At 48.0% G+C, this 72,089-nt stretch overlaps 2 protein-coding genes across 2 annotated transcripts; both read left to right on the forward strand.

The window, feature by feature from the left end:
* Nucleotides 1-1,845: 1,845 nt before the first annotated feature.
* Nucleotides 1,846-2,263, forward strand: LOC147986281 (putative E3 ubiquitin-protein ligase SINA-like 9). Its single transcript, XM_087541945.1, has 2 exons — nt 1,846-1,929; nt 2,012-2,263. The coding sequence occupies exons 1-2, from the start codon at nt 1,846-1,848 to the stop codon at nt 2,261-2,263; spliced, it is 336 nt and encodes a 111-aa protein (XP_087398071.1).
* Nucleotides 2,264-26,969: 24,706 nt separating this feature from the next.
* Nucleotides 26,970-58,388, forward strand: LOC147986282 (uncharacterized). Its single transcript, XM_087541946.1, has 3 exons — nt 26,970-27,283; nt 58,000-58,164; nt 58,364-58,388. The coding sequence occupies exons 1-3, from the start codon at nt 26,970-26,972 to the stop codon at nt 58,386-58,388; spliced, it is 504 nt and encodes a 167-aa protein (XP_087398072.1).
* The last annotated feature ends 13,701 nt before the right edge of the window (nt 58,389-72,089 follow it).

The raw sequence follows: 72,089 nt of genomic DNA on the forward strand, positions 1-72,089 counted from the left end.
GGTCTTGTCGCCACCGGCTTGTGCCTGGCTGACTTGCCGCGGTTGCGACGTGCTCGGTTGCCGTTGGGCGTCGCCGTTGGCGAAGCCGATGAGACTCCGAATGGTGGCCCTCCAGTCGTCGATCTTGTCCGGCGCTGGAGGGTAGTCCAGGAGCAGTTGAGCTCGCGCCAAAGCTTCTGCGGCAGTGGCGGGTGGCGGTGGCGAACGGTGCGAGGAGCGAGATATGCTCGGACTTCTAACTATGTTAGAAGGAGCAGTATCCCGTCCAGGCGACTGTGCCTCGCTCATGCCAGCATGTTGGCGTACATGCTGGTCTTGAGCACTCCGGGACCCACCAGCTCGATCTTGGTCCAGCAAACGCATGGTACCGTGAGTACCATGACGCTGCCGGTCCCGCGCTTCCTGAGATGGGCGCGGTGCATGCACGGACGCCGAGGTCTTGGAGTGCGCCCGGTCATTGTGGGAGCCGGCCACGCTGCCGATGGGCAGCGCAGCCTTGTCCTTGGACCTGGCAGCACCGCGAGCTCCCTCATCGACGCCCGTTCTTCTGCTGGCGTCCGCCCCACCAACCGTTTGCTCCGGCGGTGGTGGGTTCGGCGCGGACAGAGTAGCTGCCTCCGAAACCTTCTTCTTCGGCGGCATGTTGATGAAGATGATGAAGATCTAGCCTGCGTGAACGCCGGACCTGGTTCGCACAATCTCGACGCCCCCTACCTGGCGCGCCAAAGATGTCGGGGGACTGATCCACGAACACCTATGGGACCGGCGGGCCAAGTCCCTTTCGATTCGGTGAGGGCGGAGGTCGTGCAAAGAGCACATCGAGGCGAGGCACGCGAGCAGTTTACCCAGGTTCGGGCCGCACGGATGCGTAAAACCCTACTCCTGCTTTGTGGTTTGTATTGATTTCTTGCTTGGGAGCGCGGAGTGCACAGTACACACCAGCGGCTAACTAAACCGAGCGTGAGTGTTCCCTGAGCTAGCTAACTTGAATCAGCTGACCCCCTCTACGTTGCGCATGGACCTCCTTTTATATGCTCAAGGGGTCACCGACAGGTGGCAACGTAGACAGGGGAAAAATGGAAAGGTGCTGCGGTAGGTACAGCTACCTGCTACAGTGTATCATACCTAACCCTGACGGCAGGGGACAAGGGCATTAAATGCCCGTCTGTGTCGCCTAAACAGTGCAAAAGGCATCGTCAGGGATGCCACCGCTTGCCACGATGGCAATCTTGTCAGCGCCGCTTGCCACCGCGCACCCCTGGCCGCACAGCCTCCCGCCACGTACGCCTGGAAGGGTCCCAGAGCGACATGTTGGTGGATGTGCTGGAGCGCGGGCGCGGAGTGGTGGCTTGCCGTGGCAAGCGCCTTGCCGCGGTTGTTGTCTTGTCGCGTCCGGGAGCTTGTCGCTCACCGGGCCTTGCCGGGGCGCGAGGTGCGCCGCGGCAAGTTTCTTGAGATGCCTTGAGTGGCCTTCCCGGCAAGCTCCTCTTGCCGGGGTCTTGTCTCCTTAAGCGCCTTGCCTTGGTTGGCCTTCCCGGCAAGCTCCTTTTGCCGGGGTCTTGTCTCCTTGGCTTAGACACTTTGTTCTTGAATGGCTCCAAAGGAACCACGGAGGACCTTGGCGGTCACCCGACAAGCCTTGCCGCGGAACGCTGCGACTGCCCGTGCACAAGTTCGGGATACTAGGGTACCCCTACTCTAGTACACCGACAGCATGTGTTGATTTAATGCACCTTGAAGTAGTATAAAATATGTGACGGTAAAGCTTTGTAATACCCCGGCCCAAGTCGAGAGATGGTTGTGCACGAGGAGGGCGAGATCATGCAGACCGAACAGGACCCGACGATGGAGCTCTCTAAGGTCTCGATGGACCTCATCGTGCTCCACTGCCCCTTGTGCCTTCGCCCCTTGACGCCTCCAGTGTATGAGGTTCGAATATATCTCGTCCGTTCGGCTGATTGAGCAAGGTGCAGGTTTCTTGATTGATGTGTTGTTCGATTGATTTCTGTAGTGCAAGGGAGGGCACCTGGCCTGCATGGACTGCCGCATCGAGCGCCCCGGGAACCAGCGACAGTGCCAGAAGTGCAAGCACGGCTGTGGCTATGACGTGCAGAACACGGCGGTGGACTCCGTCCTTTCGTCGGTGAGGGTGGAGTGCCCGCACGAAGGCTGTGGGCTCTACGTCACTTACCACAAGCTCGCCGATCACCAGAGCGTGTCTCCGCTCACGCCCTGCAAATGCCCCGTGCCCGTTTGCGGCTAAGAAGGCCCGCCACATTCAGATTGACAAGATCACGTCCTAAATGTTTCTAAAGTGCCTTCTGTTTATCTTACTAATATGCTAATATCGGGATTACCTTGGTCTACTTTAGCTTAAGAAATGGTGGGTTTTGGTGGCGATGCAGCAATTACTTCGACATCAGATCAGTAATTTCCAACAGTCGAACGGATATTTTGTGTCTCTTGGATATAAAGTTCCTTTGGGTAAGAAGTACTACTTGTCATCAAAATGGATAAAAGGAGATGTATGTAGATGTATTTTAGTTCTAGATACGTCCCTTTTTATCCATTTTGATGACAAGCACTCCCTCCGTTCCACAATACATGCCTTCCATTTGTCAAAATATAGATGTATCTAGACATGTTTTAGTATATAGGTACATCCATGATAGAGCCAATCGGATGGTTGAGAACACTACAATTCGTAGCTACAGATGCGTGTGTGACTCCCAGATGTAGAGGCTGGGGGTCATCATCCTCCTTTTCGAGAAAAAACAGACGTGTGTGTGAGTGCGTGCGTGCACCTCTTCTCTTCCTGTATAACGTACTACTAAACTCAGAGTACAAGTTTTTGTGGGTGGCACGATGGTGCGTGCGAGAAGTCCCGAGAGATAGGTTTAATGCGTCTGAAAAAAAGACTAGCTTAGAGCTCGGCACGCGGCTATTCCTGTCGAACGCCCCATTAACCGTAAGATATGTATACTACGGTGCCAGTTATTGCCCATACACAGCAGTACTCCCTCCTTTCCGGTTTATAGGGCTTAATTCAAAAATCTCACCAACCAAGATGGTGAGTGGTGGAATATTTTCTGTAGTTTGCAAAAGCACCTAATTAATGCTCTTGTTTTTCTCAAAAAATTATGTTTATCAATGCATTAATTGCATTCATGCATTGGTCAATTTTCTCTTAATACTTGCATGCAATGATTTAATGCACCTTGGAATCTGAACATGTGTTGGGGAACAACCAAATTGAGCCTTATAAAATGGAAAAACTAAAATTTTGAGATAAGCCCTATAAAACCGGAAAGGAATGAGTAGAAAAAGAAGTACTCCATCCGGGAATAGTGCCGCACTTCAAAACTAGAACTGACAATAAATTTTGAGCTTGCGTCTCGTCACATTCCAAATTACTCCACGCTATATTGAATTGCAAACCTGTTCACACCGATCACAACCTAAACGGTTTCCCACTTAGGAGCGTATTAGTACTCGGTTACAAATACTAGTATGCCAAGATGACTACACATTCCTCCTCAACTCCTCATCCACAAAAACAAACAAGTCATTAAGCACCCTTCCCTTGCGTCTGCCATGGCCAGCATGAGTTCTGGGTCGAGAGATTGCCACTAGGGAGAGACGAGCATGGAAGCGGAAGCACGAGAGATGTCCCGCCTCGCTGTAAGAGCAGCTGACATGTCCCGCCGCGCGGAAGTAGCAGCACAGAGGTCCCGCCGCGTCGTCGATGCAGCAGACTGGTCCGGCCGCGCCGCGGAAGTAGCAGAGATGTCCCGCCGCGCCACGAATGCAATAGAGATGTCCCGCCGCACCACGGTTGCCTGGGAAAATTTCTCGCGGGAAGGCGACAACTGTTACAGGCGCATGCATACGATCGTCCATAGCCAGATGGATCAGATCTCCGGCTGGGCGAGGTTGCAGGACGACATGAAAGCCTCGTTTGAACAGGCTACCAGCGTCATCCGGCAACTAAGGGAGGGCAATGAGAGGCTCCGGGACGAGCGCGACCTGCTAAGGGAGAAGATCGTCCGAAGTGCAGACCAGCAGGAGGAGACCAGTGCCTTGTTGAAGAGGACCGGCGTCATCGTCAAGAAACTTATGGACGAGAATAACATGCTTTGAAACGAGCGCCAAAGGCTGGTGGAGGAATCCGTGGATGTTCTCAAGCAGCGTCTTGAGGACACGAAAGAGCTCATTGCCGCTCGCCGTGGAGACTAGTTCCCGCGGCCTGCAGCAACGCATCAAGAAAGTAGAGATCAGCGAGCGAGATCCTTGTCTTCCTTCTTCTTTTGCCCTTGTGTATTTCGGGCGTAGCCGCATGTGGCTTTTTAAATTATCTTTCTAATTATGTAAGACAATTAATCGTCCTTATCTTTCTGTGGAAGATCAATGTTGCGAGGCTGGAATGAAGAAAACTCTTGCTATGGCGACCCTGGCGTTGCTGTTCTTCTAGTTGCTGCTGGGCTTCCTTCAGTTTCCTGGTTTTTTTATGTAATAATCAGTTTAGGATGTGGATTGTGTCGTCAGTTGTGAAATGTTGGGTTCTAGCACGGATGTTTGGCCTTTGTTGGCCTCTTGGGATGTTGCGATTTCAATCCGGTAGCCTTTAGTCCTTCGTGTTAGGCTGGAGTTATGCTGAACTTCTTGTGAATTGTGGTGGTTTTCAGTAATGAAAATCAGAAGGGGCAAGCCCTTCTTTGATCAAAAAAAATTAATCGTCCTTATATATTCATCAGTCTTGCTATAAGTCGCAGTAGATGCTATATAGGTCCATCGGATCTTACATCAAGATCTGTGCTTTCAGATTTTCTTTTTTCTCTCTTAAATCTCAGTCGAGTGAGACATAGCCACGCCATTAAACAGAGGCTCGAGCGCCATTAATGGACACCTTGGGAGAGAGGTGGACGGCAGATGGAGGTCAAAGGGCTCTCCTCCCAATAAGCACGCGCAGGGGTCTGATCGCACACCTCTCATACTCAAATAGCTACCCTGCACGGCGCCTCCTAGCTAATAAAAAATGGGGACGCGTGGCGGCACGTAAATGGTACTAGTAAGTAGAACGCCCATGGTTTCAATAATACTTGTGTTTCCGATTGTAACGTGACAACACTTGTTCCAAAATGAAATTGTTGATTGTTAATGTGTGCGCCTTCGCAAATCGGATTGAAAATTTACCACAGCATGTTGGTGCCATGTCATGGCACCAAGCCAAGTTTCATTATTTTCATCCGTGTTTTGGATTTACAGGAATTAAAAAACTAAGTTTCTCAATGTTTCCAACCCAGCCACGACGCCCAGAATTTTGAATTTCATTCCCATTTCTTGCATGGAACCTAGAAATTTACCCGAGGGCACACATGTGATTTTTCAACCAACTTTGGTGCACTGGAACATATGCTTGTATTTCAAATTTGAATTATGCACACAAAGGTGACACGTTCCCTCCCAGAACCACGAGCCTTCTTGAGAGAAGCTCCGATTAGCAAGAAGCTTATACCAAAATTTGTTCCTATTCAGCCAATTTTTTTACCACGGCATGGTACTACCATGACATGACACCATGCCAACTTTCATGATTTTAAAACCAAGTTTCTCAATGTTCTCGACCGATCCATGATGCCCAGATGTTTGAATTTTATTCTCATTTTTTGCATGGGACCTACTCCCTCCTTCCATCTATATAGGGCCTATTGTGTTTTTCAAGACAACCTTTGACTATTGATAAGATTAATAGCACATGAGATGTATACTATGAAAATTATATTATTGGAAGCTCCTTTGACATACAAATTTGAAGGTATGCTTTGTGTAAGTTGCATGTCATATATTATTTCTCTAACGTTTGGTCAAAGTTAGCCTCGAAAAATGCATTAGGACCTATATAGATGGAAGGAGGGAGTAGAAATTCACCCGAGGACACAAATGTGATTTTTCAACCAACTTTGGTGCACGGGAGCATGTGCTTGTAGTTCAAATTTGAATTATGCACATTAAATGACCAAAAACTCAATTAATGTGTAAATAAGGCCAAACGAAGCCGGAATAATTCCAATATTTAACAGGGCACTCATGTAGTTCTATGTTGCCTTTGTAAATAAACTCAAGGGGGACAACGTATATCGTTTCGCACTCAAAGGTGGCACGTTCCCTCTCAGAACCACGAGCCTTCTTGAGAGAAGCTTCGGTTTGCAAGAAGCTTATACCAAAATCTGTTCCTATTCAGCCAATTTTTTACCACAACATGGTAGTACCATGAAATGACATCCATGCCAAGTTTCATGATTTTTTCAAACATGTTTTGGATTTACAAGAATTTTAAAACCAAGTTTCTCAATGTTCTCGGCCGAGCCATGATGCCCAGATGTTTTAATTTTATTCTCATTTCTTGCATGGGACCTAGAAATTCACCCGAGGACACAAATGTGATTTTTCAACCAACTTTGGTGCACGAGAGCATGTGATTGTAGTTCAAATTTGACTTCTACACATTAAATGACCAGAAACTCAATTAATGTATACAAAACGACAAACGAGCCGGGAATAATTCCAAAATTTAACAGAGCACTAATGTAGTTCTATGTTGCTTTTGTTAAGAAACTCAAGGGGCGGCAGCGTATATCGTTTCACACTCAAAGGTGGCACGTTCCGTCTTAGAACCACGAGCTTCCAAGTCGGCCCGATTTTTTTTACCTCAACATGTTAGTGCCATGACATGACACCGTGCCAAGTTTCATGATTTCCAGGCGAGTTTTGGATTTACATGAATTTAAAATCAAAGTTTCTCGATGTTCTCGGCCGAGTCATGACGCCTAGATGTTTGAATTTCATTCTCATTTCTTCCATGGTACCTAGAAATTCAACCAAGGACACACATGTGATTTTTCAACCCACTTTGGTGCACCGGAGCATGTGCATGCAATTCATATTTAGATTATGCACATTAAAAGTCCAGAAACTCAATTAATGTATAAAAAGGCCAAATGAACCCAAAATAATTCCAAAATTTAACAGGGCACTCATATAGTTCTATGTTGCCTCTGTAAATAAAATCAGGGGGAGGCAGCGTATATCGTTTTGCACACAAAGGTGACACGTTCCCTATCGGAACCACGAGGCTTGTTGAGAGAATCTCCGGTTTTGCAAGAGGCTTATACCAAAACTTGTCCCAATTCAGCCAAAAATTAAACGTATGAAAACAGGGTTTAGATTATCCCAAACATCTCGCTACCTAGATCAATAATGTACTATGATTTGAATTCAACATAAAATGGATACAAATATTTGAATTGGAGAGCATATGGTACATGTAGTTCATAGTGAAATATGATTACTACTATATGTATGTTTTTTTTTATCAAGATAATATTTAAATTATTGTATAACTTGACAATAATCGTATTCAAATAAGGAAAATTGATTCAAATTTAGTCCATATGGTAGACGACAATATATATGTTCACATGGTGGAGTAAAATGTTCATATATGATGGAAGATCAAAATGTATGACTACATCAATTATAAACCGCAAGGTCACCTAACGATATATTCGAATTCAACATAACATGGATTCAAAAATTGAAATTCGAGATCATGGCATATGTAATCATATAAAAAGGGACATTACTCTTTCTTTGGTGGGAATTGATTTGTTTTTTGTTGTTGTTGAGGGAAGTGGGAATTGATTTGGTACTGTGCAGGGTAATCTTGTTCTCCCGATTTTTTTACATTTTTCTTGTAGTTTTTTCAATGGCATCTATAGCAATATAGTAAAAGGGGACATGACTCCCTTGTGTCTTGTATGAATTGTTTTTTTACATGTTAAGTTTGTTCTGCCAAACAAGGAATCCGCACCTTGTTATCCCGAAATTTTCAAGCTCGAGTATCTTTTGTCTCACCTGCTTTGAAACTCCCGCTTCTTCAACCAGCACCGCGCCATATTATCCCGAAATTTGGACGCGCACGAGAACTCCCTCCTCATCCGAAATCGCTCCCGCAGCCCAGACACGTGAAATCCCCCTTCTACCCCTCAGCCGGAAATGAAGCTCCACGTCGCGGTGTCAAAACCAGTGGGGGTACGCTGGTAACTTACCCTACATTTCGGACAAGCGCGTCCCTAAGCTTGGCTCCCCCTCCCCCTTCGCCCCCCCCCCCATTTGTACACCGAGGCCGCCAAAACCCGTGAAACCCCACGCTCCTCCGTCGGCCTCCCGACCGCCGCCCAGCCGGAGACTCTTCCCCGACTACATCGTCCACCGCAATAGCTTGCCGTCCCTCATCCACCGCACCGGATGAGGATCCGTTGTCGATCTCGTCGTCCCGCCGGATCAGCCGCCCCGTCCTCCACCTCCAAGGAGCTGCCCCGACGTTCGCCTTGTCTATCGCGCCACCTCAATCCCCACAGTGCCGTCTTGACCTGCCCCACCGGAACCGCAGCACCCTCACCAATTCCTCCGATGAAGCCGAGGCCAACTCGACGCCACCAAGGAGGTTCTGCACTCACCACTGCATTTTATCTTTTATTCGATCTCACGGGGCTGCCGGCGCTCGATACCGAGCAGACATGGCGTGTCTCCATCGACGGCACCGTCGCCTGCCACATCATCCACGGCATCTCTCCCACATGTCGTTTGCTTCCTCGGCGGCGACTTCCACAACGGCACTAGCTGCAGCTGCTCCGGCTCTCGCTCACGCTGCGGCTCTATTCTTGTTGTCGGTCACGCTGCTGCTCTGCTCCTGCTTTCGTTCGTGCTGCTGCTCTGCTCTTGCTCTCACTTGCACTGCTGCTGCTGTTGCACGACCTCCGGCAGCTACAGGAGTTGCTGCTTTAGCACTCGCTCGCGGTGCTACTGCACGACTTGCTCTCTGCTAGTGCGTTCCGTACTCGAGCGTCTGTTGATTTCGATCACTGCTTCTCTGGTACTAGTGCTCGAACGCCCTAAACATCTATTGCAATACTCTGTTACTAGTTCAATCAGTTTCGACAGTAAAATTCAGTTTCGACTGTGAAGTTCATTTTCTTCAGTTAAATTCAGAGTGAACAGTACTTACAGCATCTGTCAGAGCGGCTGTGGCACGGCTGATGCGTTTTACATCTAGCACTTTTTGGTGATGTATTTTACATCATCTATTGCAGATGATATTAGGGTCCCACTTCAGATTAACGTTGTCTGTCTTATCATGCTTCAGCCTCGTCGCCGTACACCTTAGCGAAGCTGCTCCAACGACGGAACTGTCCATCACAGCAGAGCAGTACCCTCGGCGCCGTTTCCAGAGGCCTCGGATCTTCTTCCCCGCCCCCGACAGTCACACCAGCATCATCACCATCCTCCACGTCCAACCCAATGATGCTGAGGTCCACAAGGCTATGCCAAAGAGGTTGTACACTCGTCGCATCACTTAGTTTCTCCATTCCTATGTTCTTCCAATTCATGTGAGACAAACACCCAGGTTGACTGCACATTACAAGTGATTTCAGTTTAAGTTGTATAAACAGTTATGTTCTCATGTGATGCACATTACAAGTGCTGCCAATGCTGTGTAGTTTCTCACACTTATATTCTGTCTATGATGATGTGTCTTAAAAATATATGAGTTGAATTGTGTCTCTATCTTGATTAGGGAACATAAACTAGAATGGTATGGACAATACAGTGACCATAGTACAAAGATATATGTTTGTTTCATGCTATTATCATGTCCACCTTACTACTGAACCGGTTTACCAAAATGAGTTCCGTATACTACAAGCTAAACCTATGATGTGTCTGCTTGTTTCTCTTGTAGTATGGAAACAGAATATTGGAGAAGAGCGCCCCACTATGCGATGGTAGAGAAAGTAATGCATATAAGGTTCAAGATAGTGAGACAACCCTGTTGTTCTCCAAGAAAGGTGATAAAAAATGATCTTGTAGACAGTGAGAAAACTCCACAGTCCTGCATTGATGTAGTGTTCGAGTTACTGGCCAGTACCGCTGGCACAAGCTCTTCGAACTCGCTGCCTAAATCACTTCGGCTTCTTCAGTCTCAGCTACAAGCTGAAAGGAATCAGTCAGCTATGCTGCGGCAAGAAGCCGAAGGACTGAGGAAGTCCTTGCAAAATTCAAATGCATACTTTCTTGTGCAACAGCAAGCGCTGGAGGATTTAAGCGCCAAACAAGAGAAAGTTAATAAGCTTGCTAAGAATCTTGCCAGCATTATGGGTACCCAGGATATTGTTTCTTGAACTCTTCTGAAGTGGTTTCAGTTCTGGACTTGTTTTGCTGCAGCGTTTATATGCTGCTTTGTTCCGTATATTTGCACTGGTGGCGAACTTTGATGCCCAGTGGATGTAATATGTGTAATAGCCGTGATAGCCTAGCATAAGTTGCTTGCTTATTTATTTCCTTGTTGTCTTGTTTATTTGTTTGCTTGTAGTCAGTGCAGTTCTTTTTCCGCGGTTTGCAGTGGCTGCAATAACCTATTTTCAAAAACTAGGCCACGATAACCATGGGCTAATATTTACTATAGTGACACCGGGCCTCCTACGGGCCGTAGAAACAGTGGGCCTTCTACGGGCCGTAGAAACAGTAGGCCTTCTACGGGTTGGAGAAACAATGGGCCTTCTACGGGCCGTAGAAACAATGGGCCTTCTATGGGCCGTATCATCAATGGGCCTTATATGGGTCGTATGATCGATTGGCCAAACATGGGCCAATAACAGGCCGCATTATGGCCATAAACGGGCTAGAGTTGGAATCATCCGTTCATGGGCCGACCATAACGGGCCATCGTTAATAGGCCGTATTTGATGACGCTATGAAAACGGCCCAACGTATTAACGGACCACAAACGGGCCGACTGTAACCACAGGCTGAATTTGGCCCCAAGCAGAAAATGACAGTAACGGGCCGTACGTAAACGAATGCTGGAAATGAGCCCAAGAATAAATGGGCTCTGAGAAGGCCGAAAGATAACATGGGCTAGAAACGGCCCAACGGAATAACGGGCCCTTAATGGGTATAAAGTGATACACTGTTCATTACGGGCCAGTTTCACCATGGGCCGTTAATGGGTGTAAAGTGATACACCGTTCACTACGGGCCGGTTTCACCACGGGCCGTTAATAGGCCAAGAGTTACATAGGGCCTCATATGGGCTTAAAGACGTCATGGGCCATACATGGGCCAGAAGTGAAAACGGGCTGGAATCATATTGGATGGCCCAGATGACGCTACTGGGCCTAATTCGGATAGGGCGTAACGGGCCTTGGGTTAGCGGGCTGTAAATGGGCTATATGCGAACAAGCCGTTAACAGGCTTTCACGGGAATGGGCCTCTGTTGGGCCGTGCCACGTGTCGACGTATCATAGGAGCCTTCTGTCCAATGAGTGGATGCCATCTGTCCCAACGATGAGCCGACATGTGTTTCCTCCAACCAATGATGATTTTACACCTGGAAAATCCCCATTGGTCGGGGCTGTTAACGGGTTATCGGATCCAAAACCCGACCTGATAGCTTAACGGCGTTCCGTTACGGTGGATGCCACGTGTTGGTCACCCTTGACGAAAGCACTTATGTGACGCGCGATTTATTGTCATGGAAGTGCACACTTCCGCGATGATAATTTTGGTAATGTCATGGAACTCTTCTATGACAACACAAGTATGACTATCTTGATTCTGTCATAAAATCGTCATGGATGTACATGCATGACAAAAAACGCGGCCTACTGGGACAAACACGTATCATCACAGAAGTGTATTTTTTTGTAGTGTGCCCACTATTCAACTATTTTGGGTTGCTCTGATACCTGGACTATTGCTGCTGATTACTTTGGCCGGGTTGCTGATTGTAACCATCCTAGTTACACGGATGGCCCTGACCGTGAAAACCGCCTCCGCCTGAACCGGCGCCCGACCATGAAAGCCGCCTCCGCCTGAACCGGCGTCCGGTCCATGGCTACCATCAAACATGTTGGAATTTTTAAATGCCTTCATGATCGTATAGTCCTTCCACAGATGGGTAGCTGGCTTCTCCCGGGTGCCGTGTCTTGGACAAGGTTCATTCAGTAGTTGCTCGAGGGTGGGGCCTGACTCACCTGACCGAGGAGGTGGACTACCCTTGCGGCGTTGGTTCTTGCCCTGTGTATTGGTGTTAGCCACAAACTCGTCAGCCTTACGTTTATTACCTCCTTGATTCGCCAGGTTATGCTGGTGACCCTTGCCGTTGCCATTCTTCTTTCCCTTCCCTGTTTTTTCTTCATCAGACACCGGATCCTTGGTACTGTCAGAATCAGCATATTTGACCAGGGCCGCCATCAACTGGCCCATGTCATTACAGTCACACTTGAGCCACCCCAGCTTCTATTTCAGAGGTTCAAAACGGCAATTTTTCTCCAACATTAAGACCGTCGAGCCGGCACCCAATGGGTCGTGGACTCACCTTCCTCTTGCTTACAATTAGTCAGGTCCATGATTGACATAGGTTGTTTACATGTGTCCTTGAAGTTCTGAATGAACCAGGCCTTTAACTCCGCCCATGAGCCAATGAAATTGGGTGGCAACCCTTCCAACCAAGTGCGAGCCGTTCCATCCAACATCATAGTGAAATACTTAGCCATTGTTGCATCGCCGACCTCCAATAGCTCCATCACCATCTCATAACTTTCAATCCATGCCCCAGGATGTAAGTCAGCCGTGTAATTAGGCACCTTACGAGGCCCCATAAAGTCTTTTGGCAAGCGCTCATTACGTATAGACGGCACCAGGAAAGGGACACCTCCTGTTCTTGTGGCTACTCCTGCCTCAACAGAGGTTGCCGAATAAACCGGAAAAGCTTGATGAGCCGCCTGCTCAGCTGCCAGTTGAGCCGCCCGCTCAGCCTCTTGATGGATTCTCTCCTGATCCGCCAAGTTAAGGGCTCCACCCTGCGCTGGCTAATGCCTACACGGTTGGTTACGACATTGAGCATTGCTCGACATAGCGGCTGAGTCCATATGCCTGCTATAGCTCGGGCTCCGGCTTGGGCGAGGGGTTGAATGGCTTCTGTGTCGACTGTAAGAGTACGCATCCTACTGCGCCAGAGCCGTCTGAAGAAGTTCTCTCACCCTTCGTGTTTCAATTGCTATCGCAGAGTCGCCTTCCATCGGGAGAGCCGCCAAACGGGCCGACGCAGCAATGAGATTCTCCAAAGGGTTAGAAAAGTGACCCGGTGGTATTGGTGTGTAATGAGGCGGAGCGGTATTCATACGAGGTGGTTCCATGGCCCGTGGTTGAACCGGTGCCCTAGCCCCGGGCGTCGTAATTCGGTTTGCCTCCGATGGGTTACTTGGACCAGCCCCGGGTGTGTGGAAAAGGTTCCTAGGATCATACGTCAGAGGTAGACGTGACTGAGTTTTGTGGTGCCTTCTCCTCATGACCTCGTTTGACGTGTTCAGATCCACCGAGAGCCAGAAAGTCTCCGCTTGAAGCTGATGAGCATGAGCATCCAAAGCCGCCCGCTCCACGACCATCCTGACCTATTCTGCTGCTAAATTTTCCTTGGCCTGTGCCATCTCTTCACGTAGCCCTGCTACCTCCGTGTCATGCTGAGCCTTATCCGCCGGCTCCACCATAGCAGTCAACAGAGCCGTCAACTTATCCATGAGGTCCATTAGCATCTGAGCCGGGGCGTGTGGGGTCTCCTGACCCGGCCGCTACCGACCCGATGGTTATTGCTGCTGCAGCCGTGGAGTTCTGCCCGGGTTGAGTGCCAGCCATGAAGACTCCAGTTCGATTCGGCGGCTCAAAGGGGTCCATAATACTGTTGCCATCTGAATAGCCCCCAAGCATGCCATCTTGCAGCTGATAGAAAGAATCTGTCTTGCCTGTTGATGATGTAACGTCAGAACAGATGGCCGTCTCACCGCCATCCACTGATCCTTCAGAGGACTCACCTCCATGGATGCAACCCACGAAGGCATGCCTCACGGCAGGTTGAGCTCGGGTGGATCTCGCGCACTACGCCATCTCGATGAGGTTGGTGTAGACGTCCGGTTCAGGGTCTGACTCATCGATCCGGCTGATGATGACATGGATTCCTCCGAAGGGGACTCGGTACCCGTACTCAATTGAGCCGGCCTCGGGGCCCCAGCCTTCATCATCGATGTAGAGCTTGCCGCGACGACTCTTGGTCATCCGGACCACAGCGTATCCCTTGAGCCCTTTGAAGTTGCCCTTCAAGAACTCAAATCCACCATGCGCTGGCCCCACGGTGGGCGCCAACTGTTGTTGAATTGTCACGGAAGATGTCCTAGCAAAAGGACTTAGTCGTAGGTCCATCGCAACTAGGAAGCTTAAAGGGGTTAATCGGGACAAAGGACACGAGAGGTTTATACTAGTTTGGCCCCTTACGATGAAGGTAAAAGCCTACGTCTAGTTGTGTTGGAATTGTTGGGGTTTAGATGGCGAGGGAGCGAATCCCCTTTGCCTAGCTTCGAATTGTTGTTTCTTGCCCTAAGCTACCGCCGGGTCGTCCCCTTATATACACGGGTTGATGCCTGGCGGCCTACAGAGTCCCGGCTGGTTCATAAAACATGTCCGGCTCGGTGACTTCTTTATATGCCTTTCTTTACAAGTCTTTCTTTACATACGGAGGTTTATAATATTGGGCCTTAAGCCGCCTTTGGGCTTATGCCTTCTACAAGTCTTTAATAAACCATCACCTTGAATATTACTGGGCTTCTTTTGTAACCCGCCATTGGGGTTGACCCGGCCCCTCCTGGGCGGGTCATACCTGGTAGCTATATTCCCAACATTGATGAACTTGCTAAGGCTAGAGAGAATGAAATTATTGAAACTAATAATATTGATGAAAAGTGATGATGAAGATTCTCCCGCTAGATATGAATTGCCTGTTGTGCCTGAGGGTTATGTTGTGGATGAAGAAACTGCTAGAGACTTCTTAGCTTGCAATGATAGATCTGATCTTCAGAAATTATTAGCTAAGCTTAAAGAAAAGTCTTTGAATGCTAGAATGAAATATGACCCTTATTTTGCTACTTCACCTATCTTTATTACTGATAAGGATTATGATTTCTCCGTCGATCCTGAGTTAATTACTTTGGTTGAATCTAATCCTTTTTATGGCTATGAATCGGAAACTGTTGTGGCACATCTTACTAAATTAAATGATATAGCAACCATGTATACTCATGATGAGAAAACTCACTATTACTTTATCCTTAAGTTGTTTCCGTTCTCATTAAAGGGTGATGCTAAAACATGGTTTAATTATCTTGATCCCGGTTGTGTGCGTAGTCCCCAGGATATGATTTATTACTTCTCTGCTAATATTTCCCTGCTCATAAGAAACAAGCTGCCTTAAGGGAGATATTTAACTTTGTGCAAATTGAAGAAGAGAGTCGCCCACAAGCTTGGGGGAGGATTCTCCGATTACTTAATGCTTTGCCTAATCATCCTCTCAAGAAAAATGAAATACTTGATATCTTTTATAATGGACTAACCGATGCTTCCAGAGACCACCTGGACAGTTGTGTTGGTTGTGTTTTCAGGGAAAGAAATGTTGATCAAGCTGAGTTGCTATTGAATAATATGTTGAGTAATGAAAATGATTGGACACTTCCTGAACCAACTCCTAAGCCAACTCCGAAGAAAATGGGTATTCTATTTCTCAGTCCTGAAGATATGCAAGAGGCAAATAAATCTATGAAAGAAAAAGGTATTAAAGCTGAAGATGTTAAGAATTTACCACCTATTGAAGAAATACATGGTCTTGATAACCCGACACAGGTAGTAAAGGTAGATTCTCTCTATACGTTTGATGAAGGTGATATTCCTCGTTATAAGTCTGCTAGCCAATGCTTAGATGAGTTTGATAATTTTATTGTTAAACAAGAAAACTTCAATGCTTATGTTGGTAGACAATTGAAACGCAATGCAGATGTGCTTGAACACTTGAGTGATTATATGTCTAGAGTTAAATGTGAACTTAAACTTATTAGTAAACATGCTTCTATGGTTACCACTCAAGTAGAACAAGTACTTAAGGCTCAGAATTATTTTCTCAATGAATTAAATAATAAGAAAAATGATAATGCTGTTAGAGTTATGACTAGAGGGGGTAAAATGACTCAGGAACCTTTGTATCCTGAGGGCCACCCTAAGTGAATTAAGCAAGATTCTCAGAGAACTACTTTCGATGCACCCAATTCTTCTAAGAAGAAGAAGAAAAATGATAGGACTTTGCATGCTTCTAGTGAACCTGTTGTTGACACACCCGAGAATCCCAATGATATTTCTATTTCTGATGCTGATACACAATCTGGTAATGAACATGAACCTAGTGACAATGTCAATGATGATGTTCATGTTGATGCTCAACCTAGCAATGATAATGATGTAGAGATTGAACCTGTTGTTGATCTTGATAACCCACAATCAAAGAATCAATGTTATGATAAGAGAGACTTTGTTGCTAGGAAGCACGGTAAAGAAGAGAACCATGGGTTCAGAAAACCATGCCTTTTCCTCCAAAACCATCCAAGAAAAAGGATGATGAGTATTTTGAGTGCTTTGCTGAAATGATTAGACCTATCTTTTTGCGTATGCTTTTGACTGATATGCTTAAAATGAACCCTTATGCTAAATACATGAACGATATTGTTACAAATAAAAGAAAGATACCGGAGGCTGGAATTTCCACCATGCTTTCTAATTACACTTTTATGGGTGGAATACCAAAGAAACTTGGAGATCCAGGAGTACCAACTATACCATGCTCCATTAAAAGAAACTATGTTAAAACTGCTTTATGTGATCTTGGAGCTGGTGTTAGTGTTATGCCACTCTCTTTATATCGTAGACTTGATTTGAATAAGTTGACACCTACTAAAATATCTTTTCAAATGGCTGATAAATCAACTACTATACCTGTCGGTATTTGTGAGGATGTGCCTGTTGTGGTTGCAAACGTTACTATTTTAACGGACTTTCTTATTCTTGATATTCCCGAGGACGATAGTATGTCTATTATTCTTGGTAGACCCTTTTTGAATACTGCAGGGGCTGTTATTGATTGCAACAAAGGCAATGTCACTTTTAATGTTAATGGTAATGAGCATACAGTACACTTTCCGAGGAAACAACCTCAAGTCCACAGTATTAATTCTATTGGAAAAATTTCAACAATTACTATTGGAGGTTTTGAATTTCCTTTTCCTACTGTCAAGAGGAAATATGATATTCTTATTGTTGGGGATGTGCATATCCCCGTTGAGGTAACCTAGTGTTATTCAAAATTTCTCCAGTTTCATGTTATTCGAAATGAGTTTGTTAACAAGACCTGATCAACCTTGTTAGTGGATTCCTTTTGATGAGCATGAGATGGATGAAGTTAGAAAGCACAACTTTATGTACCCGCCTTTTACTTTATGTTATTTATATTAAATAAAGCAAAAATAGTATTTTCTGTCTGTTTTCTGAATTATCCTTGCAACAAAAAATACCCAGAAAATAAAAGTTCTCCAAATGCCCTGAAAATGAAATATGATTTTTTTTCTAGAATATTTAAGAATTTTTGGCACAGAGAACACACCAGGGGGACCCACCATGTGCTCACGAGGGTGGAGGGCGTGCCACCCCCCTGGGCGTGCCCCCTGCCTCATGGACCCCACGTGGGTCCCCTCCAGTTATTCTTGCACCCACACACTTCGTCTTGCTCCAGAAAAAATCATCCACCAGCTCAAACCCGAGTTCTTGCCCATCTTGCTGCCATTTTCGATCTCCTTGCTCAAAGCTCCATTCGCAAAACTGCTTAAGGGGATTGTTCTTTGGTATGTGACTCCTCCAATGGTCCAATTAGTTTTTGTTATAGTGCTTTATTTATTGCAATTTTTTGTTGCTTAGGTGACCCTATTCTTGAGTTTGTACGTCAAATTTATGTGGTCAAAAGTAGTTTTAATGCATGATATAGCCTATAGACACTTTAGGAGTAGTTGCTATCAATCTTGTTGAGTTTGGTTCACTTTTATTTCAAGTTACTAAAAAAAATTCATAAATTTTCAGAAAAATATGAAGAGATTTTTGAGGGGCTCATCGAGCCGAAGCTCGAAGGATAAGCAAAGTGAAGAAAACAAGAAGCCCCAAGTATAATCACCCTCATACTGCGGAGGTTCGGCCGTGTGAATGGCCTTGTGATGAGTTCTTGAGAGAAGCCGGGATTTATGAAGATTTTTATTATTTGGCTGAGAATGCAGGCCTCACCGACTTCCTCCACGACCAGCGTGAACAGTATCTCTTACTCACCAATATTTTTGTGCAAAATTTTCATTTACATGCTAGGAGATCGCTACCTTCGGTGGAATTTTATTTATATGATGAGCATAAGGAGATTTCACTTTATGATTTTTGCCGGGTCTGTTTGATACCCTTTGCGGGCAGCATAGAGGAACCGCATCGTAACGATGTGGAAGGGTTTATTGATATGATTGTTGTAGGGGAAACTAGAAAGGTTTCCGATGCAAGAATCACTAGCATACATTTTCATGTTCTGTGTTACTTCGCAATATTTGCTAGTAGGTGTTTAATTGGTCGTGGGAACCGCAGAAACCTTAGTGCCCCTAATATTGTTATTTTGTGCCATGCCATGTTTCGTGATACTACTTTCAGTTTAGGCGCAATTGTTGCTAAACGGTTAAATTTGAACCGTACAAAGGGCCCCGTCCTCGAAGGTATCTTTGCCTCGTGCCTTGCTGCACACTTTAACATACCTGTCAGGCATTTTGAGAAAGAGGAAAAGTTGTGGCATCCTATTGTTCTAGATTATAAGAGTATGGTAGCACATGAGTTTATTGTTAAGGATAAGAATAGGATACGTAAGTACAAATTAATATTTGGTAAAAATTATTGTGAGATTATTACCTTGCATGCGCCCTCTTTGTTTAACATATTTTCAGGCACGCACCTCATTTTGCCTGAGGCCATTCATGCATACCGGGGCCAGATGTCAGCTGCAGAGCCTGAGCCGGAGCCACCACTTGATCCTCACCGTCAGTCTGTTTATCAGTGGAATCCGGAGGAGATCGCCAACCAGTGGCAACCTGAGGACCCTTCTCAGTACGACCCCAGCTACAGTTTTGATCCATGGGCATACACAAACTTAGGCCAAAAGCCTAAGCTTGGGGGAGTACGTATTTCTCACCGACATTACATTTATGTTCACACACTCATGCCAATTGTCGGTGCTCATACTTTTTCATTGTATCATCCATGCTAGTTTATTTTCTTTTTAAGCTTTCTTCTTGTGTGTTTGAAAAACCTTAATAAAAAACCAAAAAATTAGTTGTAGCTTTTAGCTAGTTTACTTTCCATGTAGGTAGTAGTAGTAATTAAAAAGAAAACCCAAAGAGATTTCTCGTTCTTCTTTTGCTTGTTGGGAGCTTTCCCGTGTAAATAGTTTTGTTTCTTTTCTTTGGGGGTCGAGAGGAGAAGACCATGATGAAAATGTTGAGTGGCTCTCATATGCATCATTGTTGATCTAACGAAGAGCCCATATTACTTTGTCTTCTCTCCAGAGTTGAATGCCTGCAGATTCTAGTTTAGTCCAAAGCATGTGCTATTCGGTCATGCAAGTGAAAGGCAATAACGACGATATATGATGAATTGATGAGGAAAGGTGGTATGAACTCGACCTCTCTTGTTTTTGTAAATATGATAAGTCCATTGTTCCTGATTCAGCCTATTATGAATGAAACATGTTTGCAATGACAATTAGATATTATAGTTGCTTATGATATGCTTAATTTGCTAGGAGTTTATAATGGTTTACCTTGTGTGCCAACATGCTATTAAAATGGCTGTGATGTGGTATGATATGGTGGTATGCTCCTTTGGACGATTCGAGTGGCTTGACTTGGCACATGTTCACGCATGTAGTTGAAACAAAATCAACATAGCCTCCACGATATTTATGTTCATGATGAATTATATCCTACTCATGCTTGCATTCGGTGTTGATTAATTTTAATGCATGTTCATGACTGTTGTCGCTCTCTAGTTGGTCGCTTCCCAGTCTCTTTGTAGCCTTCACTTGTACTAAGCGGGAATACTACTTGTACATCTAACTCCATAAACCCAAAATTTATTCCATATGAGTCCACCATACCTTCCTATATGCGGTATCTACCTTCCGTTCCAAGTAAATTTGTATGTGCCAAACTCTAAACCTTCAAATAAACATTCTATTTTGTATGCTCGAATAGCTCATGTATCAACTAGGGCTGTCTGTATCTTCCATGCTAGGCGGGTTATTCTCAAGAGGAGTAGACTCCGCTCCTCACTCACGATAAAATGGCTGGTCACCGGGATGCCCAGTCCCATGCTCAAATCAAATCAAAATAATTGCAAACAAAACTCCCCCAGGATTGTTGTTAGTTGGAGGCACCCGTTGTTTCGGGCAAGCCATGGATTGATGCTTGTTGGTGGTGGGGGAGTATAAACTTTACCATGGAAGATATCGAGATCTCTCGGTTGTTATGTTGACAATGAAAGTATACCGCTCAAAATATAATTCATCTCTATTTCAAAAATCGAGCTCTGGCACCTCTACAAATGCCTGCTTCCCTCTGCGAAGGGCCTATCTATTTACTTTTATGTTGAGTCATCATCCTCATATTACAAAGCTCCAGTTGGAGAGCGCCGCTGTCATTTGCATGTATTATTGTTATTTTACGTTGAGTATGACTTGACTGAATCTCTCTTACCATGAATTACAATGTCAAGTCAGTCCTTGATCTTTAAAGGTGCTCTGCATTTATGTTTTGCGGTCTCAGAAAGGGCTAGAGAGATACCATCTTGTTATATCATATTATGATTGTTTTGAGAAAGTGTTGTCATCCGAGATTTATTATTATTGCTCACCAGTTGATTATGTCATTGATATGAGTAAACATGAGACCTAAATGTTAATGTGAATATGGTTAGTTCATAATCTTTGCTGAAAACTTGAATGTTGGCTTTACATATTTACAACAACAAGAGCAAACAGAGTTTGTAAAAGTTTTTCTTTATCACTTTCAGTTTATCAACTGAATTGCTTGAGGACAAGCAAAGGTTTAAGCTAGGGGGAGTTGATACTTCTCCATCGTATCTACTTTTCCAAACACTTTTGCCCTTGTTTTGGACTCTAACTTGCATGATTTGAACGGAACTAACCTGGACTGATGTTGTTTTCAGCAGAATTGCCATGGTGTTATTTTTGTGTAGAAATAAAAGTTCTCGGAATGACCTGAAAATCAACGGAGATTATTTTTGGAATACATAAAAAATATTGCCGAAAGAATCAAGGCCAGGGGGCCCACACCCTGTCCACTAGGGTGGGGGCTCGCCTACCCCCCTAGGCGCGCCCCCTGCCTCGTGGGCCCCCTGTTGCTCCTCCGACCTCAACTCCAACTCTATATATTAGTGTTTGGGGAGAAAAAATCAGGGAGAAGGAATCATCGCATTTTACAATATGGAGCCGCCGCCAAGCCCTAAACTCTCTCGGCAGGGCTGATTTGGAGTCCGTTTGGGTCTCCGGAAAGGGGAATCCATCGCCATCGTCATCATCAACCTTCCTCCATCACCAATTTCATGATGCTCACCTCCGTGCATGAGTAATTCCATCATAGGCTTGTTGGACGGTGATGGGTTGGATGAGATTTATCATGTAATCGAGTTAGTTTTGTTAGGGTTTGATCCCTAGTATCCACTATGTTCTGAGATTGATGTTGCTATGACTTTGCTATGCTTAATGCTTGTCACTAGGGCCCGAGTGCCATGATTTCAGATCTGAACCTATTATGTTTTCATGAATATACGTGAGTTCTTGATCCTATCTTGCAAGTCTATAGTCACCTATTATGTGTTATGATTCGTTAACCCCGAAGTGACAATAATCGGGATACTTACCGGTGATGACCGTCATTTGAGAAGTTCATGTATTCACTATGTGTTAATGCCTTGGTCTGGTGCTCTATTAAAAGGAGGCCTTAATATCCCTTAGTTTCCAATAGGACCCCGCTGCCATGGGAGGGTAGCACAAAAGATGTCATGCAAGTTCTTTTCCATAAGCATGTATGACTATATTCGGAATACATGCCTACATTACATTGATGAACTAGATCTATTTCTGTGTCACCCTATGTTATAAATGTTGCATGATTGATCGCATCCGACATAATTATCCATCACTGATCCATTGCCTACGAGCTTTTCATATATTGGTCTTCGCTTATTTACCTTTCCGTTATGGACAACTTGAGTATCTGGTACTTGAATTATTGATTTGATCTCATCACTCTAAATTAATTTGTTGGGTTGATAATGATTACTTTAATTGGGATTGAGTTGGAGGAACCTTCTCAATGTTTAAACCACCATGATAGTTAAATAAATCATATTCCTTTGTTGTAGGAAAAAAATGGCTTTTCGCAAAAACATTATAACCATAGAGCCTCCACCAGCCATATATGCATGTAGTGATAGCATTTATCTGTTCATTGCCCTACTGTGTTATATTGCCAGCATATTCCATGTGCTGGCCCATTTCGGGCTGCAACGTATCATGTTGCAGACTTTTCAGACGAATAGTAAGGTGCGCTAGGTCGTTTGTCATGCACTCAGCTATGCCGTTGGAGTTGATGGACTCACTTTATCTTCCAAGCCTTCCGCTGTTATCTTACTTAGATGGCCTTAAGCCATATTTATTGTAATAAGTTCTCTCTTTGAGACTATCAGTGTAATAAGTGTGTGGTTGCTACTCTGTTATAAAACCATTCGAGTATTGTGTGTGTCAGCATTACTGATCCAGGGATGACACTGAAGCACAAAGACTTGACCGTCTGAGGTCGGGTCGCTACAGTTTATCAACTGAATTGCTTGAGGACAAGCAAAGGTTTAAGCTTGGGGGAGTTGATACATCTCCGTTGTACCTACTTTTCCAAACACTGCTGCCCTTGTTTTGGACTCTAACTTGCATGATTTGAATGGAACTAACCCGGACTGACGCTGTTTTCAGCAGAATTGCCATGTGTTATTTTTGTGCAGAAATAAAAGTTCTCGGAATGACCTGAAAATCAACGAAGATTATTTTTGGAATATATAAAAAAATACTGGAAGAAGAATCCACGTCAGGGGGCACACACCCTATCAACGAGGGTGGGGGCGCGCCCCCTGCCTCGTGGGCCCCCCTGATGCTCCACTGACGTCCATCTTGACACCATATATTCACTTTCGGGGAGAAAAAAAATTAGAGAGAAGGATTCATCGTGTTTTACCATACGGAGCCGCCGCCAAGCCCTAATCTCTCTCGGGAGGGCTGATCTGGAGTCCGTTCGGGGCTCCGGAGAGGGGAATCCGTCGCCATCGTCATCATCAACCTTCCTCCATCACCAATTTCATGATGCTCACCGCCGTGCGTGAGTAATTCCATCGTAGGCTTGTTGGACGGTGATGGGTTGGATGAGATTTATCATGTAATCGAGTTAGTTTTGTTAGGGTTTGATCCCTAGTATCCACTATGTTCTGAGATTGATGTTGCTATGACTTTGCTATGCTTAATGCTTGTCACTAGGGCCCGAGTGCCATGATTTCAGATCTGAACCTATTATGTTTTCATGAATATATGAGAGTTCTTGATCCTATCTTGCAAGTCTATAGTCACCTATTATGTGTTATGATCCGTTAACCCTGAAGTGATAATAATCGGGATACTTACCGGTGATGACCGTAGTTTGAGGAGTTCATGTATTCACTATGTGTTAATGCTTTGGTCCGGTACTCTATTAAAAGGAGGCCTTAATATCCCTTAGTTTCCAATAGGACCCCGCTGCCACGGGAGGGTAGGACAAAAGATGCCATGCAAGTTCTTTTCCATAAGCACGTATGACTATATTCGGAATACATGCCTACATTACATTGATGAACTGGAGCTAGTTTTGTGTCACCCTATGTTATAACTGTTGCATGATTGATCACATCCGACATAATTATCCATCACCGATCCAATGCCTACGAGCTTTTCATATATTGATCTTCACTTATTTACTTTTCTGTTGCTACTGTTACAATCACTATAAAACCAAAAATATTACTTTTGCTACTGTTGTCACTACTATCAGTTGTAGGAATCCTCATCTGATGTACGAATCCCATGGAGGAAGTGGGGAAACAAATCCAATTATTTGATTTTGATAGGAGCAGTGCCGGAATTGAGGGTTTCTCTATCTCTTCACTCATGAAGTTAATACAAAGTGAGGATTGAATTCAGTTATTCATATAAGAAATAAGAGGAATAAATAATCTCGGGGAAGACAGGCTTTCTCGCTCTCGGCACATCTTCGCTAGGGATTCTTCTCTACCTTCTTGCGTTGAGATGCCATCAACTCTTTCCTGGGGAATCAGGTCAATACAATACTCTTGGAAAAGCAAAGGAATGCCTGTTTCACTTCCTTGACATAGCCAACTGAGATGCTCTGTCTCGATGTTGACCTAACATGGATTGATTCTAAATTATGAATCAAAAATCCTGATCTCGCAAAGGATCCGCAATAGCTATGTGTACTCGAGGACTCTTAGGGAAAGAAATACTTTGCTACTAAACACTTTGCTGCAGATATTAAGTTTACAGGTGTGGTTGAATTGACAACTCAGCTGCTAATACTTGAGAATATTCTTTGGCTCCCCTTGTGTCGAATCAATAAATTTGGGTTGAATACTCTACCCTCGAAAACTGTTGCGATCCCCTATACTTGTGGGTTATCAGTGTCACCCTTCGGCACCGCCTTGGCAGCCTCCGGCACAGCCCCCTATTCCGGAAGGGTCCTTTGGGACGACACCTCGGTGTTTTCCGCTGTAGGGGGAGGAAGCTGGTGGAGGCGAATCGCTCTCCATCATGTTCGGACCCAGGGAATTCCCGGTAGAGGAAGATCGCTGGGGGAGGACATGAACCAGACTGCAGCGTGCGGTTTAAGTGTGTTATAACTATAAGCCAGAAGAGATGGACATATATACATATTTTTGAGTACTTACGATCTAGCCAGGGGCTTCGGCCTGGGGCGCCACTCATCGGTGTCTGACTCGGAGTCATCCATAAGGGAGGTCCTCCCTTTCTTGGACGCTTCCGCCTTTAGATCGGCGGAAGTTGTCCTCTTCTTCTTCTCCCCCTTAGGGGGGATGCTCTCTTCCTCCTCCTCTTCCTCTTCGTCAGGGGAGGAGAGAGTTTCGATGTCTTCAGACACTACGTCCGAGGCACCTTTATAGCGGAGGCCACTCTTGGCCTCCTTGCCCTTCTCCTTGGCCTTCTTTTCTGGCGCGTGGTATGGCGCCGGGACCAGCATCCTCGTCAACAGAGGAATACTTGAGTCTTTGGGCAGCGAAGCCGGACAGTTAATCCGTTCCGCTTTCTTCATCCAGCCCTGCGAAAGAAAATGGGAAGTTTAGCGTGCTCCTCGGACTCGCAAAAGGTTATCAAAGAACTTACGAGGGTCGCAGCATTGGTGATGTTGTAACCGAGGTCCTCGGTTGTCTCCGGCCATGACTTCTAGTTCTTGAAGAGCAGTTGGTGGTGTTCTGGGAATGGGGGTCCCCAGACTTTCCTGCCTGCGGCCCGCGGCGTGGCTCCTCCAGCGGCCCCGTATGGCCCATCTTCACAAACAAACATTCAAGACCCTCGCGAGGGGCCAAGCCTCGCGAGGCGGACAACGCAAGACCTCCTCAGGGGCGGCCTCACCAGGCTGGCTCGCGAGGAGGGAGAGATCAAGGCAAGGCGAACCTCGCGAGGTTCCAATGACGCAAGCCATGACGATCAAGGCCAGGCGGGCGCCAGCGCGCACAGAGTCCTCGTTTCCTCTTTGGTGTTAAGGAGGCAAGCGCGGGAGAGGAGTTCCGAGGCATCAGGAAAATGTTTCCATATCGGTGCAACAAGACCAAGACCAGCAGGATGGCAGGACGGAGGTCACCGTGGAGCCCAAGACGGCGTCACCACCAGAGCCTTTGGTAGGCAAAGAATACTTTTGTCAAGATAACTTGTACTAGTTGTCTCCCTTTTAATTTGGCCATTGTGGGATCCCTTCCCGCTCAATATTTGGGGAGAGGACCAGGGCCTCTATAAATAGGACTAGCCACCACCATAGCTAGGGGGCGGATCATCCAGATCATCCTCAACCACACAAGCTCACCAAGCACAAGAACACCTCTCCTCACGAGGCTGTTATTCCCTTGTAACTGTTCATCCAAAGTCCAAGAGGCAATCCACCACACCACACTGGAGTAGGGTATTACACCACAACGGTGGCCAAAACCAGTATAAATCTTGTGTCTCATGTTCTTTGGGTCCGTCAAGCTAGGTCGTGAGATCGTTGATGTGCGAGCTAGAGAGGGGGGACATCTTCATGCGCACCCCAGTGTTCGAACCTCAAGGCTTTTGTCGGAACCCAAAATCCGACATTTGGCGCACCAGGTAGGGGTGCGCCGAAGCCTTCTTCTTTGTCGACCCACGCTTCGTCACTCCACCAAGCTTACGGCCGACGCTCGCCGGGCTCGCGCAGAGCACCGGGCCGCTCTCGCCGCCCGTGTCGCTCAGACGGCCCCAGTAGGTGGGCCTCCCCGTCGTTCTCCGTCACCCACCGCCAACGCCGTCACTGGTCCCGCGGCAAACAAGCAGCAAGCCTCTTCGTTGCATCCCTCCGTGCGCCATGACGGCCACATCGCCACCCCGTCGCTGACTCCGGCCGGCTCGTCATCTCACGCTCGCCGCGTACCCACGGATGCGCAGGCCACGCTGGTCATGGCGCGCGAGCTCCTACGCTATTGTCCAGTCGACGACCTCTACGAGGACTGGCTGGACCGCATCGCCGAGCTCGTCAGTGTCGCAGGAGGCTCTCCTGCACCGTCCCTCTCGCTGCCTCGCCCGCTCCCAGCTGCGGGCGATATGGCTCATGGAGCGCCTCCGCCTCCTCCGCAACAAGATGGCACCATTGCGCCGAGGCGTGCGGCTCAGGGAGCACCTCAGCCTCCCCCGCGTCAGGACGGCGCCCTCGCTCCAAAGTGTGCGGCCCCGAGGCGTGACCCACTGCGCCACGTGCCCGCACATGAAGAAAGAAGCTGCCAAGAGATTCCCCGCCCACAAGGAAACGCTCCACTACTCCCAGCTCCACTACGCCAGGATTGCTTGCTACGACAGGGCCACGCGCCGCCAGCCGTGGCGGCGCAGGGGCACCATGACCAAGGTCTGCCTCCACGATGAGCCGCGGTGGCCACGGCGGGCTGTCGCGCCTTCACTCCTGATTTGCATAGCGTCGTGTGACCGGGCAAGTTCAAGCCAGATCTGCCTCCTTGCTACGACGGCATCCCCGACCCTGCGGAGTTTCTGCAGCTCTACGAGCTGAGCATCGAAGCGTCCAACGGCGACGAAAAGGTCATGGCGAACTGGTTTCCCATGGCTCTCAAGGACGGCGCCCGCTCATGGCTCCTGAACCTGCCCCCAGGTTCGATTTCCTCCTGGGGCGAGATGCGCGACCGCTTCTTCGCCAACTTCCAGGGCACTCGTGACCACCCCCCAGTCGCGGGTGACTTGTGCCGCATCAAGCAACAACCAGGAGAAACCCTGCAGAAATACATCCAACGCTTCAACAGCGTGCGAATCAAGATCCCCAAGGTAACGGATGAGGCCATCATCTCAGCATTCTCCGACGGCGTCCGCAATGTCAAGATGAAGGAGGAGCTCGCCATCCATGAAGAGTTGTGCATGACCTTGGAGTTGTTCAACATCGTGACCAAGTGTGCAAGAGCTGAGGAAGGGCAACTCTCCCTCCTCGAGCTCCCTGCTGCGGATCCAGAGGAGAAGAAGGCCAGGCCAAGGACGTGAAGCGCAAGGGAGTGGTTGTGCTCGTGGCGAAACCAGACACCAAGCGCGGCCGAGATCTTCCCGAGTCGTCCAAGGGCAGTCGCACGTTCTGCGCCTTCCACAACGTGCGCACGCACAACACTAATGACTGTCAGGAGCTCAGGGCCATTCGAGATGGACGCTTCGGTCGACGCCCCGAGCACAACGACCGGGGCTACGGCCGAGGAGGTGGGCGTGGTGGAGGACATTGGGGCGACCGTGGGCCCCGCCAGCAGTGGCGCGACCAACCTCGCGAGGACCGTTGGCAGGACCAACCTCGTGAGGGCACCTAGAGGGACCCCTCGTGAGCACCGTCCTCAGGGTAACCCTGGTCTCCCTCCACTGCCGCTGCCAAGAAGGAACAACGACCATCAATAGGACGAGGGGGTTGGGGGCATCCAAGAGCCGTGAGCTATCGCCTGCATCTTGGGCGGAGCTCAAGCCCCAGCCTCTCAACGAGTCTTCAAGCAGTTTGCTCATGAGGTGAACGCAGTCCTCCCCAGGCTCGAGGCCACACGCCCGCTCAGATGGTCCAAGTACGCCATCACCCACTACTAGAGAAAAGCTTATACACAGACGCTTACTAGCAGCGCGGGTTTATACCCCTCGCTACTGCTACTTACTAGTAGCGCGGGTTTTTAAAACTCGCTACTACCAAATTGATAGTAGTAACGCTGGTTTTTAACCCTCGCTACTACTAAGCGGTCTCTACCGTGACTCCCTGGGACATGCCATAGTAGTAGCGAGGGCTATAAACCCGCGCTACTACTAAGTGAATAGCTATAGCGCAGGTAAGATACCCACGCTACTACAGAGGGTATCCCTCCCTTGCCGCACCACTCCCACCCCGATCCTAAAGAAAAAAAATTCCACTCCCACCCCACCAAACTCTCTCTCCAACCTCACCCGCCGCTCCTTCCTCCTCTCTCGATCCCCTCCAACCCAGCCGCCGCCGCCGACCTCCCCCAATCCCGGCTGCCACTCCACTGCCGGTGACCCCTCCCTGACCGCAGATCCACTCGCGGAGCAGCTCACCCCGCGGTCAGATCTGACCGCCCTCCCTCCCTCCCTACCTCCTCGTCGGAAAGCCTAGCCGCCCGTCCATGGCGACCCATTGCAGCACTCCAAGACCTCCTCCACGGTGGTATGGTATGGCATGAATCCCTCCTCCTCCTCTTCTTCTTCTCCATCAATCTCTCTCTCTCACCCACGTCTCAGTCTATGTCTCTGCATCTTTAGGTAGGATGTCGTGGTTTTGTCACGGCAGATGTCCTAGAGAAAGGACTTAGTCGTGGAGCCATCGCGAAGGGTTAGCTTGAAGGGGTTAAAGCGGACACAGGGACGCAAGAGAGTTTATACTAGTTCGGCCCCTTCGATGAAGGTAAAAGCCTACGTCTAGTTGTGATGGAATTGATGGGGTTTCGATGACTAGGGAGCAAACAAGCTTCGCCTATGTCTCGAGTAGTTGTCTGTCTTTGAACTGCCACCGGGTCGTCCCCTTATATACACGGGTGACGCCCGTCGGTACACAGAGTCCCAACACCAGTCGATATTCGTATCCGGGTTGGTCTCTCCTTATTCCTAACTTACAATACAAGTTTATATTCAAATATCGGTTTACAGCTACAAGTCTTGAACCGGCTACAGGCCTTAGGCCCTCATCTGCCTTCTTGGGCTTTAGCACTCTTGAACTACTGATGAAGTTAACCCGGCCCAGATAGGTCGGTTTACGCCCAGCAGTAATATCCCCAACATTTGGCCCCAGATTGATTTGAACGGGTTCATGTCAATCCTTTAACAAAAGCTTCATCTTCAACATCTTCTCATAAATTGGTAAACCGCCATGATGTCATCTTCTCTGATTACTGTAAACCGGAGTGACGTCACCTGTCATAACGAAGCTGTCCATTATGCTTCTTTGTTTAATAGATCTGCGGAAATCAAGGCGACAGCTCCGTTTCGTGGCCCCTTGATTGTCGCGCCTGACACATGTCCTTTTGCCTTATAAATAGGACCGAAGGGTCATTTCCTTTCTCTTTCCCTTCGGCCCCTTCTGCTTCGTCTTCCTTGCATCGCCCAGCTTCAGAGCTCCGCCGCCACCGTCGACCTCTGCCTCAAACTTGGCCACTGCATCAACTTGGACGCACCAGAGCATCGCGGCAACCTTCCGCGTCTTCCTCAGCTTCGGTAAATCTTCTATCTTTTCCCCCGCAAATCTGCTCTAGGGTTTCACAATTCTTCAGTGTTCATCGTCTGCCTCTTGCTCATACGATAGATCTTTAGATGAATCCGCGAATCTTTATTCTGTGCAATGGTAGTTGTTTAACCTTCGCCTTCACTTACGCATCTCAAAACCATAGATCTATATGTACGTTTTGCTCATTGATTCGGTACTGCTCCTTTTGAACCTTTGAATATTTATCTCTTTTCTGAACTTGCTTCAGATCCAACGCTGTAGAGAAATCTTGTGAAATCTGTTTCTGCATACTTATCCATCCGCAATCTCAGCTATTTCAATGCTTAGATCAGGCGGTTTAACCTTGTAGAAAAATTTGCCAAACCGGTATATACCATTAGTCCCCTTGTTGAACCGCCAGATGTTGTTGCTTCATAAAACTCCGGTTCAGATAGATCTGTCTCTGGGTTAACATTGCAACCAATGTACCTTGATCAATGTATTTTTGAACCGGGATTTTCTACCTTGTAGATTTCATCATGGCCAAGCAAGTATATGAGTGCAATTGGGTTCCTTCTCGCATCATAGAGGCTCAGCTGGACGATTTAGTCCTGATCGGCGCTTTAGGCAGCAAAGATACCATCCATTGGAGGGCTCCTGGCAAAGAATGCCCTCCCACACCTCAAGAAGGAGAGGTCGTTGTTTTCGTAGATCACTTAGCCCGGGGTTTTAAGCCGCCCGGTTCTAAATTTTGCCGGGATGTTTTAGCCGATTTCCAACTCCATCCACAAGACACTGGCCCCAACTCTGTTACAAATATGTGTCACTTCCAAGTACTCTGTGAGGCGTTCTTTCAAGAGGAGCCCACAGTGGAATTGTTCAGAGACCTTTTCCATCTAAACCGCCATACTGAGTTTACCGACGGCTCAAATACGGAGTTGGGTGGCGTGGCGATCCAGAAAAGGAAAGAGGTCACATACCCTCACGCCAAACTGCACAGCCACCCCAAAGAGTGGAATCAGACATGGTTCTTTTGCAAAGACACCTCCCCTGCTGGTGAGAATCCCTTGCCTGGCTTTCGTCCGGAGCGGCTCAGCAATACACACCCTTTTCCGCAAAGATTGACTGCCTAGGAGAGAAGCAAATATGCTCCTCAATTGTCGAAGCTCAGAGCCTTTATGGCCAACGGTTTAACAGGGGTTGATCTCGCTCGCTGTTGGATATCATGGAGCATACTGCCCCTTAGTCAGCGCTCCGGTTTGATGTGCGAGTATACTGGCAATGTTGATGACCCACTGCGACATTCCAAAATCCAGCTCACCGATGAAGAAATCACAGAGGCTATGAATAAGATGCTGAATGAACCGGAACACATCTGTGCTAAAAACGGCCTGCTTCCCTTCTGTGCCACGAACAAACCGCCAGCTGTAAGACTTTGATTTTTCTTTTTGCTGAATCTGTTATTGATATATCTGGTCATTGTTTAATATCAGTGTCTGTGTAATCAAGGCAATGATCCGTTTTGGAGCAAGAAACTGCCGCAGGAGAAACCAGAAAAACCAGACAAACCAGAAAGAGCAACCCGGCAAAAGACTAAAGCTGTGAAGAAGACTGTCCACAGGAAAAGAACCACTGCATCCTCTAATCCGGCCCCTGATGATGATGTGGATAATCCAGACCTTGAGGTAGAGCTTGACTCACTTGGCTTATTTTTCATGCGTCTTATTGATGATGATATTTGTCAGGATGATGCCGAAGCCAGCCACGCTGATGCTGCAGAGGTAATTATTCTCTCTTCCGATTCAGAACCTTTGCCTTCACTAAAAATCCATCAGGCAAAGCGGAAAGTTAAATTTTCTCATCCTCTTGCTTATTTGGATCCCAAATTTCTTATGAAGACCCAACAGCACGAAGCTCGTCGCACAACCCGGCACAGCGGCCAGGTAGTTACCTCCGCCGGTTTACCGAACAGTCCGGTTCGGAAACGCCGTTCAGAGGTCTCTAATTTGCTTGTCAGTGCTTGTCCTAAAGCGGGCTGCTTTCGTCAACCTCTTAATCCATCTAACTCCGATTACCAGGTTACTTCCCACTCATCTTCTGGCGAGTCAACGGCTACTCAGCTGCCACCACTCAAAACGGTGCTTGGGTAAGCTATACTTATCATAATATTTGCAGCACATCGCCTTGGAACATATGCTGTATTTGATTTTGTTATTCCTTCCAGGGCCAAACCTAGACAAAGCGGCCGAAGAAGATGTCATCCTTGAACCGGGCAAGACACCAGATCTTGAAGCGGCTATTCCTGAGGATATACCCAATGATCCACCGCAGCAAGACGATGATCTATTGCTGAAGAGAGACCTATTGATGCCTCAAGTCCTGTCAATCAGCCCACAAGCTCCATCCGGATTGAGAAATCCACCGGTCCAGCAAAGCCTACTGACAAGCCAACAGCCCCAGTACAAACCGGCAATACCAAGGACGATGAGGTTGTCATTACTGGCACTGGCACTGGCCATACCGAGCCAAGCAATCCTGTCGCTTTGTCCAAACATTCTGCCAAGGAAGAATTTGCTGCCTTTGGCAAAGGCAAGTGGAATGCTGATCTGGCGACTTACGCTGCTCTGAATGCCCGAGATATCCATTCCGGCTACCTGAACCGGCTGTATACCAGTCGTGACTATGAAGCCGGTCTGGTTAATATGATGAAAGATAAATATGAGGTAACTTCCATATGCTCTTTCCTGCTTGTATGCTTCAATTCTTGCTGACTCTCCTAGCCCCCAAGGGCCGGTTTGTAATCTTCTTTCAAACCGGGACTTACTAATATAAATCTTAATGCTTTGAAATTCGCTGATGTAGCCCCCAAGGGCCGGTTCAACTTAGCGTAGTTAAACCGGTAGTTTAAGTAATTGAGATTGCCGCATCAGAATATATACGAGCAAATAGCCATTAGCCCCAAGTGCCAAGTTGAATACTTGTATTGATCTTGGGACTTTGTAAGTAATTGAAAGATGAAGATCGAATATGCATTAGCCCCCAAGTGCCAAGTGCATTACTTGTTATGTGGTTGGTACTTGAATCCTTGTACCGTTTTTGCTTAAGCATATAACTGTCTGCATGCAGGCTGAGCTGAAGACGAAAGAAAGCCAAGTCGCCGATCTCCAAGAAAACCTGAAAACCCAACAAGCTGAAACCTCCAAAGCAAAAGAGGAATTAGCTAGTGCTTTAAGCGCCATGGAACAGCTTAAGGAGAGCTTCAAGAAGAAGTGGGTGGATTGGGCCACTGAAAAGTCTGCTTTAATCAAACGAGCAGAGGATGCTGAGCTGCACTAAAACCGGTGGTGGATGAACTGACCAGCATAAAGCGGCACGTGCATGCCATGACCACCGCTATCTTTGGTAAGCCAGTTTGACTTCTGAATTGACTCGGCCTTCTTATAGAGCTGCCGGTTTAACCTTTTATGATATTTCAGGGACACGCATTGGTCACTTGGGGTCAGATGTGCGGAAGAAGTTGAAAGCCGCCTATACGTTGGTCGAATAACTGTACACTGGCGCACAGGGGATCATCTGTACCGCATCCCACAACAAACTGGCACCCACTTTGATTCAAGACACTTTGATGAAACTGTCGGTGCTTCCTGCCCGGGTTGAAGAGCTGAAGAAATCTGTTGCTCGAACCAGTGTGATCAATGCCTTGATCCGGGCAAAAGCCTGGGTGCCGAATTTTGATCCTATTGAAGCGGCTCAGGGCTATCCCAGCTTGAAGGAAGACGGGTCAGAGTTTGGTGAAGCGGATATGCCAGCAATAAACCGGGAGGTGCGTCCGCTAGCTTGTCAATTGGCTGAAGAAGCAGACTTGTCTCATTATCAAGCCCAATATGACAATCAGAACAAGCGAATAGCTGCACCAATTCATGAATCGGAAAATCTTATCCCTCCAATCCGTAAGCATACTTACGCTCCCTATATTGACCCGTCATTGCTGATCCATGATGAAGCTGTTTTTCAAGCATTAATGGGAATCGACTGGACAACTGTTGATTTCCAGCCGCTGGGTAGAGAAACTGAAGCTGAAGCGGCGCAGGATGACCCACAACCATCAGGCCAGGCTGGTGACCAAGCTTGAACCGGAAGCTGGTTTAAAACTGCTTCTCCTTTGCAAAAAACAATGATCTTATTGTGGGCACCGTGTTGCCTTGTAATAGGCTAGCTGATACTTTTGATGTTGATATCCTTCATGCATAATTTGCTCTTCCTTTGAGTGATGAACTTGCCAAAGTACTTTCTGCAATAAAAAATCTTCAAGTGCCACCGCGGTTGTACCGTCAGGCGGAATATGATGACTGCATACATGAAATCAAAACATCCGATTTTTTTTAAGTATATGAATAAATTTTTGAGATACATAATACCTGCCATCATTGAGCGTGAAGTTGGCTCGGCCAATCTTGAAGCGGAGTTTTATAAACCCACACTGTTGGTGGAGATAGCAGCTCCCATATATATATGACGTCGGTTTACCATGTAAACCGTACCGGGTTATAATAAACACCGTGTTACTCCATAAGAGGATGTTAACAAAAAAATCAAACCGGGCAAATAGTCTCCGGATTGAAGTGAACCGTGTTCCGTCAATTTGCAGTATGAACCGGTTGAAAACTTTGTCGGTTTAAAGAACGCAATAAAAAGAAAGAAGTATCTTGCAAAGAAAAGTGTGAATAAAATGCAATGACAAAACCGTTTGCAAAAAAGGTTTATTTGAGCTGATCAGATGGCGTTACCATGGCCGAACACAACCAAGCTCCCGTTAGGTGTAACTATGGTTCTAGTCAGCCAGGTCCCCAAATGAAACCGTGGCATTTATGCCGATCAAGTGGCACGGCAATGGTTCAGGTTCGACGAAGCCCCCAAGTGATTCTGTGGCCTTAGGCCGATCAAGAGGCATGACTGGTTCAGACGTGACCAAGTCCCCAAGTGATCTGGTGGCTCTCGCCTATCAAGAGGTATGGTATTGGTTTGGATACGACCAAACCCCCAAGTGATATAACATGATGCTTTTAAAAAGCTAACTCAAGGGGTAAACCGGAGGCCGCTTTACAACAACTCCGTGTAACCACACATGATGTAAAAGAACAGATACCCCGCTTTAGCTGAGGTTCCGGTTTATTATATTTAATCATAATATATACATCGTCGTAATATGTACATAAGTAGAACCAATGGCTCAGGTATAGTAAGGCCGAAGATGAGCTATGTTCCACAGCCTGTTGGTCTCCTCCTCTGATGTACGTGAGTCCCTATGCTCTCGAATATCGATCAGATAGTATGACCCGTTGTGCAGATTCTTGCTGACCACGAAAGGCCCCTCCCAAGGTGGGGATAGCTTATGCATATCAGTCTGATCTTGGATGAGCTGAAGCACCAAATCCCCTTCCTGAAAGGTTCTGGTTCTGACTCGACGACTGTGATAACGACGAAGATCCTGTTGGTAAATCGCCGATCAGGCGGCTGCTATGTCACGCTCTTCATCCAACCGGTCCAAAGCATCTTGCCGTGCTGCCTCGTTGTCCGCTTCAATATAAGCCATCACACGAGGTGAATCATGACGGATATCACTGGGGAGAACCGCCTCCACTCCATAAACCATGAAGAACGGTGTGTATCCTGTTGATCTGTTGGGTGTTGTATTGATGCTCCATAACACAGATGGTAATTCTTCTACCCAACAACCCGGCGTTCTCTGCAAAGGAACCATGAGCCGGGGCTAGACGCCTCTCAAGATCTCTTGATTAGCCCTTTTTGCTTGACCATTGGACTGTGGGTGTGCCACTGAGGAAACATCGAGCCGGATATGCTCCCGTTCGCAGAACTCCTTCTGGCACCTTTGGACAAATTGGTACCATTATCTGTGATGATACTGTGTGGAAAGCCAAATCGGAAAATCACTTTTTTGATGAACTGAACCGCCGTGGCCGCATCACACTTACTAACAGGTTCTGCCTCCACCCACTTTGTAAACTTGTCAACCGCCACCAGGAGGTGGGTCTTCTTATATTTGGACCTTTTGAAAGGCCCAACCATATCCAGCCCCCAAGTCGCAAACGGCCAAGTAATTGGAATCATTCTTAATTCTTGAGCCGGTACATGAGCACATCTTGAAAACCTTTGGCAACCATCACATCGTCTGACCAGATCCTCCGCATCAGCATGAGCAGTTAACCAATAGAAGCCATGGCGAAACGCTTTAGCCACCAGAGACTTTGAACCGGCGTGGTGACCACAATCTCCTTCGTGGATCTCACGCAGAATTTCACGGCCTTCTTCAGGAGACACACAGCGTTGAAATGCTCCTGACACACTGCAATGATGCAACTCATCGTTGATAATAGTCATGGACTTGGATCGCCGGATTATCTGTCGGGCCAGAGTCTCATCCTCTGGTAACTCGCCCCAGTTCTTGTACGCCAGGTAAGGAAGCATCCAATGCGGAATAACATGAAGAGCTACCACCAATTGAGCCTCCGGATCAGGAATAGCCAAATCCACTTCACCAGGGATCTTGACCGACGGGTTGTGCAGCACATCCAGAAAAATATTGGGCGGGACCGGTTTGCGCTGAGAGCCCAGCCGGCTTAAAGCGTCCGTCGCTTCATTTTTCCGCCGGTCCACGTGGTCCACCTGATAGCCTTTAAAATGACCTGCAACAATATCCACCTCACGATGATATGCTGCCATGAGTGGGTCCTTGGAGTCCCAAGTGCCGGACACTTGCTGAGCCACAAGGTCCGAGTCACCGAAACACTTAACTCGACTTAGATTCATCTCCTTAGCCATCCAGAGACCATGGAGCAAAGCTTCATACTCAGCTACATTGTTAGTACAAGGGAACATTAAACGGAGAACGTAAAAAAACTTATCACCTCGTGGGGAAGTTAATACGACTCCAGCCCTCGAGCCTTCCAATTGCCTGGATCCGTCAAAATGGATGGTCCAATATGTGTGATCCGGCTTTTCTTCAGGTGCTTGCATTTCCGTCCAATCATTGATAAAATCAACAAGTGCTTGAGACTTAACCGCCGTCCGAGGCACATACTTCAAATTGTGCGGCCCAAGCTCTATAGCCCACTTGGCAATCCGGCCAGTTGCTTCCCGGTTCTGGATGATATCCCCCAAAGGAGCAGAACTGACCACCGTAATTGGATGCCCTTGGAAGTATTGTTTAAGCTTCTGGCTTGCCATAAAAACTCCATACACCAGCTTTTGCCAATGCGGATACCTTTGCTTGGACTCAATGAGTGCCTCGCTGATATAATAGACTGGACGTTGAACCGGATGCTCCTTACCTGCCTCCTTTCGCTCCACCACAATAGCCACGCTGACCGCCCGAGCATTAGCAGCAACATATAGCAGTAACGGCTCCTTGTCAATGGGAGCGGCGAGCACAGGCGGATTGGCCAATTGCCGCTTTAAGTCCTCCAATGCTTCATCAGCAGCAGAACTCCAGACAAACTGATCCGTCTTCTTCAACATCTGATACAAAGGGATTGCCTTCTCACCAAGACGACTGATAAACCGGCTTAACGTGGCAATCCGGCCTGCCAGGCGTTGAACATCATTGATACACTTCGGTTTAGCCAGGGAGGTGATGGCTGTGATCTTCTCTGGATTAGCCTCAATTCCCCTATTGGACACCAGAAAGCCCAATAACTTGCCCGCCGGTACACCAAAGACGCACTTGTCTGGATTAAGCATCATCTTGTATGTCCTCAGGTTATAAAAGGTTTCCTTCAAATCACCAATCAGAGTCTCCTTCTCCCTGGATTTAACCACGATATCATCAACGTAAGCATGTACATTACAGCCAATCTGTTTGTGTAGACAATTTTGCACACAACGTTGATAAGTTGCCTGGGCACTCTTGAGCCCAAAGGGCATAGACACATAGCAGAAGGCTCCAAAGGGGGTTATGAATGTCGTCTTCTCCTGGTCCTTAACTGCCATTTTGATCTAATGATAGCCAGAATATGCATCCAAAAAACTTAAATGCTCACAACCCGCCGTAGCATCAATAATTTGATCAATACGGGGGAGGGCAAAAGGATCTGCTGGACAAGCTTTATTAAGATCTGTGCAATCCACACACATGCGCCAGGTGTCGTTCTTCTTAAGGACCAGGACCGGATTGGCAAGCCACTCAGGGTGAAAACTTCAACAATAAAGCCAGCTGCTAAGAGCCTGGCTACCTCTTCTCCAATTGCCTTGCGTCTTTCTTCGTTAAACCGGCCACTACTAGGAAAAGGGCTATAGATAGGATTGATACTAATGGCGCACCATGGAAGCAGTGCGCCACTACTATATACTAATGGCGCACCGGTTGGTGATGCGCCATTAGTGTGGAAGACACTAATGGCGCACCAGAAACAGGGTGCGCCACTAGTATTAATTTTTTTTCCATTTTTCCATACAAACTAATGGCGCATCAGGTCGAAGTGCGCCATTACTAGTTCTAACTAGTAATGGTGCACCAGGCAGACAGTGCGCCATTACTGTAAAAAAAAATTATTCTTTTTTTTGCAAAACTACTAATGGCGCACCGTTTCACAGTGCGCCATTACTAGTTTAAACTAGTAATGGCGCACTATTACCCGGTGCGCCATTAGTATATATATTTATTTTTTTTACTTTTTTGCAAAACTACTAATGGCGCACCACCTGCAGGTGCGCCATTAGTAACCAGGGTTACTAATGGCGCATTTGCTGGTGGTGCGCCATTAGTAACCTGGGACCCCAACAAGATATTTTGGACAGCCCCACACCTACCCACTCACTTTCCCCACTTCATTCACTCCACCTCCTTCTCCAAGCTTTCGGCTGCCTCCTCCTCCTCACCTCATTTCCACCATAGATTCATCAAAATTAAGTGGTGAAATTACCTTTTTTTGATAAGTAAGGGGAAAGCTATCTTCATGATGTAGATCTACTTCTTTTCTCCCTAGCTCGCTCCAACAACGTGCACATGCACTTTTTGTGGCCTAGCTAGATCTATGTATGTTTGTGGTGTTGCATGTGTTTGTGGTGTTTCATATATGTTTGTGTTTGAAGGTACCGGTATTTGAAATGCGATAGTTGCCAATATTTTGCCGGAATGTTTTGATTCATTTCCGTTTCGGCAAGAATTTTGGCACTATGCATTCTTTTTGGTCCTATTTTTAGGGAAGGTCATGCCAAATTTTTTCTTGGTTCTAAAATATCGTTTTGCTCTACCCTGCAGGCGACCATGGTCCGCACGATGACTGAAGGCATCGTGAATAGGTTTTTGAGCTCCGCGAAGGCCGAGATGCTTCAAAAGAATGAGACGGAGATAAGATGTCCGTGTCGAAGATGCAAGCTGAAGAGCCTTATTGCGGACCCGGATTCCGGGCAGGTGCGGGACCACCTGCTTTTGCGTGGTTTCATGGATGGCTATCGGTGGCAAGGTGATGAAGATGACTATGAAGTCGTCCATGGGGGCCGGGCAAGAAATGAGGAAGGGCAACAAGACAAGTACCACCGCGGCGAGGGCGAGCGAGAAGACGAAGAATCTCTAGGACATGATCACGACGGTGATGCTGTACACAGTCATCATGTAGAAGATGTCGTACATGATGATGAGGAAGATCAAGATGAAGGGCATGATCATGAAGATGAAGATGCCGGAGCAGACGACGATGGAGGCTGGGTGCAGGACCCTCATATTCAAGAGCTGCTTCTCAAGCAGACGGATAACGCAAGAGCTGCCGCCCGAGAGAAAGCCAAGCTGGATCAACTGGAGATAGACGCGGTTACTCCATTGTACGAAGGATGCAGGCCCGAGGATACCCGCCTGAAAGTAACGCTCATGGCTCTGGAGATGAAGGTAAAACACAAAATGACCGACGCATCCTTCCATGAGAACATGTCATTCTGGCACGAACGTCTTCCCAAGGGGAACAAGTGCCCGACCAGTTTCGAGGAGGCGAAGAAAATCGTGTGTCCTCTGGATTTACCGCACGTGAAATTCCATGTGTGCATGAACAATTGTATCATTTATCGGGACGAGCACGCGGAGTCTACCATATGTCCGGTGTGCGGCGTCACTCGATACAAGAAGAGGAAGAAAGCTCCTCGAAAATCGGTGTGGTACTTTCCGATCACTCCTCGTCTGCAGCGGTATTTCGCGGACCCTAAGGTAGCAAAGCTCCTGCGTTGGCACGCGGATAGGGAGGAGAAGAAGCGGGAAGATGACGGAAATGATCCGGAGATAAATAAAAAAGACAAGATGCTGAGTCACCCTAAGGATGCGAGCCAGTGGCAAGCGTTGAACTTCGAATACCCAGAATTCGGGAAGGATCTAAGGAACATCATGCTGGGCGCGAGCACCTATGGAGTCAATCCGTTTGGCAGACAGAGAAGCACACATAGCACCTGGCCTGTGTTTGTGTGGATGTACAACCTTCCCCCCTGGTTGTGCATGAAGAGGAAGTACATTCACATGAGTATGCTAATTGAAGGGCCGAAACAACCAGGGAACGACATCAATCTGTATCTGGGGCTGCTAAAGGAGGAGCTAGACACGCTGTGGAAAATGCCAGCCAATACGTGGGACGGTGTAGAGAAAGAATATTTCCCTATGAGAGCCGCACTGCTCACGATGGTGCATGACTATCTCGGTTACGGATATCTCGTGGGGCAGGTAGTCCACGGATTTTCTGGATGCGTAAGGTGCATGGATGACACAACGTATTGCCAGCTAGATAGAGATCCCGGGTCTTCGAAAACCATGTTCATGGGACATCGAAGGTGGCTTCGCGACGATGACCCGTGGAGGAAACGCAAGGATCTGTTCGATGGTGAAACCGAACCCCGAAAACGCCCGTGTACGAGGAGCGTCGAGGAAATAGACGAGCTGTTGAAAAATTGGAAAGACTGCCCACTGCCGGGAAAGAAGCGAAAGGCGCCAGAGCCGCTGCTGAAGGTATGGAAAACGAGGTCTGTTTTTTGGGACTTTGCCGTACTGGAAGATCCACCGTGTGCCTCACAACCTTGATGTCATGCATATCACGAAGAACATGTGCGAGAGTCTGCTTGGTACCCTTCTCAACATGCCAGAGAGGACCAAAGATGGGCCGAAAGCAAGGGCAGACTTGAAATCAATGGGTATCAGGCAGGAGCTTCACGCTAATGATGATGATGATGATGATGATGATGAGGCGAAGCAGGACATAGAAAGTCGTCGCAAAGGCAAAAAGGCCAAGAAGACCGGAAATGACTACCCTCCCGCGTGCTTCACTCTAAGTCAGGAGGAGATCGAGCAGTTTTTCACCTGCCTCCTAGGAGTAAAACTTCCTTCAGTTACGCGGGGAAGATAAGCAGATACCTAGACCCAGCGAAGCAGAAGTTCAGCGGGATGAAGTCTCACGACTGTCACGTGCTGATGACGCAGATACTTCCAGTTGCAATCCGTGGGATCATGGACGCGCACGTCCGTGAAACGCTATTTGGCCTATGCAACTTTTTCGACGTCATCTCTCGGAAGTCGAATGGCGTGAGGCAACTCAGAAGGCTACAGGAAGAGATCGTGGTGATACTATGCGAGCTTGAGATGTACTTCCCGCCCGCATTCTTCGACGTTATGGTGCATCTGCTGGTCCATATCGTGGAGGATATCATCCAACTCGGGCCGACGTTCCTGCACAGCATGATGCCGTTCGAAAGGATGAATGGTGTCATCAAAGGATACGTTCGCAACATGTCACATCCAGAGGGAAGTATAGCCAGGGGCTTTTTGACCGAAGAGTGCATCTCCTACTGCACGAATTATCTAGGAATCGAGAACCCCGTTGGTCTGCACGTCAACAGGCACCTCATCAGGCTCGCTGGATGGGGTCACCGTGAGGGTCGCCGCGAAATGCATGTCGACTTCGAGGGTCGACTCGCTGACTTTGAAAGAGCAAACCTAGTCGCGCTACAACACATAGACGTGGTCGATCCTTGGGTGGTAGAGCACAAAACCTTTATTGAGAAGACGTACAATGATCGAGGCCAACAGAGGACGGACGGAGATATACTCAAAGAGCACAACTCATGTTTCACGCGTTGGTTCAAGCAGAAGCTTCTGTCGTACCCTTTACATGAGGATTCTTCCGCAGAAGAACAACTCATATTCGCCTTGTCACAGGGCGTCGAGCACAACCTGATGACCTATGAGGCGTACGATATCAACGGCTACACATTCTACACCGAGGACAAGGACATGAAGAGCGATGGTTATCAGAACTCCGGGGTAATGATGGAATCCTACACCAGTAACGACAAGGACAGATACTACGAAAGGATCGAGGAGATCTGGGAGCTGAGCTACGCTGGAGAGAAGGTCCCGATGTTCCGTGTCAGATGGGCCAAGAGCGTCCTAAAAGAAGACCGGTATTTCACCACCATGGTTATACCCGAAGCCAAATCCAAGACCGCGGGCGCAAACATCACCGTGAAAAATGAGCCATGGGTACTGGCTTCCCAAGTGGACCAATGCTTCTTCATTACCGACCCGTCAAAGCCCAGTCGTGTTGTCGTGAGGAGAGGCAAAAGGAAGATCATCGGAATGGATGGAGTAGCCAATGAGCAAGACTTCGACAAGTACGGCGACCCGAAGATCGAACATGACGACGACGATGAAGTAGCAGCACACACCACAAGAAGAAGTAGGACCACCCTACCTAATGGACGTCCGTTCCACAGAAGAACTCCATTTGCGAAAAAGAAGGGCAAGAAGATTGTGAACAGATAGCTAGCTAAGATCGATTGTATTTAAATCGTAGTCTTCATTTCTCGATTGTATTTCATGGGCACTTTTTGATATCATGAATATTTTTAAATTTCATGGGCACTTTTTGAATTCATGAGGACACTTGATCTCGATCCCCCTCCATCTCGATCTCGATTCCCCCTCCATCTCGATCTCGATCCCCCTCCATCTCGATCCCGCCCGCACCCTCCCCCGCTAGCTCCACCGCCGCCGACGACCCACCGCAACCCTCCCCCGCTCCACCGCCGCCGACGAGCACCCGGCGCCCCGCACCCTCCCCCGCTCCACCGCCGCCAACGGGCACCCGCCGCACCCTCCCCCGCTCCACCGCCGCCGCCGATGATATTTTCAAGTAACAAATTTGAACATATTTTTTTAAAATTTATTACTGTTTTTATAAAAAATATTACTGTTATGATTTAAACAAGTTTGAACATATTTAAACACAAATAAATATAAAAAACAGCATTTAAAATGCATAAAAAAAATATTGGGGAGCCTAGGAATCGAACCCAGGACCTCCTGGTGTGTGTGTTGCGTGTTGACCAGTTGGGCTAGTGGGTGGGTTCTGTTGTAGATAGGGTTAGGTTGTAGATATGGCTAGTGGGCTAGATTAAAACAAAATTCTAATGGCGCATCGAGGGGTGGTGCGCCATTAGAATAGTCGTACTTATGGCGCACGAGGGGGTGGTGCGCCATTAGAAAGCTCCCCCCCCCACACTAAATCCCCAATCTCTCTAATCTCTCCCCTGCCTCATCGATCTCACCCGCTGCCCCCCGTGTTCGCCGTCCCCCTCGCCGCCCCCCTTGCCTCCTTCGCCGTCCCCGAGCAGCGTGGCCAGTCCGGACCAGGGAGGAGTGCCCCGACGGGCTGGGAAGCTGCTGCTGCCAAGTGACTCTCGGGCTGGGAGGACCGCTGCTGCAGATCAAGGAGGACCGCCACCGTAGATCGAGGACCGCCGCACCAGCAAGCCACCTGCCCCCAACCAAGAAAAAAGAGCAAAGGGTGAGCCAAGGGCCGCGGCCTCCGCCCACCAACCGCCGACGCCCCCTCGGGCCGCGCTTCGCCGCCGCAGCTCCCCTACTTCATCGGCCTCCGGAGCATCCTGCCGCTCTCTCCACCCCGTCCCACTCCCTACGGACTGATTGGGTCTCCTTCCTTCCAGGTATGAGCAGATAGGTTGGTTCGTCAGTTTCTCTCTGTTGTTAAAATCAATCGATCCCGCCAGGGTAGGGAGGGGCCTTCACAATTTCAGGGCGTGTCGGCACACTATTTAGTTTTAGATCCGCCCCTGCGAGTCGCGGCAACGTATCGTATGGTGTCATAGGTTACTGATTGCTACTGTAAGATGAGCCATTGTGCAAGATTTTCCTGCAGCGCCATATCATACAGACGACCTCCCCTTGCACAGATCCAGGGATCTGATTGTCTGTGTGTCGTACAGCCCTGCATCATGTTTAGCAAAGCCGTAAATTGCTGCATTCTGAATAGAAATAGCTTCCTCTCATTAATCTACCTAGGGAAATTTATCTCTGATTCTACCTAGTACTTGTTTACATTCCACGGTCGGGGAAGAAATGTCACAAGTGTTTACGTATAATTTCAACTCATATTTCACTTACAGTAATTCATAATTAGTACGGTTCCTTTCTTGTTCAAAATGAAGGGAGGAGATAGTTTGCCATCCCTTGTTCCATTGATGCTTGCAAGCAAATACATAATATAACTTACAATCAGCCGGCAGACCCTACCCCAATCCCATCTCGTCCCACCGGCAATCCCCATATCCTCGGCACCAGCCGGCGGCATGGTTCTTAGTGGAGTGCCACCGATGGTTCTTTATACAGATAGTGCAACTGCATGACCCATATTTGATTCTCATATTTGATTCCCTGAGATTGAACTGTACTAAGAATTTTTCCCATTGAAATTCAGTACTGTGAAATCTGAAGAAAATTTCAGTGACAAGTATCTTGTTGTCTCTTAATAAGAAATCTGAAGAGAATTGTATTGTGAAAGTATGGAACTGCATTTTCTTTGTTTAGCTGTGTTGGATGGATGCCCAGGGCCTCTTTTGCTTCATGCAACAATATTCCAGTGAATTTGGATTCATGCAACAATATGAAACATGTAAGAAGTCCATAATGATAGATGTAACATGTAAGAAGTCCATAATTGATTAATGGATCTGTTAGTTTGATAGTTTTTTAGTTTTGCACCTTTTCCTTCTACAACTTGCAGATGTGCACATAGTTTTTTGTGTTCAGTTTAGGAGTTGGTCCTTGGGAAGGATAAATAAAAAATTATTGGCAAGTGCAGTCTTGTTACTCCTAGGTATCTACAAATGAGTGGATGAATATTTGTTACTCCAAGAATGTGAACACTTGGTCCATATTCATTTGCAGTGAACATACATTTTCACTGTTCTTATATTATTTGCTTGATGTTAGATTATGCTATGAGGATATTAGTCTAAGCCCAGTCTTGGATGCATTGTTTTATCCTGCGGTGGTTAAACCGGTTCTAAAAATTATCTAGTTTGACCTGTACTTGTCCAGCTATCATAATCTATTCTTTGACCATGGCAGTAGCTGGCATTTTGTTATGATGATTTCAGTATATATCTTACTGTCCTTTGCTGATCTCGTTGTATTTTCAATTCACAGGCAACTCTCCGACGAAGTCTCCTCCAGGTAATATATGTCTCATGCTTTCTAAAGAGTACTAGTATACTGACTAAACTATCCACTTGCTATACTTAGCTGCTCTGTTGTCTGAATCGTGACACTTTGCCAGCTGAAACTTGCCTATCACACTGTCGCTGCATTGCTCAACTAAAAACACAAATATTTGTAGTGTTTGCCTGTCATAATGCAACTAAGCATACTAGTCTCAACTAAGCATACTAGTTTTTTGTAGTGAGACAGTAAGATAGTGAGACAGTAAGAAGGAAACTTCCCAGATTATGTAGAAAGAAAATATTTGGTTTGACAGAAAGTACCATGACATGAATCAAAAAACATATACGGTGGGAAAAATAAAATGGCAGAAGCCTGGGAGGTTCTGGTTTGCTGTATCTCCACCAGTTTGGGTTGGTGAATGTGGATGATTTTTTTATCCTGTGAACTCATTGTACTGCTACAAGAATTTGGTATCATCATGGTGTAATTTTGTTAACATTCTGGTTTTGTTAGATAGTGGCTACACTAATCTAGAGTGATACAATTTTCCTTCCCATTTGGTATCATCATGTTCAGTGTATACAGTTATAACATCATGTGGGTTTTTTAAGTCTGTTTACATCTCATGTGGGTTTTAACATCATGTGGGTTGGTGAATGTGGATGATTTTTTTATCCTGTGAACTTGAATGTTGCAATGCTGTTTTCTTCAGAGGCTACTGTCAAAAACTTGAGCTACTGTCTTGCAAAGATGATGATCATCTTGCTAGTTTGCTGGGTTTTGTCTCCGACCATTGTGTCGTGATGAATTTGTAGGTACCCTGAGTTTCCCTTGAGTTTGCCGGAATATCGATTAACTTCCGTTCCGGCAAATTCGGGTACCCCATATGTCCTATTTTCAGCAAAGGTCATGCTAAAATTTTCCGTGAATTTTAGCATGACTTTGCTAAAAATAGGACATATGGGGTACTTGCGACTAATGCATGGGCTGGGGTATCTTAGTACTTAGTTAAGTAGGATCAACTGCCATGCCATTCTTGCTGCATTAAACCATAGGTGGCAATAGAGCCAAGTTATTAGGCCCAACTTAGAATTCTCCTTAGCATCGATAAACCCTAGATGATAAACCCAACATAGGTGGCAATAGAGCCAAGTGATTAGTGCCAAGTGATTAGGCCCAACCTAGGGTGCCTTGGCATCGATAAACCCTAAATGATGAAAACTTAACTTGGCTGCCCCGGATGCCTCAGTGTCGATGAGAACCTAAATGATGTACGCTTAGGCTTTTAGGGTGCCTCGGCGTCGACAAACCCTAAATGATGAAAGCTTAGGCTTTTAGGGTGCCTCGGTGTCGACAAACCCTAAATGATGAGACCATGATCTTGTTCCTTGACAATAACCAACTTTTTGACCAAACTTTTTTCCTATTTAGAGCGAAACATGGCCCACAACGATGAGGCCGGTGGTTCGGGCGGCAAGCAATTCTGGGAGCTGTCGCAGGAGATGGAGGAACAACCTCACCACTATGAGGACGCCACGGAAGACACCGATCCTGATTACACAACCCCTAGTGGCGTCGGGGATGACACCACTGATGGTGCCGCCGAGGATGCCACCACTGATGATGGCGGCGCACACACAGATGGTAGGCAACCGAAGAAGCAAAGGAAGGACCGGCGCCCGAATGCGCTCCGCACCCTCAAGGAGGAATTCACTCAAGTGGACTCCGACGGGAATCCAACGGAGCCCAAACATATAGTAAAGGGGTACTCGGTTCAGCTCGGGTGCATTCTCCGGAGCACCGTCTCGATCAACACCGAGAACCTTAGGCATAAGGACCGAGGGAATTTGCGCAACCTCCTCTTCACGTAGCTGCACGAACGATACAAGTTCCCCGCCGAATTTGAAAACACACGCCTCTCAGGGAATAAAGTGAACAGTGCCGCCCTCACGAAGATGAGCACGGCCCTGTCTACTTGGAGAAGCGCGGTGAAGAGAATGATTGATAAAGGTGATAGTTATGAGAAGATCAAGGCGAAATATCCTTTGATGAGCGAAGATGAGTACAAGGAGTTCAACATCAAGTGCGAGAGCAGTGCAACCTCTGAATCAAGTCAGTGGGGAAAGAAATGCGGGAGTTGAACTTAGGGGAACACAAACTTGGTCCCGGCGGTTACAGAGTGGCGGAGCCTATATGGGACAAGGAGGACGCGGAGCGTGCCGAGCAAGGCCTACCGCCCTGCTTCGAGAAATACAGCGGTGACAAGCAGACCAGGAACTATGTCAGGGCCCGGTACAAGGAGGACCCGATAACAAAGGAGCTTACCACGGATCCGAAGACCAGGGCGCTTGAACTTCTTCTGGTAAGGAATACACCCCCGCGTAATTAGCTCCATATGGTTGCACTCTAATTAATCCCCACTATTTCTAAATGGTTCACGTTCCTTTCGCAGGACACTGAAAGCAGTAGCACGGGGTCGTCTAAGAGCTCCCCTTTTGACACCCCTTTAAATAGGGCGTTGAACGTAATGAAAAACAAGGATAAGCTCACTAAGCCGACGTCAGCTGGTCGTGTGGCCGGCAAAGGCTTGTCCACAAAATGGGGGTCATACTATACCGCTAGTGTGCGGAAGGAGAAAAAGACCAGCTCGGAAAGCCAGACGCGCGAGGTTGAAGAACTCAAGGCACAAGTGGCGCGGATTCCAGAGCTTGTCCAAGAGCAAGTGCAACAACAACTTGGAACGACGCTCAACGCCATGGTGCCTACGTTGATTCATGGGCTGACGGCGTGGATTGCGGGCGGCCAACAGGGGCCTCCCCCGGTTCCCAGCATCACGACCAGCAACTCGCACAGCGCGCAGGCGGCGCCATTGGTGTCTCCGGCGGCTTCGCCATTGGTGTCTCCGGCGGAGGCGGTATTCGTGTCTCCGGCGCCGGCATGGGCATTGGAGCTTAATGCACCCGGGTGTACGCCGGCCGGCACCTCGCCAACAAGCGCCCCCTCCGTCAGTTGCACGCCCGCCGTTGGCGGTGCCTCGACATTAGCCGAGCTCGACGGCATCACGGTAACTAAGCCTCTCGGCCGATGACTTCATCTCCTTGCCTTTGACTGGGCATCCCTGACGCCCTGTACATGTTTTCGCAGGGCACCGCCGACGTTCCTTGCACTCTTCTGCTCTTCGTGGGCGTCGAGTTGGTCGATGTCGCCAAGGGCAGAATCGTTCAATCGGGCAACCCCATGTTCCACGGTAATCCGATGCCACCCACAATGTATAGGGTTGAAGTGGTTCGGGTGCTGCCAGGCTGCGACGAGCTGTTACCTCCGATTCGACCCGCTGGGGCCGACGAAGAAGATGAGATGACCCTCAGCGCCTGCGTAAACTGGACCCTACTTTGGCCGAAGAGCCAGATTCGTTTGGGGGCGGGGGACACCACCCCACAGACAAGACCGCCAGTCATGCCGGCGCCAAGCCATGGCAAGAACGCCGCAACGCTACCGGACCTGCCGGACATCCCTATGGCACAGGATCCGGACAGCCCTATGGCACAGGATCCGGACGGCGACGATAACGACGACGGTACATTTACCAACGTTGATAAGTACTTTGCCGAACATGGGTACGCTGACAAGTTCTACGGGCCTCTTTCTCAAGAACCCAACCAAGACCACCGCGATCTAGCTGGTACGGCGGAGAAATCCAATTGCAACAGGCATCGTCTGGCGTTCAGTTCTCAGGACACGCCTCCAGCTCCCGCCTTCACCGAGCCTCAGATAGCTGAGGTGCGAAATATTATCAGCCCCAACACGCTCAAGAAGGCGGTCTGTGAGCAGAACTTGGTCCCATTACAGGAGATCAAGAAGAAGGGACGAAAACGAAAGACTAACAAGGGCGCCGGTGCGAGCCAGCCGGCACCGAGTTTGATCCGTGCTCAGGACGGGCCACCTTCACCTGAGGATATCTCGAGGAGGGTGCATGTGGCGGGTAGGGCGATGCTACCGCCAAATATGCTGAATGCTACAACCGGTGCTATGCGGAGTCTGCATGACAGTGTTCTTTCTTTGGAGAAGCGGCGTCTCAGAGAGAAGGATGTGGCATACCCGGTTTTCGTGGCCAAGGTGCCAGAGGGCAAGGGCTTTGTGGATAGCGACATAGGGGGTACGATCGTCCTACGATTTGATGACATCTTTGCTATGTTTAACCTTCATCCGCTGCACTACACCTTCGTTCGGCTGTTTTCACTGAGTATGGAGATGCGGATCATTAGAGACAAGACCCCGGACATCGTGATAGTCGACCCCTTCTACATGCGTGCCAAGCACTTGAGCAGCGCTGGAGACTACCAAGTTGCGAGTTCACACCTCGAAGGCGTCATTCTGGCAAACCCAGATAAGGATAACTTCCTTGTGGCTTACTTACCCGAGTAAGTCATCCCTTAACCGCCCCGTAACATATGATCTCTTAGATTTCGATCGTTCTTTTTTTTCTAACGTTCCGTGTTCTGTGCAGTGACACACATTGCACACTCATCCTCTTAAGCCCGAAATATTCCATGGCCACGTATTTCGACCCGAACCGTAACTCCAACATAGACTACACAAATGTCAAGAAAGTTCTTGATGATGTTCTCCCCGGCTACACCAAATCTGGAGGCACCTTCACCAGGGCAGTTCGTAAGTACGGCAAGCACATGTTCTCACACAATACGAAGTTCTGCTGCGTCAAGCAGCCGCCTGGCGGTCAGAAGGATGCCTACTACGCCCTCCATCACATGCGGGCGATCGTAAGGGACCATCATCAACTTCTGCTACCGGATAATCTCAAAGATTGGGCCGCGAGCTTGTCGGCAGTCCAGGACGCGGACCTCAGACAAGAATTCTTTTGCATCCAGTCGGAGTTTGCGGACATCATCCATCAAGATGTCCTTCATACCTCGGGGCAGTTCTTCCTCAGATATCAACCGTTCAACAGTGAGATAGATGAAACACTACAAATGCAGGGTGACAACGACCGTGATTTCATGACCATCACGACAGACGGCGGCTTCATCCACATTCCTGTCCGATGAGTCGAGTCGAAAGTAGTGATGTGTAGTTCTGAAACATTGATTGGCTCATGTTGTAATTATACTTTAATGAATTCGTATGTCTCTTTGGTTTGGACAGTCGTTCAACTTAGATGTAATTGATGCTATTTATTAGTAGGACCATGAATCGTGCTATTAATGTCTTGCTTTTCTCTTCTGATCCTTTTGTTGCATACTTACATATTGCTTATGTATTCTCTGTTGTTTGGCTTGTGCATAGAGATGTCGTCGTATGTCGTGTACAAGGGTAAGGTTCCCCGAGTCTACGACGACTGGGAGGAGTGTCGGAGACAGGTTCACCGTTTCAGCGGTAACAGTTACAAAGGGTACACCACTAGGGCGGAGGACGAATGTAGATACGCCCGCTATCTAGCGGGAGAGAGGAGGGAGCGTTGGAGGAACCGGATGAAGACCAGTTTGATCGCGATGATGTTCATCGTGATGACCACAGCTCTCTTCTATGTGATGGTAGTTTAGATGATCGATATCGACTTGTAATGTGAAGGCAAACTCGATACTCGCGGTCTTGAGACTTGTAATGTTTTATCTTTGTTCGGTCTTTTAAATTCGGAGACTAATATGATGAATTGTATTCGGAGACTAATCTTCTATTGTATTCGATGAATCTGATGTTGATGTGTGCTGCTGTCTATATTCTGTCCAATAATATATTTTGTAACCTGTGCAAAAATCAGAAAAGCAAAAAAAATAAAACCTAATATTCATACTAATGGCGCACCACACAAGACACTAATGGTGCACTATGATCATCACACTAATGGCACATTAACTGCTGGTGCGCCATTATAATGCCAAAGCACATGGGTACATATGGCCCCCTGGGAGGCATTCTAATGGCGCACTACAGGCTATACTAATGGCGCACTACGTGGTGTGCCATTAGAACACCAGATACTAATGGCGCACCGGTGGTGCGCCATTAGAATTTAATTCTAATGGCGTGATGCCAGTGGCGCACCGGTAGTGCGCCATTAGAAGGCAAATTTGGTGCGCCACTAGCATGCCTTTTCCTAGTAGTGGGCGGAGGAACTGTTTCACCGGTTTGTATTTAGGATCCACATTAAGGGTGTGCTCAGCGAGTTGCCTCGGTACACCTGGCATGTCAGAGGGCTTCCATGCAAAAATGTCCCGATTCTCACGGATGAACTCGATGAGCGCGCTTTCCTATTTCGGATCCAAATTAGCACTGATGCTGAACTGCTTGGACGAATCGCCAGGTACAAAGTCAACAAGCTTAATTTCTGCCGCCAATTTGAACTTCGGGGCCGGATCATGCTCCGTAGTTGGTTTCTTTAATGGAGTCATGTCCGCCGGATCAACATTGTCCTTATAATACTTCAGCTCCTCGGTGGCACAAACCGACTCTGCATAGGCCGCATCTCCTTCCTCGCACTCCAAAGCAATTTTGCGGCTTCCGTGAACCGTTATTGTCCCCTTGTGACCCGGCATCTTGAGCTGCAAATACACATAACAGGGTTGTGCCATAAACTTGGCGTAGGCCGGTCGCCCAAACAGGGCGTGATATGGACTTTGGATTTTCACCACTTCAAACGTCAATGTCTCCGACCTGGAATCATGATCATCCCCAAAGGCCACTTCCAGAGCTATCTTACCAACAGGATATGCTGATCTGCCAGGTACTACACCGTGGAACACCATATTAGACGGTTTGAGATTTTTATCTGTTAGTCCCATACGACGGAAGGTCTCATAGTACAAGATATTAATGCTGCTCCCTCCATCCATGAGCACCTTGGTGAACTTGTAACCTCCCACCTGAGGTGCCACCACCAGAGCCAACTGACCCGGATTATCAACCTGGGGAGGGTGATCCTCTCTGCTCCATATGATTGGCTGTTCAGACCAACGTAGATAACGGGGTATGGTCGGTTCAACAGAGTTGACCGCCCGCCTCTGAACCTTCCGGTCTCGCTTGTCCAAGCTAGTGGTGAAGACATGGTACTACCCACTACTCAACTGCTTTGGGTTGCTCTGGTAACCTGACTGTTGCTGCTGTTGGTTGTAACCACCCTGGCTGTTCTGACTATTTTGACCATTATGTCCGCTCGGATTACCATTAAATCCTGAACCGGAATTTTCTCCACCGTAACCCGGCCCGGATCCTGAGCCACCGCCGGAGCCGTGATCATACCGGAAAGCATTAGAATTCTTGAACTCCTGCATAATGAAGCAATCCTTCCAAAGGTGGTTTGCTGGCGCCTCCTTCGTCCCATGTCTTGGACAGGGCTGGCTTAGCAGATAGTTTAGGCGGTCCGGGTTAGGGTTGGGTGCCCCATTGCGATTTTTCAGTTTACCCTCGCGTAGCTGGCCATTGTCCTGCGTGTTGGTATTAGCCACAAAGTCCATGTTACCATCCGCTTTACGCTTGCCTCCACCACCATTGCCTGTCCAGTGATGCTGTTGACCTTTGGAGTTGCTGTTCCTCTTTCCCTTCCCTGTCTTGTCATCATCAGATTCGGGATCCTTGGTACTATCAGAATCAGCATATTTCACCAAAGCGGCCATGAGGGTCCCCATGTCAGTGCAATGACGCTTCATCTGTCCCAACTTCAGCTTTAGGGGCCCAAACCGGCAGTTGCCTTCTAGGGTCAATACTGCAGTGTCAGCGTTGATGCGGTCTGATGAGTGCAACACTTGTGAAACCTGGCGCACCCAATGAGTCATTGATTCTCCTTCCTCCTGGACACAGGCAGCTAAGTCCACTATCGACATAGGCTGTTTACATGTATCCTTGAAATTGCTGATAAACCGGGCTCGTAATTGGGCCCATGAACTGATAGAATTAGCCGGCAAGCTCTTTAACCAAGTACGGGCCGTTCCTTCAAGCATCATGGTGAAGTACTTCGCACACGCCGCATCATCCACATCAAGCATCTCCATGGCCATCTCATAGCTCTCCACCCATGTCTCTGGAGGTTGATCCATCGTGTAATTTGGTACCTTGCGCGGGCCTTTGAAATCCTTGGGCAGGCGCACATTGCGTAAAGCGGGGATAAGGCAAGGCACCCCCAAAGAACTAGAAGTAACACCAGGTTCGATCGAGATAGTTGGACGAACTAGCATGAGCTGCCGAGCCTGATGTTGTGCGGCTAACTCGTCCTCCCTGCGCGCTCGGGCCCGGTCCACCACTTCCTAAGCGTTATCAGCACCACCCGCCGGGTTGTTGCCACGGGGTGCTCCACGTCGTTCATTACTCGACACTGCTGGTTCATCCACATGTCTGCTATAGCTCCGGCTTGGACGGGGGGTCGAGTGGATCCGGTCGCGGCTGTACGAGTACGCTTCCTGTTGGACCAAAGCTGTCCTCAGGAGCTCCTTGACCCGTCGCGTCTCTACTGCCTGCGGCGAGTCACCTTCAATTGGAATGGCCTCCAGCCGTGCAGCAGTGGCAACGAGATTGTCCATCAGGTTGGAGCAGTGACCCGGAGGTGTTAAAACAGCCTGAGGTATAACGGTGTTTTGACGAGGCGGGTCCATCTGACGAGGCTGAACCGGTGCACCGGTCCCAGGAGCTTCCGCCCGGTTTCCCTCCAGCGGATTGCTGGTTATTGCTCCTGGAGTGTTGAAAAGGTCTCTGGCCTCAAAAACCGGAGGCAAACGGGATCGGTGCTTCCTCCTCATGACTTCCTGCGACGCGCTCTAGTCCAACCTAAGCCTGTAGGCCTGTGCGTCTAAAGCGGCCCGCTCTGTGGCCATCCTGGTGTCCTCAGCTGCCAAATCCGCCTTGGCCTGGGTGATCTGTTCCTTTATCTTTGCAATCTCCGCGTTGTGGACATCCTGATCCGCCGGATTAGCTTCCGCCATAAGCACAGCTAATGCATCAAATAGCTCTGATAGAACTTGAGCCGGCGGGCGCACAGGGCCTCCTACCTCGGCAGTCGTCGCCGCTGCTGAACCGAAGGTTGTTGCCACAGCGGTCGAAGAATGAAGCGCTGCTTGTGTGCCGGCCATGAATATTCCAACCCGGTTGGGCAGATCAGAGGGGTCCGGAATACTGTCGCCATCGGAACAGCCCCCAATCCGGCCGTCTTGTAGCTGATAAAGAGATTCGGTTTCTCCGGTCGATGACTCGTCATCGGAACAAACGACGGTCTCGCCGCGAGATTCCGATCCATCCTCATAACTTCCTCCATGGATGACTCCCACGAAGGCACGCTTCATGGCCAGTTTAACCCGGGCGGATCGTGCATGCTGAGCCGTCTCGACGAGGTCGGTGCAGATGTCCGGCTCAGGGCCCGGTTCACTGATCTTGCCAATGAAAACGTGAATGCCACCAAAGGGGACCCGGTACCCGTACTCAACTGAGCCGGCCTCGGGGCCCCAGCCTGCGTCGTCGATGTAGAGCTTGCCGCGACGACTCTTAGTCATCCGGCCTACAGCGTAGCCCTCGAGTCCTTTAAAGCGGCCCTCCAAGAACCTGAAACCATCGTGCGATAGCCCCACGGTGGGCGCCAACTGTCGTGGTTTTGTCACGGCAGATGTCCTAGAGAAAGGACGTAGTCGTGGAGCCATCGCGACGGGTTAGCTTGAAGTGGTTAAAGCGGACACAGGGACGCAAGAGAGTTTATACTAGTTCGGCCCCTTCGATGAAGGTAAAAGCCTACGTCTAGTTGTGATGGAATTGATGGGGTTTCGATGACTAGAGAGCAAACAAGCTTCGCCTATGTCTCGAGTTGTTGGCTGTCTTTGAACCGCCGCCGGGTCGTCCCCTTATATACACGGGTGACGCCCGTCGGTACACAGAGTACCAACACCGGTCGATATTCGTATCCGGGTTGGTCTCTCCTTATTCCTAACTTACAATACAAGTTTATATACAAATATCGGTTTACAGCTACAAGTCTTGAACCGGCTATGGGCCTTAGGCCCTCATCTGCCTTCTTGGGCTTTAGCACTCTTGAACTACTGATGAAGTTGACCTGGCCCAGATAGGCCGGTTTACGCCCAGCAGTAATATCCCCAACATAGGAGGAACGGCGACCAGCAACGGCACGAAGGCCGGCCATGGTGACCCTCCAAGACCTCGACGACGGTGCTATGGTACGAATCCCTCCTCCCATTCTCTTCTACTTCTCCGTCTCTCTCTGACCCCCATCTCTCCTCTCGTCACTTCTCTATAGGTGACTGATGTAGGATGAACAGCGCCAAGGAACGGGACGACGCTGATGCCAAAGGAAGCTCTGGAAGAGGAGAGCAGCCTCCTTCTCCTCCATCTCTCTGTCTTGCTTGGGTCTGGTTGTAGCCTGATTTAAAAAAACGTTTTTTGCTATCTCCCTTTCCGATTCAGACATGAGCACGAGCAGATTCACTAGTTGGAGCTATATATGGTGGTTGTTATGTTAATCAAATCATTAGGTGTTCCCCATCCATACCATACAATTGATTGGTTTACTGCTTGCTTGGTTGTCAAGTGAGGTGTTTGTTTACTCTGCTTGATTGATTCCATTGGAGGAGGGAGTAATTTGCCTAGCTTAGCTGAACTCTACATACCAGGCTAGTTCAACTTTGGTTCCAATTCGTCATCAAATTTGCTCCTGTATATATATAATGCGTGTGTACTTGGCTAGAAAGTTAGAATGGTTCATGATTGGATAAAAGAAAAGTAGATCTGTTTGATGCTTCTGTAGTCCTCGTCGCAGGCCGGGGGGGTCGTGTATCGCCAACTCCGTATAGTTGTTTGGCGTCTGTTTCAGGCTTGAATGGGGGTAGTACAACCCACCCTGCCCCGCTAATCGCTTGGAAATGGACGCAACATCTGGTATTCTGTGCGAGGTGGAAACCTGCGGAAGACAAACTAAATGTAGCCATTAGATATGTTGCTAGGTGCCAAACAGAAGAAATGACTATTTTAGATGTTTGGAGCTGGGGTATCTTACTTAGCACCATGTGTAATTGTTTTACAACACTAACTTAATCATGTTTGCTGCTGTTGCTACGGCATATGGAGAATAATTTAGGCACCATAAGCGTAATATCATTATAAACTTCTGAGATGTGTGATCTTTAGTACTGTAGTACTTGCTCGTATCAGATCATCAAATGCGCGATCTTTTGTTCAAAGACGGTTCTCATCGCAGGAATCAAAGGGCAAGGTTGTTGTTATAGTACTAGTCTTAATGCTGCAAGGGGAACTATTTTTACATTCTATCATAGTAATCACACACTAGTACATAGGGATCTATTAGCTTAGCAAAACTGGCATTTTGGCCGAGTATTAAACATCAAAATGTCCCTTCATCTGTCGCTGCTTACTTGTCTAAGCCTGACAATATTATTCCATCTAATTGTTGTGTGTTATTATCTTGAATACATTTCTCTTTTAATTTATTTTCAATCTTCCAAGCCTGGACATAGTTATTGTATCTTATTATCATCTTTGGAAGTGGCCGGACCCTTCCGCGAACCCTGCGCAAGCAGGAGCTATGTGCAGCGCGCTGACCTTTTTTATCATCTTGAAAATGTCACCACTACTTGTTTTATTCTCTGTGCACTGTGTTTGCTGGAGACTAACATTCTCTTATTTGACCATGCAGTGATTACCTCTTCAAGCTATTGCTTATTAGAGACTCAGGTGTTGGCAGGTCATGTCTTCTGTTAAGATTTGCAGTAAGAATCTCTATCTCAAGCATGATCCATTTTTCTATCTCTTTCCCGTCTATATATTATGGAAAGTTTCCATGTTAAAATTTAGGTAGTTGATGGATACATCATGGAGTTGACCATTTTGTTTATAGGATGTGTAAGCTGAATCATTATTCACAATTGTTCGAATTTAAATTGTTCAACATGAATAGTTCATTATTGGTAGCTAGTACATTTTTCCACAAGATGATGGGCATCCTTATATACTACTCCCTCTTTAACTAATATAAGAGCGTTTAGATCACTCCCTGTGTACATTTTTCTGCCCGATTTAAAATGGTGCTCTGTGGAGAGTCAGCGTTGACCCCGGCGTTGTTTTGAAGAGCAGTGGGAATCAATTTTCTGATGTCCTTTGTTGGCGATTTCCCAATCCATGAAATGATAAATTTTGAACAGATGTTAACTGTCAAATATTTCAAGCATATATAGCTCAAATACACTAGTATTTCTTGAATGCACCAAAACAAGAAGATAGCATGAACACGTACAGCTAGGGTATGCATTTAGTAGGTGGTTTTTCATTTTGAAGATTCATAATAGACTAAAAGAGACAGATAATTGAAGAAAATACCCTACTAGATCTGCACGAGGGCGCGAACTAACAAGTTTTCACTTTCTCGACTGGGTGCAGGGTGATCGACGAGGACTACTGCGGCCCGATGGGAGTCGTGCTCTTCAACTACTCGGAGGCAGACTTCACTGTGAAGCCCCGCGACCGTGTCATAGAGATTATCGTCCAGGTGATTGCGACGCAGGAGGTCTCCGGGGTGGAGGACCTCGACGCCACCGTCCGGAGGTCACCGAGGTGGAGGACGACGCCACCGTCCGGAGTTCCTCAAGGTGGAGGACCTCGATGCTTTGTACATACATCTAGAGAAGTGGTCTGGTTATTTTGGTGGTGAAATGCTAGGGAAGGTACCAACCTTTTGATGATGGTTGTGTGTGTCCTCGTGATCTCTTCGAATTGAGATGTTGAATGTTGCATCCATGAACAGTGCAAGTGTTCAGATGGTTCTGTGAAATTTATTTTGCACTGGACGTGTCTCTGATCTCCATTCATGAATACAGCATCCATTTTTATTTTTTTAATTCCTAATTTGCTACTAGTAGCGTTGGGAAAAAAAGTTCCCTACTAGTATTTAGGATACTAGTAGCGCTGGTATTGTAGGCACGCTACTACTACTTCATTAGTAGTAGCGCGAGTCTGTAATAGCAGTAGCGTGGGTGGCACACACTACTACTAACAAAGTTAGTATTAGCGCGGGTTTCTCCCACGCTACTACTAACTATTAGCCGTAGCGCCTTATTAGTAGCGCCGGTCCCCGCGCTGCTGATACACCTAAAACTCACGCTGCTGCTAGCCTTTTCCCTAGTAGTGACCTTTAGCTCGGCAGACCAGTTCAAGTGCGTAGCAACGGCCGGCGTTCTCCCGATGCTCTGTTCACCCGTCATCAGCAATGTCCAAGTCACCAAGACCCTCATCGATGGCGGCGCATGGCTCAATGTCCTGTCCGTCAAGACTTTCGACAACCTTCAAGTGCCATACGATCAGCTCTAGCCTGCCAAGCCTTTCTCAGGAGTGACTGACGGCTCTACCACCCCGATAGGTCAAGTTCGTCTCCCTGTCACCTTCGGTCAATGCGACAACTACCACATCGAGCTCATCGACTTCGACATTGCCCACATCCGGCTATCGTACAATGCCATCCTCGGGTACCCAGCGCTGGCCAAATTCATGGCAGTCGCCCACCACGGCTACAACGTCCTCAAGATGCCCGGAAGTGGCAGAATCATCACCATCCCTTGCGAAGAAAGAGACGTGGTGTCGGGACACCGATTCCAAGTCACACCGATCTAGCTGGTAACACCTCATATCACTTTGCGGCCTCACGCACGGTATCCCCACGGGTGTCGCCTTACCCTGGCTCGGGACCGTTTGCGCCTTTTGGCTCACGTATATGATTGTGTCGCTAGCATCCATATGATAGAGAACCCGGGCCGACATGGCTAGTCGTGAACCCAAAGCGGCACTAACCTATGGGGACAGGCATACATGATTCACATCGAGCCTGTCGGTCAGCAGTGTGTGAATCCAGGCTGTAGCACTGGGCTAACAGGACTCCGGGGAACCCGGGCTGTAGCAGGCTAGCCAGGACTCCGGAGGACACCGCGTGACATTTCCCCGAAGGGACAGACATAGGAACGAAATGAAACACAAGCCGGCCAATCAAGTGTCCTGAGCAGTAGTGCTGGGCTAGCAGGACTCCGGTGAACCGGGTTGTAGCGGACTACTATGGCTCAAAGAAGCACTAGACTACATTTCCCCATAAGAGAGGCTGCCAAGGATAAACAACTAGATTGTCAGATCCCACACATAGCAATACACGTCACACGTACGCATAACAAGCAAGTATGTGATGTACAACATGGCATCACAACATAACGCAACTCATATAGATAAAGGCCCAGAAGGGCCACATAGCATAAAATACAAACAGGGGTCTCACGACCCATCATTCAGAGCATACAAGCAACAAGCGGAAGCATTACATGTCTGAGTACAGACAACTACAAAAGGAAAAGGCTGAGAAGCCTGACTATCTACAAGACCCTCCCAAGGGTACAAGATCGTAGCTGAGGTGCAAGAGCTACTCGTCAAAGACCAAGTAAACTAGTAAGACCGAAGTCTCCGCTTCAAAACATAATTAAAGCAAATGTGAGTACAAAGGTACTCAGCAAGACTTACATCAGATCCTATCATACATGCATTTGTATCAAGAAGGTAGTGTGGGGTTTAGTTGCAGCAAGCCAGCTTTGACTCAGTGGCTATCCTGTTCTACGACAACGAGAAACTTCTTTTAGGTGAGGCAGCGCACACGAGTCCACTAATCACCACATCAATACACTACTATGGATTCATCCCCGCCTTCCTACGAGAAAGCCATCCATAGCACTCACACTTGTCCTTAGCATTTTAGAGTATCCAATTCAAGTTGTCTATGTACTACGTAAGCATCCAAGAAGTCGATAACCAGGGACACGGCTATTCGAATAGATCATGATAACCCTGCAGGGGTGTACTTCTTCACACATGCTCTCACCACTTATCGCCGTTTACACGACGTGTACTCGGCAACCTTCAAGTGGAAGCCCAGCGAGGGTGTCGTCCATGACCTGACTAACCACGCAAGTCTCTCATCCAGGTTTATCGCCTATTCGGGTTCCATCCGCAAGGAGATCCGGCCGGGGTGTCGCTCACGGCCCCAAAAGATGTGAGCAGGGTTCCCAAGCCCACCATCCGGGTTCCACTTGGTACACCGTGCTACCGTGCCTAGTCTGTCCCAAGCCCACCTCGCCGGGTGCCAATTGGTAGACTACTAACACTACCTACAAACACCAGAAACTAGTTGCGACTCCTGGACAGAGATCGAGTTGGTTAATAAGTCGAGAGGGGTCGAGTTACCGAAACCCAATGTGTGGTAGTATCGAGTCATTGGACAACATACATAGAACTCAGTGCTTAAGGACGGTTCTAGTGAGACAACCCACCATGTACTCCTACATGGCCTCTCACTACTACCTTTACCAAATCGTGTTCACACGCTTAACTCTCAGCACCAGAACATATCGTACCACTCCAATTCATTCCCGATGAATCAGACTTGACACAACTATAAGCAATAGCAGGCATGGCATGGCAAGAACACAACATGGCTCAATCAACTCCTACACATGCTAGAGGGTTTTACCTATTTACTGTGGCAATGACAGGTCATGTAGAGGAATGGGTTCAACTACCGCAGCGTAAAACAGCAGTTGAATCGTTGTTGTCCTAATGCAATAAATGAGAGCAGGAGCGAGAGAGTAGGATTGTATCGAAATGAACAAGGGGGTTTGCTTGCTTGGTAGATCAACAGGGGGGCACTGCTCCTCTGACAGGTACTCTGGATCGATCTCCGGAGCAGGACCTATCGAGAAGGAACGGTGTCGAAAATCAAACGCAAGCATATGCAACAATATGATGCATGAACATGGCATGGCAATATGATGTGATTTGAGCTAATGCAACTAAAACCAGAAGGGTTTGAGCTAATTTGAACCAAGGGTCAAATTCAAACTCAAGTTATGAATTTATAATGTGCATTATCATGTTTTGATATATACAGCAAGGTTAAGTTCCTTTGTCATGCATGAAAGCAGCATAAATGGATAGATTGGATTTTTCTGATAATTTTTCATATATAATTTATTTCATTTGGAGTAATAGATTTTTTTCTATGATTTTCTGAAGTTTTGGGCATTTAATGGAATTTCCTAATTTATTTAATACCAAAAAAGAAATAACTGCGTCAGCATTACAGAGGCATGATGTCAGCGAGTCAACCGTGGCTGACCAGGTCAAACCTGATGTGTGGGGTCCACATGTCAGTGTCACAGTTAGTTAACAGGGGGATTAACTCATTCTAATTACAGGGTTAGTCGCCCTGGGGCCCACTGGTCAGTTGCTCAGGGGTTTAGTTAGAGGGTGATTAGCCTTAAGCTAATCACCTGACCCATGGGGCCCACCTGACGGCCGATGTGGTCAAAGGGTCAAACCCCACCGGCGTTTAGCCGCCGGCGAGGCCGAACGCAGCGGAGGGGCTCGGGATCGTCGCTCCGGCGGCCAAAAGCGCGGCGGAGACCACAGGCGAGGAGCTGGAGCTCGTCCGTGTTGGATGGAGCAAGCGGGAGGGCGCGGGGTGGCCGAAGCTCGTCGGAGCGGGGCTCGCGGCGGCGGCCGGAGCTCGGCTCGAGCGGCAGAGGGCTAGAGGGCGCCGAAAGAGCAGGGGAGAGGGGGGTTCGACGGCGGGGCTCACAGCGAGTCGAGCAGAGGCAATGGCGGCTCGGGGGAGGCTCTGCAGGTGACGGGCGGGCGGTGGAGATTCACGGCGGCCGAGGTTGAAGATGACAGCGGAGGCGGCTCCACAGGGCATCCGGCGACATGTGGCGTGACGGAGAGGTGGTAGGTGACGTGGCGGAGCTCGCAGGCATGACGGGCGGTTGAGGGAACGGCGGGGAGGACGTCGGCGGTGAGCTACGGCGACGGCGACATTCGGTTTCGGGAGAGAGCGAGGGAGAGGGAGAGAGAGAGCGAATGAGAGGGAGCGCTCGATCCAGACGGCAGTGGTGACGTCAGCCAGCTCGTTGCGCTGGCAGGGGAGGGCAGGCAGGCAGCTCGCGTGGCGCGCGGAGCGCGCGCGTGCGCCGGGCATGCGCCTCGCCTACTGGCGCAAGGTGGGGGAAAGGTGCGGTGGCCAGCTGGGCTGGCACAGAGCGGCAGCAGGCCAGGCCAGCAAGTGGCCCAGGTAAGTCCAGGTAAGTTTTTTTTTTGTTTTTCTTTTCTATTTTTCTGACATGTGTCTGGTTTAAATAAAATACTAAACCATTTTATTTTCTTATGCCAATTTTTGCAGGAGCTAGAGGTATTGTTCTAGAGCTCCTCAACAACTAGCATAATTTTTGGATATGTATTATTTATATAACATATATATATATATATCCAAAGCAAATAATGATGCATTAATTCCAAATGGTCAAAACAAATATTTATGAGATCCTGAAAATATTTGTTAGAATTTTCACTCTGACCAATATTTTCATAGAGCAACATGAACATTTTCTTGGACCTTTTTGGAGCAATTTTTATCTGGGTCATTTCCAGAAATAAATTCTGAGGGTTTCACAAATCCCCATTTCAAATTAAATGGAATTAAACATGATGCACAAATGACTAGCTGGTCTAGGTCATACCAGAACTAGGGATGTGACACGTGGTGTGCTCCTCGGGCACGCCTTCCAAGCTGCATCACTCAAAGACCCCGACAGTAACGCAACGCAGTACCCTCCTAAGGCCAACCCCAAGAAGAAGAAGCAGCTGCTCCACACTGGACCCCAAGGGAGCGGCACCTCCGGTGGCACCACTTCAGGATCTACGCCCGCGCCTGGGGCGCCTCTCTCCCTTGCATAGGGAGGCACGCCCAGCGTCGTCCTCGGGCAAGGCTCGGGGGCTCTCTTTTGGAGGGCCTCAGACCTGGCCAGCATCATGAGGGAGGCGCTCGGGCACCACGTGGAGGCGTGCTTCGCGGCACATTTCCCTCAGGAGGGCGCCAGGCGAAGAGCGCCTGGCGCTCAGGAGTTCATCAACAAGCCATCTCAAGAGCTTCAGGAAGCAAGAGCAATACGCGGCGACCACCGCCCACCTGGCATTGCTCCCCACCCAGGCGAGGGTGGTGAGCTACGCGTCTGCGTCGACATCCCAGGGCTCAACCGGGCCGCCTCTGGCCTTCGCGTGTTGGACGCTGCCAGGGTCCACCCCACAACTACGTTCGCATGCCCTTCGGCCTGCCGAGCGTGGCTGTTGCCTTCCAGCGCAACCTGCGGAGCGTCATGGCGGGTCAGGAGGACAAGCATCACGCAGTCCTGGCGGAGATGGAGACGGTCCTCAGGGGGCCGCTCGAGCCTCCAGAGCCTCCCGAGGCTCTAGGCCTCGAAGGCTCATGAGGGGCGACTTCTTCGCTACGCGTCTTCAGCTACCCCAACACTCCCGCGGCAACCAAACCAGGTGACATCTCTCCAAGTTCATTTTGCTGGGAGCACCCCTTGGAATGCGTCATCCCCAGGCCGCGTGGGTCCGTCCCTGCGGCATGTATCTGCTTGCATCTTCAGTTCACCTTGCTGGGGGCGCCCCTCGGGCTGCATCATCCCCAAGCCGCTCGGGTCTAACCCAGTGGCATATATCGTTCCTGCGTTTACCAGAGCTAGTTTGATTCTCATGAAAAATCCATCTATGGTTATCACCTGCTTAATTGTCACCCTCCAAGGGAGCCGCGCGCCGATTGTGTTTCTACAGGATCCTTCGCATAAGAAGGCTATGCACGGCGTCTGTGCTCGGGCCTGTCCCTGCAGCGTCGATAAATCCAACGGCAGAGCTTTGTCTGGAGGGTCGACCCCGTTCACGTCACCTCCTGGGGTCGTTGGTGCTTGGCCTTCTCGTGCGATAGGCTCAGGAAATCCTTTCGGCACGGGTTGTCTAACCATCTCGCAGGACCGCCACAGCCATCAAGAACCAAGACCAGGCACAACACGCCTCGGGGTAGGGCCTCATGAGTCCCGCGCTGGCTCACAAGCGTCCAGATACACCTCGCCTAACCCTGTTGTGCAAGCCACGTGCCAGGGTGGGGCTGTACACGCCCGGGGGCTCTCCGCAGTAGGGAATCCCCTCCCACAAGCCGGCAATGTATGGGCGATCACCACGGCGATTTGTTCCCCTCCTCACGATGACCTGCAGGAACTTCCTGAGGACTACAGTGGGCGGTACCGCGGACTCTCTCTCTTCTCCCATGCAATTCGCTTGCACATTAAAAGGGGGCTCCTGAGCATCGCGACTCAGGAGATGTTACTGGCTCTCCAGCCCTCACCCCCTGGCCTTGACCACGACATCACGACCTGGCATACCAGCGGCGGCTGAGCTCGCTCAAGGGCCGGGACCTGAGGACGTAGAGCACCAGGAAGAACATGGAGAAGAGAGGGAGGCCCGCATAGGCCTAACCTAGCTACCCAGCAGCGGCCGACACCCAAGTCTGGTGTGGCACGGGAAGCCGGCTCTAGAACGCCAAGATAAGTGAAGTGCAACTATCCCTAGGTGGTTTTGGTAACTCCTAACAACATATAGCTCATTGAGCTAATGCTATTTCAAGATTAATATCTCAAGAAAGCTCAATGATTGGCATGGCATGGGTGAGAAAAGTTGACCCCTCAAAATGCTAAGGACAAAGGATTGGCTCAAGCTCAAAGCTCAAGACTCTACATTTTCCATTTTAGTGATCCAAGATCACATTGAGTCTAGGAAAAGCCAATACTATCAAGGAGGGATGAGGTGTTTCTTAATGAGGTTCTTGCTCAAAATGCTTAGTGGTATGCTCCAAAACCCTCAACTACTTTCTCACATCCACATATCACCTAAACCAAAAGTCAAACTCAGCCCCACCGATTCTTCCTATCCGGCGCCATCGAGTTTCAAATGTCATAGCCGCTGCCACAAACCCTAGGCAAATCCGTCTCACCGATAGGGATCTCGGTCTCACCGAGATGGGGTTGTAATCTCTCTGTTTCCCTTCGTAACATTTCGATCTCACCGAGATGAGTGATCGGTCCCACCGAGATTGCAATGTAAACTCTCTGTTTTCCCTTCGTAACGTTTGGGTCTCACCGAAATGAGCAATCGGTCCCACCGAGTTTACCTAACCAACTCTCTGGTTAGCTTATTACCAAAATCGGTCCCACTGAGTTTGTGTAATCGGTCCCACCGAGATTACGTTATGCCCTAACCCTAATCATATCGGTCCTACCGAGTTGCATGTCGGTCCCACCGAAAACCCTAATGGTCACTAGCTTTGCTGAATCGGTCCGACCGAGTTTAGCCATTCGGTCCCACCGAGTTTGGGAAGTTGTGTGTAACGGTTAGATTTTGTGTGGAGGCTATATATACCCCTCCACCACCTCTTCATTCATGGAGAGAGCCATTAGAACGAACCTACACTTCCAACTTACTTTTTCTGAGAGAGAACCACCTACACTTGTGTTGAGACCAAGATATTCCATTCCTACCATATGAATCTTGATCTCTAGCCTTCCCCAAGTTGCTTTCCACTCAAATCTTCTTTCCACCAAATCCAAATCTTGTAAGAGAGAGTTGAGTGTTGGGGAGACTATCATTTGAAGCACAAGAGCAAGGAGTTCATCATCAACACACCATTTGTTACTCCTTGGAGAGTGGTGTCTCCTAGATTGGCCAGGTGTCACTTGGGAGCCTCCGACAAGATTGTGGAGTTGAACCAAGGAGTTTGTAAGGGCAAGGAGATCGCCTACTTCATGAAGATCTACCACTAGTGAGGCAAGTCCTTCGTGGGCGATGGCCATGGTGGGATAGACAAGGTTGCTTCTTCATGGACCCTTCATGGGTGGAGCCCTCCGTGGACTCGCGCAACCGTTACCCTTCGTGGGTTGAAGTCTCCATCAACGTGGATGTACGATAGCACCACCTATCAGAACCATGACAAAAACATCCGTGTCTCCAATTGCGTTTGAATCCTCCAAACCCTTCCCTTTACATTTTTGCAAGTTGCATGCTTTACTTTCCGCTACTCATATACTCTTTGCATGCTTGCTTGAATCGTGTTAAGATTGCTTGACTTGTCCAAAGTTGCTAAAATCTGCCAAGAACTAAAATTGGGAAAAGGCTAGATTTTTATTTGGTCAAGTAGTCTAATCACCCTCCCTCTAGACATACTTTCGATCCTATAAGTGGTATCAGAGCTTTGGTCTCCATTTGCTTTGATTTCCATAGCTTTTGGTGGTCATAGCCTTGGTTTCACAACCTAGGAGAGTAGGGCGTCTAGCGAGGGAAATTACCATCGTAGAGGTCCTTACTTTGATGGTACTCATTTTGCTAGTTGGAAGCATAAGATGAAAATGCATATTCTTGGACATAACCCCGCCGTTTGGGCTATTGTGTGTATTGGCTTGCAAGGTGAATTCTTTGATGGGAGAGAACCGAACCGTGAAGCTACCGCGGAAGAGTTGAAGATGCTACAATACAATGCTCAAGCTTGTGATATCGTCTTCAACGGATTGTGCCCCCAAGAATTCAACAAAATCAGCCGTCTTGAGAATGCAAAGGAAATTTGGGATACTTTGATTGATATGCACGAAGGTACCGACTCCATCAAGGAATCCAATTTGGATGTGCTTCAAAGACAACTTGACAAGTTCAAAATGAAGGATGGTGAAGGTATCGCTGAAATATACTCTAGGCTTGCTCTTATCACAAATGAGATTGCTGGCTTAGGAAGTGAAGAGATGACCGACAAATTCATCATCAAGAAGATCCTAAGATCCTTGGATGGAAAATATGATACCGTATGCACATTGATCCAAATGATGCCAAATTACAAAGATCTCAAGCCAACGGAAGTCATTGGAAGAATTGTTGCTCATGAGATGTCACTCAAGGATAAGGAGGAGCTCCATAACAAGTCAACTGGTGCTTACAAAGCCTCATCTGAAGCTCCCACATCATCAAGTGAGAAACAAACCTTCAATGAAGAATTGAGCCTAATGGTGAAGAACTTCAACAAGTTCTACAAGACTAGAAGCAAAGAGAGAAGTTCCAAGTCAAGGTCCTACAATTACAAAAGATCTTCTAGTCGAGAGCGAAACTGCTACAATTGTGGAAGACCCGGACACTACTCAAATGAGTGTACGGCCCCCTACAAGAGAAGAGAAGATTCTCCCAAAAGAAGAAGTAGAAGAGAAGAATCACCATCAAGAGAGAGAAGGAGTAGAGATGATCGTTATGAACGAAGACCCTCTCGGAGAAGCAAGGATTCGGAAAGGAAGGACAAGTCATCAAGGAGCTACACAAAACGAAGACACCAAGCTCATGTTGGTGAATGGGTATCCGGCTCTGACTACGACAATCACTCTGAGAGAAGCTATCACTCCGACTCCGAATATACTCAAGATGAAGGTGTTGCCAGTCTAGAACTTGTGTCAACCAACTCCTACGACATATTTGATTCACCAAATGAAGGAATTGGAAGATGCTTCATGGCCAAAGGTCCAAAGGTATCACACCCCAAGTATGTGGATTTCAATAGTGATGAAGATGACTTGTTAGGTGATGATGATTTACTTGTTGACAACTCTAGTGATGAAAACTATGATGAAACATCAATTAATCATGCTAATCAAGATGAAATGAATGACAATGATAAGGAGAAGAATTAGTCTCTAACTAAAGAACTAAACACTCTTAAGTTAGCTCATGAAACTATCTTAGGAGATCATCGAGAACTTTTAAGGACTCATGAGAAATTATGTTTTGAGAATCTCAATCTTGAGCAAGAGCATGAGTTCTTAAAGGCAATCAATGATGATCTTCGCAAGAAAAGTTCTTCTTACATTGCCAAGTGTTTACTCTTATCCACTTACATGCCTCAAGTCAAGTCTAGTAACAAGAACAAGAAGGATTCTTCCTCTAGTAGTAACAATAATCATGCTAAATTCAATATTGTTGCTTCTAGTAGCTCTCTTGATTCCACTAATGATTCTCTTAGCCAAGTTACACTTGAGCAAGAAAATATCTTATTGAAGGGAGTCATAGAGAAAGGTGTTTACAAGAGCCTTACCGGGAGTAAGCAATTCAAGGAAATTGTACGCAAGCAAGGAAGGCACCGGCAGAATCAAGGTGTTGGTTTTGAACGAAAGTTCAATGCCAAAGGAGTTGAGTGGGAAGAAGATCATGTAACACCCCCTTTGTAACCTGCCATATTTGTATTCCAACTCTTGCCATTTCCGGCACTAAGTTATGATATTTCTTTGTTGTCGTGTTTTTGTCTCCGTGTGTTTTGTCTTTGTCATGCATCTCATATCATGTCATCATGTGCATCGCATTTGCATACATGTTCGTCTCATGCATTCGAGCATTTTCCCCGTTGTCTGTTTTGCATTCCGGCGCTCCCATGTCCTCCGGTGTCCCTTTCTACCTCTTTTCGTGTGCGGGTGTTAAATGTTATCGTATTGGACCAAGACTTTTCATGCGGCCTTGGTTTACTACCGGTAGACCGCCTGTCAAGTTTCGTACCATTTGGACTTCGTTTGATACTCCAATGGATAACCGAGGGACTGAGAAGGCCTCGTGTGTGTTGCAGCCCAACACCCTCCAAAGTGGCCTAAAACCCACCTAAACCTCCTCCATCACCTAGGCCGTTCGATCACGATCGCGTGGCCGCAAACCGTAATCAATTTGGAGCCTCCTAGCTCCCTCTACCTCTATATATAGGTCCCTCCACGAAATTTCCGGATCAAAACAACCCTAACCTAGCTCCTCTTCCACCGCGCCGCGCCGGACACGTCCATTTCCGGCCGGACAAGCCACCGCCGCCAATCCCTGCTCGCCATGTGTCGCCGCCGCAGCTTCCCCCGCCGCCGGCCCGCTCGGCCCGAGCTGGGCCCTCCTCGCCGCCCAACCCGGGCCGCGCGCCGCCTCCCAGCGCAGCCCCGAGCCGCTGCCTGCTCCGCCGCGTAGCCACCGCACCTTCCCAACGCCGGCGACCACCACCGTCATCTCCGGCGCCGACCTCCGCCGCCAACCGCTCCGGCGACCAGCCCCGCGCCGCCCGGAGGCCGCCGCCTCACCACCGCCGTCCGCCGCCTCCTCCATCTCCCTCGGATCCGGCCACCCCGTCCATCTCCGGCAAATCCCGCTCCGGCGACCCCCATCTCCGGCGAACCTCGACTTCCACGCCACCGATCTGGATCCAGATCTGAAATTTGGCTCGGTTGACTTTCTCCCCGAAACCCTAATATTTTTGCTATCTTCATCAGCTCATAACTTCATCACCATTGCTCCGATTCGTGCGTGTAGCATATCAAAATGTTCGCCTCGACGAGTACTTCATTTCATCTCATTGCATCATGTTCATTTGAGCTCATCTTGATGCCCTCAATGCTGTTGGAAGAGGGCTATGTGATGTTAGTTTCAGATCCGTATCAGCATTTGCTCATTTGTCATTTTTGCCATGATTAATGTGTGCATGCTATGATCCTGAGCTCTACATGTGTTTTGAAGTATGCCATCTTTACAGTGGTGTATGCCATGTATTTTTTTCATCTTTGTGGTGACTAGCACAAGCATGCAAAGTAGCTTACTTAATGTTGTTAGTTTCAGGGACTTTGAATTTCACTAAGTCCTTTTCCTGCTGTAATTTTTATGCCATGTGTTCATGTTGCTACCAAGTGATTCGTGCCTCTTTTGAGCATGATCAGTAAGGATGTTTTGTAGATATTGTGGTGCTCTATCGATCCGTGTCTTTGTTTGAATTTATGGAGCATCCTAGCTTGAGTCAATCGAGCTCTACTTTTGCTATAAAATGTTCCTGGCAGATTGTAAACATGTTTAGCAATTTTGCCGAGCTTGTTGTTATTGATCCGCGCATGCTATGTTGTTGTTCTTGCCATGTCTAGCTTCTATGCCATGTCTACTTGCTGGGTGTATGCTTAGTTTATCATGCAATGCCTTGTGGTGAGTGCATCGAGCTCGTAAACATGCCTACTTGATATCTATTTTGCCATGTTCCAGTTTTTCACTAAGTTTGAATCTGTTGACGATGATTGCTATGTTCACATGGTTGCCATTGTATTTTCTGATCCCTTTTGGCTTATGGTCAGTAAGGAACTTTTGTTGTATGCTTTGAGTAGCTTCATGCCATGCCTTGCTTTGCCATGATATGTTCCTGTAGCATGTGGTTATCTTGCTCTAATGATTGCTTCCTGATGTTAAATTCCTGACTTGTTGTTAATTTCACTAAGTCTGTAACCTGTAATCTTTTGCACTTTTGCCATGCTTGTTTGAGCTTGCTATTGAGTGAATTAGCCATAGCTTAGTGTTCATATTTTGTCAAGCATCTTGAGTGGATCCCTGCCATGTATTTTGTTGCTATGTTAGAGTGCTGTAGCATGTTGTTCTTGATGCATTTAGATGGCCTCGTGTTGTTAATCGCAGACCGGTGCCATATTTGTTTTGATTGTCATTTCCAAACCGTGCATCCGATTCCGGTGATCTTTATATTGATTTCGACCGGAATCAACTCCCCTTTCCAGTGGCACTCTTGGTTTTCCAAGTTGAGGCCAGGTTCAATCTTTCCTTTCCGAATCATGCATATGCATCGCATACCGCATCCCGCATATCATGACATGTTTTGCATCATGTTGTTTGTGCATTGCACGTGGATGATTTTGTCTCCCTTTGCTTGCTGTTCTTGCTTGGGTAGAGCCGGGAGACGAGTACGTGATCGAGGAGCCCGTTGAGTACGCTTACGAGGATCAAGTCAAGTCGGAGAACTTTGCAGGCAAGATGACCATACCCTCGAAATCACTTCTATCTTTGCTTGCTAGATGCTCGCTCTTTTGCTATGCCTATGCTACGATACCTACCACTTGCTTATCATGCCTCCCATATTGCCATGTCAAACCTCTAACCCACCTTGTCCTAGCAAACCGTTGTTTGGCTATGTTACCGCTTTGCTCAGCCCCTCTTATAGCGTTGCTAGTTGCAGGTGAAGATTGGAGTTTGTTCCTTGTTGGAACATTGTTTATTGTTGGGATATCATTATTATATCTTGTTTATCTTAATGCACCTATACACTTGGTAAAGGGTGGAAGGCTCGGCCTTATGCCTGGTGTTTTGTTCCACTCTTGCTGCCCTAGTTTCCGTCATACCGGTGTTATGTTCCTTCATTTTGCGTTCCTTACACGGTTGGGTTATAATGGGAACCCCTTGACAGTTCACCTTGAATAGAACTCTTCCAGCAATGCCCAATATTGGTTTTACTATTCGCCACCTAGCCTTTTTCCCTTGGGTTTCGCAGACTCAAGGGTCATATTTATTTTAACCCCCCCCCCCCCGGGGGGGGCCAGTGTTTCTCTAAGTGTTGGTCCAACTGAGCGATGTTCGGGGCTACCAGGGGCAACTCTGGGCTGGCCTACCCGACGTCTTGCTCATCCGGTGTGCCCTGAGAACGAGATATGTGCAGCTCCTATCGGGATTTGTCGGCACATCTGGGTGGCTTTGCTGGTCTTGTTTTACCATTGTCGGAATGTCTTGTAACCGGGATTCCAAGT

This window comes from Triticum urartu, chromosome 2A (assembly GCF_056163025.1).
Source record: "Triticum urartu cultivar PI428250 chromosome 2A, HENAU_Tu73, whole genome shotgun sequence".
Classification (NCBI taxonomy): domain Eukaryota; kingdom Viridiplantae; phylum Streptophyta; class Magnoliopsida; order Poales; family Poaceae; genus Triticum; species Triticum urartu.

Coding starts and splice junctions, on each gene's coding strand:
- LOC147986281 (XM_087541945.1), top strand. CDS start 1,846: ATGGAGCTCTCTAAGGTCTCGATGGACCTCATCGTGCTCCACTGCCCC. Junction 1,930..2,011: donor TGACGCCTCCAGTGTATGAG/GTTCGAATATAT, acceptor TGATTTCTGTAG/TGCAAGGGAGGGCACCTGGC.
- LOC147986282 (XM_087541946.1), top strand. CDS start 26,970: ATGGAGCGCCTCCGCCTCCTCCGCAACAAGATGGCACCATTGCGCCGA. Junction 27,284..57,999: donor TGCCTCCACGATGAGCCGCG/GTGGCCACGGCG, acceptor GACTGGGTGCAG/GGTGATCGACGAGGACTACT. Junction 58,165..58,363: donor CTCGACGCCACCGTCCGGAG/GTCACCGAGGTG, acceptor ATCCATGAACAG/TGCAAGTGTTCAGATGGTTC.